Below are 61069 nucleotides of genomic sequence, written 5' to 3'. Positions count from 1 at the left end.
AATAATAATTTTTTATTTTTTTTTTTTTTTTTTTTTTTTTTTTGGGGGGGGGGGGGGGGGGGCGCCCCCCAAAAAAAAAAAACACGGGTGGGATTCGAACCCACGCTTTTGTACAAAAAAATACGTATTTTGACTTTTTTCTCGAAAGTGGGGAATCTGGTAAGACCCGTTGTTTTGGGAGGATGCACCCAATAAAAACGCCCCAGAGCTGCGCACGGACGAACTTCCTATTTCGCAAAATGGCCAGGCAAAAAGATCGTCTGACAATATCCCTCGTAAACTCGGGCATATCTTAGTAATAATGGACAACTATGTTAACTGCTAAATCGAGCCTCGGCAAGTGTCAGCCCGCTGTTAAATGGCTTTCACCGGCATATACGGGCTTACATACGAGTCGCCGGCTTATTTAAGATGTAAGCCTCAAGAAAAAGAACGGGGTACTTTACTAAACTTACGCCACCTGTTCTCTAGAATATATCATCATGAAGTATCGTTGAAAATTTTTACCCCTTTGCCTTATATGCATAGGTCATATTAAGTACCTACCTACCTTAGGCACCTAATGTTACTACTGCCGGATAACGTGCCAGCGTGCCGGATCTGCTAGTCGAATATCAGGAACCCGTGACATCTGTTCCCGTCGTACCTATATACCGAAACAGATGCCAAGCCTCAGGGAAGGAGGCCTACTACCTTGGCGATAAGAAGTATGGAGTATGGACCAGGAATCGGCGGCAGAGCCAGTTCGGTGTAACATGATAGGTACCTTGGGTAGTTATGTTATATATGATATTTTCATTTCACATGTGATGGGAAAGACTTATAACTTATAACTAGGGATATATGTACAAGGACATTTATTCTATGGTATGTAAGAAGTGGGTGTAGGAGAATTGCTATATGCACGGTATTAAGCGCCTCAGGTAGGCATAACCGTTTTAATAACTTAGGTAGGTATGACATTCTTAAGCCGGACGAAAGGGTAACGCGTAATTAGTATGGTTGCGTTTATACCCAAGTGACAATCGTCCTTCATCTATAAACATGGTGGAGGGTTCTCAAAGATTTTGCTACAAGTTAGTAGTAGCTGAGAAAGGTCTTCGGCGCCCATGTTTCATCATGGAGCCTCCTCTATCTGAAAGAAGATGCGAAAAGTCGATCAATGATAATCCAATACGACGAAAAGACGGACCGGGATGCGCGCCAAAGGTGCAAGAGATCCGTAAACGCCTTACCCCCGCTATGCAATTGTATACTGAGTCAGGAAATCCTTTGCCGACCCATTCTCGGAGGTCAAGTAGTGAATGTCAAATATTGCGTAGAACGGGCTGATGTCAGTTATCGTCGTCGTCGCTAGCGCCGTCATCCTCGCCGTCTTCATCGAACTCTGCTAATTCCGCGTCATCGCCTGTGTCACTACCTCCGAAATCAAGTTCTTCGTCACTTTCGTCCCAAAATGCAGCATCGTCGTCTACCGGCTTCGGTGGCGGCGGAGGTTCGAGGCTGGTTGGCATCACGAAGTCGCTCGGAATATCGCTCTTGGACTTCTCGACAATTTCCCTGGCTTTCTTGTTGTAGGTGGCGCGATCGTCCCGGTACGTTACGCTGGCGTCTACATTTGCCGGGGAGTTGATTTCGGGATCGTCTAAAAGTAGGAGAACGGACCGGAGCACAGACTCAACACCTTGTAAAGGAGACCATCGCTCGCTAGCCTGCTCCCCAGACATGATGTCTTCGCCGGGAGTGTGTAGAATGGAGATACACAGTTTGCCGTCGGGGTAGATGTTGGGATGATAGATGGGGATTAGGAATCTAAATGTCGGCGGCTGGTAGGGATACTCTTCAGTGAAGGTCATCTCGGCCTATTGAACATTATTATGTTAGCGCTGATCTTAGTCGAGAATGATACTCTAATTTGTTACTTACCTTAAAGTAGCCCCCGTTAAATGCGCTATCGGGATTAACAACAATAAGACCAAGGCGCCAACGTAGGATATTGGCATTCACCAACTACAAGTATACAGAGTCAGCGATATGGTTAGGGGATGGGGAAGGGGAAGGGGGTTACAGCACTTACATCGATGTTCACCCATTTCTCTTTCGAGAGCTCTTGCATCTCGGACATCAGCCGGTGCTTAGCACCGCCAGCGAGTCTTGACGACGACATGGCGAAGTGTAGATTTGAGGTTGTGGTATAGATAAGGAGGGTATCGCGAGTCCGGTGCGACAGGAGGATATAACTCGCGTGCCCCGGAGTAGAAGTCGGAGAAGTCTTATCAATCAAAACGCCAACAGGCTGATGACTTCCAATAAAAGGTAAAAATGCAAGTTAAAAGAGAGACTTGGGAACGTAGAACAACGCTGGATTATGCGATGCCTCGTGCCGGATGAACGAAGTGACTAGTGACTAGAAACACAACGGAAGAGCCGTAAAAATCGTGAGAAGTGCTATTGAATTTGGAACTGTTCTGCCCGATATGGTTAGGTAGTAAAGAGTTGTTGAATGGTATTTGAGAACTGGACTGGGTGGGATTGAATGTGACTGACGGAGACTGGGAGACTGTCGGATTCGGATTGTGCTATCTTAAAGTCTTGTATCGTAACCGCGAATCCTCGGCGCCTGACTCGTCCCTTAAATGGATCCCCACCAATGAGGTAATCACACCTTGACGGGTAGGTCTTGACTACAGTACAAGAATAGACCCGAATAAGCGGGGACAAGGGGAGGAGATGTACGGGCAGGTATGTACTGTACTCCCGAACTCGGTACGTTAGATACCTAGGTACATGTACCTAACATGCATATATGTACGGAATACGGAATATGTAGATCTGTAAATCCAATATGAAGACCAAAACTTTCAGATCTTATTAATTGGCATTGGCAATTATGTAGTAATTTATTATGTCCTACTGTTAGTTGACTGATAAGAATGGGTTAATTTGTAATAAACCGGAACTTTGTCCTAATATCATAATATTAAAAAGAGTGTTGTCATCTGCCTTTATCATATAGCATACCTTATTTTTTGCTTAAAGCTTCTGTTTTGTCTACCTATGTATTGTATCAATTACAATCAATTACAAACATTCCCCATCCCTGTGGCCTTTGTGACCGTTACCAACTGGCTCGACCCAATACCTCTCACGTGCTAGGGAGACCAATACCCGTTTGGGTTTGTAAGATTGAAGAATTTCCTAAGTTAAGCTTATGTTAACTGCCTTGACTGCCTTGACTGGGGTTGGCGTAATGAACTTCCGGATCCGCCCATGCTTCCTATGTCGGGTTTCTATAGATTGATATTGAGAATACCGTTCGGACTCTATCAGGTGGAGTGTCTAGGGTGATTAAGCCCCCGTTGTTTGATATCTCCTTTAAGATCTACTTCCAGGGGCATCTTATTATCGGGAAGCACCCGCGGATGATTGACAAGGGAAAATATAAGCCCACCTGAGGCATTGGTGTGTAAGACACATTAAAATTTGATAGGGCACATAATGAACTCCATACCTTTGTATGTACCCACCCAACAGCCGGTAAATATAAGATGTTTCTAACTTAAGTTCCGTTAATAGCAAATGAGCTAAGAGCCTCATCTAACGGCCGACGGGTTTCTATTTATCTTAGTTATATTATCTAGGCAAGGCAAGGTAAGGTAATGCGTATATGCAGGGCAGTAAACAATTTTATCGTGCAACAATATCAATATAAGTTGATGTATTTATTAGGTACCTATGAATAAGGTACCTTACATGTACGTATTTAAAGACATTGGTCACTGGTGGTGTGTAGTACAAACATGACCCGGTGTTTAGGTAGGAATTATGTAACCTTAGGTACCTAACCTAATGTACATACTGTAGGTGAGTCGGTAGGGGTAAGTTTAGGCTTAGGGCGGTTAGGGGTGTATTTAGATAAAAGCGGAGACTTTTAGCAGAACAGGCGAGTTGCCCCAGTCGCAAGGCACCACCTGCACTTCATTCTCCCCCCGTCCGCCCGTTTTGCTCGTCACCATTGCAACAACTTCACCTTGCGTCCTTTCACCCAAAGACCCGTCAACTTTGTCTTCCGCAATCGACAACTACCACGACGAGGCATCGCGATATCTCCCATCGGCACTCGAGCTGCTTCGATATTGCTAGGAACATCATTTTTAATTCACCGATACGACGTTGTAGAAGGGTTAAGTCGGTGAATGCTGGTAGACTCGGGTATCTTCGACCACAACAGCCGGTCGGCGGTTTCGCGCGACTCGCCACGGTGAGATCGATCGACTTTTATCATTCCACTCCTCAACACCGTCCTATCGTCAATCGTCCATCGTTCATCGGGCGCATCAGAACAAGTTAATCGGTCTACCGTATTCAACGTTTTTTCAGCCTTTCCGACTTCTCGTTACGCTCCTTCTCCACATTCTCACCTTGTCAGCATTCCAACATCGATTTTTGCCGGCATTCTCTAGGGATTTCTCACGACTTCTCCACCTTCGAATAGCGCCGCGCAACGTAACTGTCAATCGTTCTCGCCTACTTTCTCGATGGCGACCATGTTATTCAATCCTCAAACGCCCCAGAGTCCCTCTCAATTTTCCCCGACCACAGGTGACCAGGTATCGAGCATGAACAGCTCTATGACCTCTATCACCACAGCTCTGCCGACGGTAAATTTTTTTAAAGTTTATAATTATCTCGAGCACCTAATACTTAAGAAAAGAATTTCTCATTTCGTTTCTTTCGTTCAAGTTATTATGGAACATTCATTAACTTTCCCACCATCATAGCCGGCACATAGCGTGAACGGATCTGCCCAGCCAACCGACATGTCTCACGATACTGCGGTGGCAGATGCCTATTCGGCCAAGCGAAAATATCCATTCGACGATACCGGAGATCATGAGCACAAGAAAGTCAACCTCGAGAATCGCCGAGTTGGTATTGAGAACCTGCACCTGGATGTTGGTGAAAAGTACCTCCTTTGCAGTACTCGTAAGGCTCCCTTTAGTCTCATACATGCTATGCACTCTACCATCTTTTCTTTCCTGGATTGATGGTAATTATCAAAGGCTACGCTTGAATGGGATTTGATACTTCTTGGTTGACACTATTTTTCGTATTTAGCTTACTCCACCTCGTACCCATGTCTATCGGACGATTTCTTTGAGATGTTCGGATTGACCGGCATCGCTGCTGAGGTCGCCCGTACAAAGCCCAACGGAGAGAAGAATGCGCTTCGCAAGACGTATAAAGGTCAAATAAAGACTCTAGGACTAAGCGGCCATTTTGACGCGGTGAAGAAAGAGCTCGAAGCCCCCGATGGCCTATTGGCATTGGCTGGGCTTGACGAAGATGCATGGTTCAGTAGGGAAGTAAGCGGGAAGGAGATTGAGAAAGGATTGTCGCAAACGCACCAGGCGCATCTATCTCGAGCAGCAACGATGGCCAAAGGTTCCATACCCAAGGCGGCCTGGGATAGCTCTGTCCTCGGTGACTTAGCGCCTAGTATTTTGCCAAAGAAAGCTGGTCTCGAGTCGGCCACGAGACAGACGGCACCCAGCACTCCGGCTGCCTCAGCCCCTGGTATCACTCCGAAGTCGAACAAGCCGTTGACGCCGCAGATTGATCGTGCTCGTCGGATTGGAAAAAAGCGAAGCTACCAAGACAGCAGCTTTGAAGGATACGGTGAAGGCTATGTCGATGACGATACAGGCGGATATTCAACTGGTGATGCAGATGAACGGTCGAAGCTCAAGAGGAGAAAGCAGGTACATGCAGACCGTCCGTCTTCTGCAAGTCTCTTTGCTGACCGATGACAGAACCCTGGGGAAATGTCTTCGTTCAGAAGCGCCAGTAGCCAAAACTACAGCGGCAAGATTGGGACGTGACCTTGAGATACCCAGTTAAAGACGAGATATGACAGTTTTGTGCATCTGCAGCGTTGAACAGGTTCGAGACTTGGGTTGGACCCAAAATTTCACGCAGACCGTTACGGTTATTTGCATTTCCATGATTTTAGCATGGCGTAAGGCGTTCGGACGAGGGGAAATAAAGCAACAGGCAGTAGGCAACATAGGCATATGTGCTCATACGATGAATTCGGATGGCAGGCGGCTTAGTTTGGCTTGTCGTATATACTGTTTGGAGACAAAATTAAACCACCTCGGCTAGAGTTATGGGGTTCAACTGCATTGGTGCAATGATGATCAACGTTGTGAACAGGACGCGTACACTTGGCGAGTTTCTACTCCGGGTGCCTAGTTCTACATGCGGTTAAGATCGAATAGCATATCAGTTGTAACCATCTCTCACCCCTGGGCCCGATTTACTCGTGAGTATTTTCAGGTTTAGGTTGAAGCTAGGTGTGTTTTGTACACAGAAAAGGGCACGATGTTTTTATAACCCATTTGCATTTGAGAGAGCGCAGCGTCGCCAAATTGATGCGGTGCTGATACCTCTTTGAGACGGGGACCTAGTCAGGGGATTGCGGGATTGCTAGTTTAAGCTTGATTACAAGTTTATACGACTTGAGGATTTAGTTATGAAGTCATAGGTTCCTCTTCTGAGGGCGAGCCTGATGGAAAGCAACCATTCATCCTGTCCGTAGGGACCCCGAACCGGCCGTTTGGCTCGGGTGGTGATAGTTAAATAAGATTTGACTTGGCATCAGAATATCCAAGATGCCATATTACCCATCTTAGTTGCTTCTACTTGTTTTCTGTGCTCTTCTCGTACTACACACATACGTAATTACCTAGGCGTTTATAGTCGAGGCCTCCAAATGTATAAACTTATATGAAGTACAATGTACTTAACATTAAGTATGTGCTGCGCGAATAGGCAGAGCGGGTCGATACGGCAGGGGTACACTATATGTATGTACCTAAGGTAGTGCAAGCCCCGCACTGCGGTCTGTTAAGTACAGTTGTATTCGTATTTCGCATTTCGCATTGGAACTCACCTGCAGCTTGGAACTTCAAAATCACTGCGGCTTCACTTATCATCTACTCTACCACTTCACTACTACAATCATAACTACCTACGATTATAACAATTACAACAACTACATCCCACTACCTCTGATGAGGTTTAATCCGCATATATCTATTTCGTCTTGCTTGTACTTTTTTACCCTACAAGTTCCTCGTACTATTCTCGCTCTTCATCATCTAGAACCTGGCATATCCAATCCAGTTCTGCTAAATATGCCGCCAAACACCAACACACCTCGGTAGACCCCAGCTTACGTCACCGGCCCTCTGAGCCTCCTTGGTCTGAATAGGGGCATATATTATTTCTAAGAGGGCTTCTCACATTTGACTTCTTGCTCTCACGTCATCGTCGCCATGGATCGTATGTTTCCGGACAATGTGTCCTTATATGATGACCCGCGATCCTCTTCCACACAGTCTTTGCTTCCTTCTCCGTTCGAAAACGAGGATTCAGGACGCCGGAAACTACTCGTCATCTATATCCATGGTTTTATGGGCAACGATGCCTCTTTTCAATCCTTTCCCGCTCATGTGCACAAGTACCTTAAACTCGCCTTATCCGAGACCCATACTGTTCATTCCAAGATCTACCCAAGATATAAAACTTATAAGGCTCTTGATGTAGCCCGCGATAACTTCAGCAGATGGTTGGCCCCGCATGAATCTCCCACCACCGACGTGATTCTTGTCGGTCATTCTATGGGAGGATTATTGGCCGCCGATATTGCTCTGATGGTAAGTTACCTAGTTTATCTACTTAAGGTATATTATCTTGTTAGCTTACAACTTGTACTAGCCATCTAGAAACCAAGACCAAATGGGGTACTTTCTTCATCGCATCATAGGGACAGTTAATCTAGATGCGCCCTTCCTCGGGTTGCATGCGAGTGTCGTTACAGCTGGTATTGCCAGTCTATTTCGGCCTAAATCGGACACACCAAACTTGCCCGAGGCGCCAATACCAGAGGATGAATCGGTCCTGTCCTTATCTAATATCACCTCAGCAAACACTTCGATATACTCGGATCCATCCAGCGCTTCTCAGTCCCCGAGGCCACAAGGGATCCCGTATGGTATGACGTTCGATCCAAATTATAATCCATCGTTTGTCAACGATGTCCCTCTTCGGGATAGGGGCTGGTGGAGAAACGTTGTCCACTTCGTCGAGAAGCATAATTCGGAAGGTCTGATAGACGCCGTCAGCCATCACCTCGTGTCACATCTGGAGTTCGGAAGCTGTCTCATGGATCTAAATAACCTGAAGACTCGGTATGAGAATATTCGTAGATTGGAAGATGTAGACGATCTAAAAGATCATGGATTCCCTCACGTACCCCCACAAGTTCGCTTCATCCAATACTATACAGTGTGCCACGGATATCCTAAGAAGCCCAAGGACCCAGGCCCTAATAATAGCTCGGAAATCTCGGAGACCATATCGAATGCACGGTCAACTCCCTCGACACCGCAAATCTCAATTCAGAGTCACGATCATCCCCCAAGCCCGCAAGATCTGGATACTACCAACAGCAATGCTTTACTGCGGGATTCTTTCGATGGCAATTCCGAAAGCCCAGAATTGCAGTTACTTGATCCTGAACCAATGTCCGAAGAGCCTCAACCGATACCCGGAGCTGACGCATTTGAGGAGCCTCTAAAAGATACTAAGGGCAAGGTCTCAGAAAACGGTATATCGGTCAATCATGGTGATAGCGGTGATACGGAAGCACTTTCTCAGCAACCCCATAAGAATTCCTTGTCTCAACAGTCCTTAGATAACGACACAATCTCAACAACTGATCTTACCGATGCTGTAACATCCTTAAGTATTGGTCTTCCTACAATACCAGAACTTCCTATGAGACCCGAACCGCCGGATTTTGGCCAGTATACAGATAAAGATGTGCGGAAACAAGCCGAGAAGGAAGCCAAGCGGGTGCAGAAAGACTACGATAGGCTCGTAAAGGACCGTGAAAAGGCTATCAGGGAACGGCAGAAAATCTACGACAAAAGGAAGAAGAAGTTAGCGCAAGAGACGGAGAAAAAAGTGAAGGAAGAACAGAAACGGCGCAAGAAAGAAGCAGCCGCCATTGCTGCGTCGAGCTCCTCAAATTCGGACGACGGACCTCTTAGAAACACTTCTTCCACAGTCGCGCAATCAGAAGATCCCGATATGGCGTCGCCTCTAGCTAGTCCCTCGGCACAGTCCCGGGGTACGGCCAAGTCTCCAAAACCACCGAAAGAGCGTAAATTTTGCAACATTCCAAAGGTAGACGGCGAGGTCGACCCGAAGTGGGTCAAGATCTTCATAAAAGACATGGACCAAGTCGCCGCGCACACGAGTCTATTCTTCAGAGGCGACCACTACGAGAAACTTGTTGGCGACGTCGGCCAGACCGTCGTAAACTGGGTCCAGGATGACATGACGAAGAGGGCTATTTTGGAGATGCAATAGGAGAGCAGAAACCTAGAACGTTGGTTTCGTCGCGGCTCCAGATCAATAGCATATGGAAGGGCACTTTATGTTATGTTGTATAATTAATATTGTAATGATACCCAAGAGGAAGCAGGTAATAAGTAAAGCATCATTATGGTTATAAACGGGTTGGATTATGAAAGCATTCAATTAGATTATTTATTACCTAGTCGAAATTCATATACGACTTGCTATACCTGTCTAGATGCGATGGCGCTGGAGTGCGCGGAAATGCCGAGGTCCCCCCAATCATTATTATTTCCGTATTGCTATTTCCCAACTTGCCATCTTCCTCGTTAGAATGTAACTCGTGCATACGATACGCCCTATTCCCGTCGCGAGTAATCCGCCGTGTCCCCCGCCAGCTCAGCTCGGAATCGACCGTAGAGCCCAGCAGGCGCGGGAACGCACGGGCGAGCATCGGACGCAGCGTGGGCAGACACGCACAGATAATACCCAAGTCGAGCTCGACGCCGGACCAGATTCCCAGCGGAAGACCGCTAACAGACGGGTCCTCTGTGCGGCGCACATGCTGCAGAGTGACGAGCCGCATGATAGAGGCGATGCAGACGACCACGCCGACGGTGAAAACGGCAGTGAGCGCGGCGCGCTGCTTCGGCGGGATGTGTAGCTTGCGGAACAGGGGCATGGGGATGGCGAGGACGGCTAGGTCGATGGCCGTATTTAGGATCGAAGTGGCGAACATGAAGAGCGGGAGGTCCATGCAGTGTCGTCGGGGGTCACGCGAGTCCGGGCCGGGCGGCGGCGCCCAGGACAGGGAGACGGGCACGCAGGCGAATACGCCGCCGAGGAAGAGCGCTAGGCCGAGTATGGAGATTACGCATAGTAAGGCGTAGCAGAGCAGTTTGAACCGCTTGCCCGACCAGATGCGAAGGTAGGATGTCACGATGGACGTTTTGACTAGGGAGGATGAGAGGCCCCAGAGGGGTGGCGAGATCCAGAGTGTCTGAGAATGGCTGTTAGTTAGATGATACATACATACATATCTCCCCCGACTTTAATTCTAGGAATATAAGTATGTAGTAATAAACTAGTTTAGAAGACTTGCCTTCAACGCTACATCTCGCTCTTCGGGAGTCATGCTTGGTAAAGGGTTACCGAAGCCTACTACTATCCCTACGACGTAGTCTTGTCAACTAATAGTTCATCAAGGCCACCAGTATCGAACCTAGGTACTTACCAGCCATATTCGCCAAGTACGTTCCAAACGAGCATAACTATATAAAAAAAAAATATTCAGCACGGCCGCCGCTAAGTAGGGCAGTTGGGGGTAATCGAGAACTTACTACCGCACCAAGGCATAGCCAATCGTCAACTCCCGGATTCCTTAACAAAGTCACACGAACGTGGAGTCGTAAGCCAACAGCCAGAAACGCAAGGGCTAAGAAAGGCGTGACGACGCCGATTAGGGGTACAGCTTTCTCAGAGAGAGGCATCTGTTCCGTGTGTCGAAAAAAAAAAACATTAACAGGTAATTAGCATAAGAATATGAAGTCTCGACCAGGAGAAGTTTGACCGTCCACAGCAGGTAGGTAATTATATGCCAACAACTGAGAATCTAATTATATCAAATCTCCTGAAAGCCACAGATATGTAACATAACATATGTTACAAGCAGGGTGAGACGGCCCTGTCCATTTTAGCAGATACAGCAGGCTCATACGGCATTGTAGCTTGTGTTCAGGGATATAGGATGAGCCAAGAGACGTCTGCGATTCAACAAAGTTGTAATGGGGGGGGATCTCGAGTCTTGTATGACTTGCAGGTTTATACGTGTTTTGCTTAGGGCTTACTGTGATTTCGAAACATAACGACGATTCGGGTCCGAGATCCACGCGGTGCCTTTGGTTCGCTGCAGAGGGTGAGATTCCTTACCACCAAAAAAAAGTTCATTAGGAATCGTTTCAATTCCGAATCGAAGACATTTCGGCCCCTTATTCCGAAACAAGAACTGCTGGTCTGAACTCAAGTGATTGAGTGCCTAGTAGATGTCACAGAACCATAGTTGCTAGGAACGGGCCGATGCCCGTCACCCCATATACCTTAGGTACCTTTTAAGGGTAGGCGAGATAGAATTCTACGTATAATCCTTCAGTCGCACAACCCCGGAAGTGCCTGCAAGACATCAGACCAACATGATGACACTAGGAGCTATACCTAAAGTTAGCACTTGGCCTCATCCATAGCGCTTTTCTCGGAGACTATTGATGTGCATATGATTCGGCGACCAGATTAGATATCAGAACATCGATGACCTTTCCTCTCCTGCATGATCCCCCGCGGCTACGAAGTCCGAGCACGATCAGTTTCCTCTCAACCGATATTCATAAGTCGCTGGTTCCTTATTCTAGTTGAGGATGAACAGCAAAGAGGAACTAGAGTACGTTATTTAGAGACAGGGTGAAGAGGCACAAAGTTAAAGCAGACCCCTTTCTAGTCTCGATCTCTTTGGTTTTGAAATAGCGAGAAGCTATCAACCGCAACTTAGGGCCACTCACAAAAACCTACATATAAGGCGAGAGAAACTTACTCTATCGAGGGCATACTAAGAGTTTTAATATGGTAATAAGACCAATGTGGTAACGAGAACAACCGTAAACTTTTCTGCTAACTTTTCCGCTAAGTACGGGGCAGTTACTTGAATAAACAATATACGCGATAGATATAACAGATATACCTACCTATCAGCGCTCAACTCCCAGAAGAATTCGGCTGAGTGCCTCCTATGTAAGGCCAAGCACGGTCACGACCGGGAGGAATTTCAGGTTCGGATTTGGCGGAGGAAAGCCCAACAGAAGTAATGAGCTTCAAGTGCCGAGCATAAGAATCGTTAAGAAAGCGTCTCAATATCGATTATAATGCTAAGATTGAAAACAGTACAGGGTACAATAGCAAGGCTCTTAGCCCATGAGGTAGCTATTGACACTCTGTAAGGTTGCTCTGCTTGGATTTGCTTCAGGGAAGGCTGTCATGATACGGCTGAGCCTGATCCTGATATCGCTCTTGGTATGACCAGAAGGTTGTACGTCGGGTTTGAGGTTGCCTTCGTTATCAAAATTTTGGCATAACAATGCAAGGGCTATCCCGACTGATAGGTCCTTACCAGTATCGCAAGCAATCAATATACGTCTTGGCTCCGAACGGTTCGCGCCTGGATCCTCTGAGGGAGGATTGGACTCTGGTTTTTGTTCCAAGAACTGACGCACGAAGTCGTTGATGTTGGGGAGGGCTAGACGAAGATTGCGACTAGCAATTTTGTGCTTACCTATACCAACTTCCATAAGCGATGGGCTCTTGACCCAGGTGCTTGGGTCTGTAGTCTTTGAGTAGATAGCAATTGTGCAGGTTGACGAAGAAGCTGGTGGGCCAGCAAGTGGTAAGCAGCCGACAAATAGAGACGGCGCAATTTCCCTAGGACCTGGCGCATTTATATCGACAGCTTGGTCTGAGACCAAGGAGCGCACCAGGTCAGGTAGATCTGCCTCCGGGGTAGACAATAGGATATCCGCATGGCGCCAAAAAACTGGCGGGGTTAATCCCAGGGCCCAGTTCTCGGTATCGTCACCAGCGCCCTGGATGTAGCCTCCTTCGCTCATCTCCCCGCCAAGAACTCTACGGGAACTAGTGCAACAAATGACGGGATGGAAGTCATCAAACACATGGTCCGTCGGGAGAAGCTGCGATTCCTGCGTAACCCACATGGGTCTCAGCGGCTTCTTTAGTTCCTGGCGTAAGGCATCCACGTTGATACTGAGTTCCTTAAGTGAAGCCACGTGCTCGGGGATCCTGGCTTCCATCTGGGCATGTTCAGACTGCGATACTGTATTTGGAGGAGTGTAGAGCTCATGAAATATTGGTGTTTCCGGAAACAAAACATGATTCAAAACACAGCACCAAATCGGCACTGTCTTACTGAGAGCATCGGGCATTCGTTTGCCTCTCCTCGTCGAGTCCACGATGACGCAGCCATCGTTTGCACCGATGATGCCCAATAAGTTGAGGTTAAGCCGTCGCGTACTAAATCTCCACTGACCCGTATGGCCATCCGTGCTTTTAAAATACGCAGACCCGGCTTTATTATCGGGAGTAATATACCAGCTACCGCAGCGCTCGTTAGCAATCAGCGGGCGGGCGAATGCAGCTGCTACCTCTGATACGAAATCTGCATCCTCCCGTATAGAGCGAAGACGGTTAGTGATAGAGAGGTTGGACCTTTTAAGATCGCTAAGTATGCGCGAGAAATTGTGATTTGCCTGCGGCGAGAAAACAAGCTCTGATGTAGCTGTAGCCATAAATATTGCTAGCAAGAGATAAATCACTTAGCTAAAGTGGCTATATGAAATACTTCGCAAAGGGGCATAAAAGAGTGATGCGCAATGAAGATGAATCAAGCAGAAGAGCCAACCAAGAAGTTCGTCTGTAGCATTAAAACAAGGGTTCAAAAGAGCGGGTCTAGTGCAGTGCAGATCTACAGAAGCTTACCTAAGGTAACGACTGCCACAAGATGTAACTGTCACATGTAAAAATTATTACCTATCGATAAGACAAAGGAGCCCAACCTAAAGTTACAGAGTTAACATTACACTAACCTACCTCTTGGAATAATTCTACGTACAAAAGGGTTGGCAGAGAAGTCAATTCCGCTGAATAATCTATCTATTCGCCTTCCCACCATAAGGTACATAGACACTCGATCGAATTAAGGGGTAGGTAAGGTACCCAACGCAGTCCTATAATCCCTATCGTGAAGTACACAGGGAAATTTGTGACATTAACATTCCCGCCTCGTCCGGCCCTTCGTCTAGGTACTTCGCTGCACATCTATTCAGCTCCCTCCCCTGATGCCGCCTCGCGTCATATCGGGACTTGTGCATTACTTCTAGCAGATGACGTCCGCCTTCACAAGGACCACGTAGTCGGCATCCTTCTTTAGTAGACATGGCGAGATCATCATGTCCACAATCGTCTTAGTTCCAAGGTGGCTTCTCACGTCCATAGTTGCCGCCTGATACGCGAATCCGCGCGTGCGATCGCTACCGGGCTGATCCGCCATCAAAGCCAAGTATCGCGAACGCGCTAGGATAGTGCTAAGTTCTGCTGCCGATGTGACAATCTCGGTCAGCGACTTCGTCAGGGCTTCCGTATCGATTCCGGTCGCAAATAGTGTAGTAGCCTCTAATATCTTCTTTGTCACGTCGCTCACGACGGCCGGGTCGGGTTCGCAAGCTTTGTTTAATAACTGCGCCGTGTGTATTCGCCAGGCTTCGAATTCCGCGTCCGACATCTTGGTCAAGAAAAAGCGCCCCAGTTTCGTAGCCACATCGCCGTATTCCTTGCCCCACACCCGACAGTATTTACTCAGTAAACACGTGTACAAATATCTCCAGATCAGTGCTCGGAAGATATAGCAAGTTAGGTCGCCGTTAGTCATGTAGGTCTTCCAGTGCTTCGATAGATGCTCAAACTCTACTTTTGACTTGTCCGGCACCAGCTTCGGCTGAATCGTCTCGTTGAATCTATCCAACGAAAGCGTTCGAATTTTGTCCCGTAGATTCTCCCAGCGCTCCATAACTTGATCGTCGGTAATATCGCGAGCATCTGCAGCATCAAAACTACCTCGTCGAACATGTAGTTGCTGCTGCAAGGATTCACAGAGTTTGGTCTTTTCCGTCAGCTCATTTGTGATAATTTCGAACTTAGACTCAATATCCTCCATTCGCGACCGGGTGATCACGACCGTCTCGTCATCCTCTTCCCGCGCGACCGGATTATTACCCACTGGTTCATCATCGAGGAGTGAATCTAACGAGACTCTCTTCGCGCGCTGTCCATTTCCCTTGCGGCGTAACAGCTTCTCACTTCCTTCAGAAGCTTCATTTGTCTGGCGCAATCGTCGGATTTCATCTTCGAGCTGTTGTAGCTTTGCTTCAAAGTTCTGCTTCTGCTGCGTCCAAGTATTCTGCGCTGCGGCATGATCGGCGCGTAGCTGCCTGACTTGGAGTATTTTGTCCGTGAGCGCGCCTTGCGTCTCGGCGAGCTGACTTCGTAAGGCCTCCATGGCGAAGGTTGGGTAAGGTAGGTAAACCTAATGATGATTTGTGGAAGATAATAATTCCGAAAGCGGGTTGTCTGGGGTTAAATTTTTTTTTTAATTTGATCCAATACCTATTACGTTGTTTTAATGCGATGCTCTGAGCTTTATTGGCGTGGACTCTGCGTGGTCGTTGTTGTGAAATATGTAAGTTTGTACTGTACGAGCAACTTTCAGAAGCGACCGGGAATTCCTTAGCTCCCGCCTTCCCACCTCATTAAAATATTCTGCAAACTCATTAGAAGAAACACTTTTAATTCTATATCTATCTAGTAATCAAAAGCTACACGTGGTATTCCCTCCATGTCTCCTCAAGCAATTAATCTGTAGAATACCTTGAGTGTGGGTGGAGGATTGAGACTTTTCGCACGCGCCCATAATTGTCCCGAATGGTCGAGATCGTCAAGTTGCCCCCTCCCCTTACAAAAAACCCAACTCTTGCCAGCGCGATGGGATGGGCATGTCCTACCCAGCTCCGCAATATCGCAACATTCTATTCTTATTTCTGCGAGTTATTTGCTTCCTCCTTTGCTTTCTTGAAAACAGTGCTTTCGAAGAGGTCAGTCTTGCGAAATTGTTGCCCTCTGCATTTTTCTGGGTCCATAGACCACACTCCCTTCTTGTAACAGACCGCCGCTCGCCGCACAATATTCACCCGCTCGGTCTTATATACGGGGTTTCTGATATACATCAATAAGCATGGAGAGATTATGAGGTCAACGACATCATCATCAACCAGAGCATGAGCTTCTACACGCATCCATCGGTTATCAAAGACTCGTGGGACGTCGTCAGGAATCGAAAGATCCTTTCTCATGAATTCGAATTGCCTATCCATCCGGTTCATTATCAGAGCCATCTCAATTGCTTCCTTGAAGATCGCATCAATGGCTGGCTTGATCTCGGTTTCAATCTCGCATTCCTTTTGCTTGATGAAGAACGGTTGAGTCAACTCCAGTAGTTCGTCTTTAAGTCCTTGGATCTTTGCTGCATTCATCGGGCAGTTGTAAAGTATTTGAGCCGTATATGATCGCCAGCGGTCAAGATCCTCGCTGCTGCCACCAACTTCGCCCGCTAATCAATGATTAGTCTCTCAGAGGAGATATTCCAACCATAGTCCAGAAATTATACTTACAATAAAATCTTCCCAGCCCCAACCCTAGCCCATCGTCCTCCCCCATAGCTTGAAAGGGTTCTCTAAGATCTCGGTGCAAACGAAATGCCATACGAATGCCCTAAAGAATAAAGGTGCATGTGCCTTTGATTGAAGAAATTCGCGAAACGGTTTTTTTGACACTTCTTTCGACACTTCTTCGAATTTCTTCTCAATATTCTCTGGTAGTGTTTTCGCTTCAAATGGGGAGACAAGATGTTCGTGGCCAAAATGTATAATGGCGTGATCTAAGCCTATAAAATGGTATTCCACGGTCGTGTCCCAACTCATAAATTTGATCGCTGCTTTCCCTAGCTGTTCTTCTAGGATTAATATTTCCACTTGTGCGTTTTCGAGTTTGCGCTTTATCAATTGTAGCTCGTTGTTGGTGGATTTAAGTTGGTCCTCTGTCGACTCAAGCTCGTTCTTTGCTGCTTTTAGTTGACACTGGAGCATTTCTTTGGTTAGCCTCGGCTTCTTTGCTGGTTGAAGATCTCCAGTTGAGTCGACATCTTGGTCAAACTTCCGCTTTATGCCCTCTGGGACTTCTGATTCGAAATCGAGACTTCTGTTCGTAAGCTTCGGCTTTTTGAGTAAATCAAGGTCCAGGGCTAATTCATCTGTTTGATGGCGCTTCCGTTTTTGAACATCTATTGTTCTGTCTTCTGGCTGAGAGCTTTTAACAGCGCGCATTGGTTTCTTCGCCATATTGACATCTTCGTTTGAGTCGTCTTTTTCACTATGCTTAATTTTCATACCATCATTTCCAATCATATTCCGAGGCTCCGGAAGTGATATGGTGATAAGCAAGGTAGAGGGCATTGTAGAATGCGACTCGGATGACATAGCAGTAGGCATACTAGGATGAATGGACCCAGCTACCTTGGATGACTCCATTGAAAATGATCCAGGAGATACGATTGTGGATGATATAGGCTATTAAACCTAAGGCGAATTCAAGTGGCTGATAAAAGAACGTAGTCGATACCTGGGTACCTAGTTTCCGTAGTTAGCAGAGAAGGGAAATGATGACTTTCCCTAGAAGGCTGTTTATGTCGTAAAAATGAGGTTGGAAGGTGAGACTGAAAGTTGTGTCGGTGCTTCTGATTGCTAGATCAAGTTTATGCTTTACGGGTTGAAGGCAGCAACACTTGTCACTTACTAAATAAGGTTCTCATCAACAAATTAGAACACTTAAATGTTTATTCGGCGTTGCTCTTCAGGTGGTTTGAAAAGGGAAGGCGCCATCAATACTTACGACATTCACGTGGTAGAGGATATTTACGCTACTTGAGGTAATTACCTAGGTAAATGTAGGCAGGTGCCAACTGGCCTGGGTAGCAACTTCCCATCTGAATATTTGCATGCAACATAGGCAGTAGTTACATGTAGGTAGGTACCCAGTAGCTTGTTCACGTATTTAACCCTGCTCGATTTCTCCAGTCTCATACAATTTCTATCTTCAAGGTCTCTCCTCTTTTCGAATACATACCTTAGGTACCATAGGTAAGTAAACAAGAGACAGTATCAAACCATCTCCTAATAATCTCTCTATCCTAGATACCTATGCTTCATTGAGATACAATCAATAAGTATCTAATATACCATCCCTAATTTCTTTATCTTCACCTTGGTTAAGTAGCCAGGAGATTCCAGGCTATTTTTCTTGATTTCTATTAGTCAATCAGGAAACCTTACAACGTATTGCATTCATCCACATCGCAACATTCGTCATGGAGTTATCCAGCCCGGCAGACCATTCCAACGATTGGCATACCGGAGGTTTTGTGATCGGAATTGACATGGGACCAACGTAAGCAATATCTCATCTCTAAACTTCTTTTATCTACTTATTCCTTTCTAGGTACTTTGTAGCTTCGTACAGCTTTCACAATGATGGAATTCCGAGTGCCCAGGTTGCCCCTTCAGTCATTTGTAAATGGCCTGGCCCTCTCCACTGCTGCATGGCAGATATAAAAACGCCATCAAAGATCTCGTACGATGCTAACGGGGGCATTTCTTGGGGACTGCATATTGAAGGCAAACAACACGTTATCTCATGGTTTGAGTTGCTCCTAGTGGACGATAACGACCTACAGCCAACTTTCCGGGATTTGGATTACATCCAAGAATCAAGACGTATCATCGGTGTCCTGGGCAAGAACCCTATCGAAATGGTTGGAGACTTCCTAGGAAAGGTCTTCGAACATATTGTCATGTGTATTGGCCAGGAAAAGGGCGAGGACTTTGTGAATGGCAAGCCTTTTCATGTCGTTATTACGGTACCGGCATTTTTAGGGGGAATCCAACTCGACAGAATGAAAGAGGCAATAGGGTTATCCGAAATCCTAAGTGCTCGCCCCAACCGGGTCCTAAAAACTACCTATAAGTTTGTTACGGAGCCAGAGGCGGCTACTGTAACTATAGCCCCCGAGTTGAACAGATGTGATATACTCATCCCCGGAGATTCATTCATCGTTGTAAACCTCGGGGGAGGAACTACTGTATGTGTATTGCAATTATTTCATGTCAAACGTTGGATACTAATTTGAGATAGGATTGCATAAGTTATGTGGTAGATGACACTGAGCGTTTCGAGCTCCGAGAGGTTGTCGAAGGCGATGGCGCCATTGGTGGAGCTGTACTCCTTTACCAATCATTTCGTATGGCAATCAAGAAAAAGATTATGGACGAAGAGTGTAGATCTTAGGATGATTTGCACTCCCTAGAGAAGGAAAAAATATTTAAAACCTGGGATCTTTTTCTCAGGGCAGGATTCACCACTGACTCGGTTGTGGCACTCTCTATCGACTTGGGCTTACGAAAAGGTCGACACGTCATATTGAACTTCACACGGTATGCGAACCATTATCACTAGGTACCTAAGTGATCTTTGCTTACCCATTGGAATGTAGCAATGAGATCTGCAGCATCTTCAAAATCGTGATGCCTACCATCGAAGCCCTGATTGAACATCAAGTCAATGTCATTCGGGAGAAGACTTTACGATCTCCAAAGGTATCATTACTTATTCCTTTGCCATTATTCTGTCTCGGAATTGCTGTCAATTTCACACTGGTGCACGGCTAACTGGAAGTGTAGCTTATCATATTATCTGGAGCGTTTGGAAATTGTCCATACATCTATGAATCGCTGGAACGTGGTTGTTGCCACGGGATTGATATTATCCGGGAATTGGGGGATGTTGCACTGACTGCTATATCAAAGGGTGCTGTAATCTGCGGAACGAAACATCAGGGCTTGGTACGCTCCCGTATTTCCAGATACAGTTATGGATACTTCTTAGACAAGCCGTTCCATGAGGGGACCCATCATTTCGAGGACAGGTTCCATGATATCACGAACAATTGTACCATGGCCAAAGACCAGATAGAATGGGTCTTAAAACGGGTGAGTTACAACAATGTACCCATCCTCACGATATGTCCTGCATCTGCTGACTATTTGAAAGGGAGATATTATTGAAACGCAAGGCAAAATGGTGTTGCAATATTACCGACGCTTTAATATTCAGATCCGAGGAGTCCAAACTATCTACGAGACAATCTACCAATCAAGAAATGCCCAACCTTCGGCTAGAATGGTAGACCTCTTGAAGGAGGAAGATTTCGAGATAGCGAAACAAGTTATGATACAAACGCCATGCGCAGTTGAGCATCTACCTAGGGTCAAGGAGGGAGGGGTAGACTGGTTCCTCTTCGTTTATGGCCTTGAGGTCGAAGTGGTTGGTGCATCGGTTTTGTTCTCTGCTAGGTAACTTGTGTTTTCTTGAGCTCTCGATAGTAATGCGATTTGATTTTTGCGATACGCCTTAGACTAAGGTGCTGTGGTTGGAGAGCACGTGACTGACAAGACCAATGATCCTAGGAGGTACCTAAGGTACATATTTCCGTACTACGAAGTACAGGTACCTACTTACATATGTACATTTGAATATTACATAATACAATCACGTTATACTGATACATGCAGTGAACGGAATAATGCTCGTATCGAGTACTTGTGGGGTAAATTTAGTACTTTCACTTAGCTAATACTTGACTTTTAAGTTCCTCGCCACCAGCCCACCTTACCTACTACGTGTATCCTTATCGTCCAACCGACATTTTAATCTACCAGGTACCCAGATCTCAAGGTCCCAGGATACGCACATCAAAACTCTTCCTTCTTCCCGTTTACCGATTCGGTAACTACGAGCTGTCGACCTTTATGGTTCTCTACTCTCGGATATTAGATCGCCTCCGTCTCTCATTACCGGCATGAGCGGACGGCTGATAGCAGCGGTCGGGCGTCTCCCGGCGACACGCCCGGCCATGGTTCGAGCCATACGCCAATATCATCACCTACCTTCATGTGGTATCCTCCGAGCTGATGCTGCCGTACGTGCAACGCGGCGGCGGATGTGGCCTCCGGTAAATTCGTTCCATCACGCCGTCATCGTTCGCAATGCGTCCTTTGCGCGATTCTTACCTCGACTGGTGGTCAAGTTTGTAAGGATTCCTGCTATGGCAGGTGGAGTGATGATAGGTGGTCTGGCCTGGATTCAGTACCAAGCCACACGTATGTCGACCTAAATCCTACCCTGTACACTCGTCTAAGAGACTCAGCTAACATGAAACCTAGAGGCTGGGAACTATGCCTGGGACATAATTTATACGACGAAAGACACAGTTACGAACACAGCGATGGGCTTTCTGGATGGCGCGAGAGATATTGCTGACCAGACGAAGCGAGGGTGGCAAAATACGAAAGATAAAGTTGAGCTGCCGGAGTGGATGCAGAAGATTCTCAGATCACAGGAAGAGATAGGCACTGGGAAGCAAGGTGGTGGATCGGGTGGCGAGGAGCCTCCGAAGCAGAGCAGGGCGGGCGCCGCAGTTGCGGCAGCTGCAAGCGCTGCCGCGTACGGCTACGAGCAGTCATCTGACGATGACCGTAGTGCAGATGCAATGGCCAAGGATGACCAAATGATGGTGCTCACAAAGAAGATGATCGAAATCCGAAACATTCTGTCAAGAGTTGGACAATCTAGTACGCTCACTCTACCCTCCATTGTTGTCATCGGATCGCAGTCGTCCGGGAAGAGCTCCGTGTTAGAAGCTATCGTGGGGCACGAATTCTTACCAAAAGGAATAAATATGGTCACACGGAGGCCAATCGAGCTTACCCTAATCAACACCCCCGACTCGACTGCTGAATACGGTGAATTTCCGGATCTGGGCCTTGGAAAGATCTCCGACTTCTCCTCTATCCAGCGAACTCTGACGGAATTAAACCAGGCTGTTCCAGACAGCCAATGCGTGTCGGACGACCCAATTCGGCTTTCCATTTCGTCGCCAAATATTCCGGATCTATCACTTATCGACCTTCCTGGCTATATCCAAGTTGTGGGGCAAAACCAGCCCCTCGAACTTAAGCAGAGGATATCAGAGCTTTGTGACAAATATATACAACCACCTAACGTTATCTTGGCTATTTCGGCTGCCGATGTTGATTTAGCTAACTCGACGGCCCTCCGAGCTAGTAGACGGGTCGACCCCCGGGGTGAACGGACAATAGGTGTTATTACGAAGATGGATCTTATCGATCCTTCCCGGGGAGCATCCCTTCTAGGTGATAAGCAGTACCCGCTTCGCCTCGGCTACATTGGAGTCATCTCTCGTGTGCCGTCAACGTCCGGCTTATTCAAGAAGGGCAACACAAATTTAACATCTACTATCACTCGAAACGAAAATAATTTTTTCTCTGCTCACCCAACGGAATTTGGTCCTGGCTCGGATCTCCAGGTTGGGACTTCAACGCTACGCAAGAAGCTTATGCACGTCCTAGAACAGACCATGTCGGCTAGTCTACAGTCGACAAGTGATTCCATACGGCAAGAGCTAGAAGAAGCGACTTATGAGTTTAAGGTCCAGTACAATGACAGACCATTATCTGCCGAGTCATATTTGGCCGAGAGTCTCGATGCTTTCAAACACTCTTTTAAGCAATTTACCGAAGAATTTGGTCGTCCTGAAATGCATACCCTCCTGAAGAACGAGCTTGATCAACGAATGCTTGACTTATTAGCTGCGAGGTATTGGAACAAGCCTATCTACGATTTAAGTGCCCCCATCGCCGAGCCTAATAACCTTGCCGATCTTCCCAAAGCAGATCCCAACTCCCTTTACTGGCGAAGACAACTCGACGCTTCCACCTCTGCACTTACGAAACTTGGCGTTGGTAGACTAGCCACCAACGTGGTAGCAAGCTCGATCCAATCACACATTGACGCTCTAATCAGCCAATCTACTTTCGTAAACCATCCATATGCACGGCAGGCTATCACAGAAGCCGCTTCGAGTATTTTAAATGACCGGTTTTATAGTACTAGTGATCAGGTTGAAAATTGTATCAAGCCTTTCAAGTTCGAGATCGACATGGAAGAACGGGAGTGGACTACAGGTAGGGAACACGTTCAAGGTGTGCTGAAGAAGGAACTGTCTGCGTGTGAAGGTGCCATGAAAGATCTCGAGACAGTAGTTGGTGGGCGGAGAAAACTAAGGGAAGTTGTCAACTTTGTCGACAAGGCTAGGAAAGGCGATGTGGTCGTTGAGGGCGACAGCCGCAGCGGTGCAGGAGGCTTTAGCGCTGAGCTACTTGCGAAAGGTTTGATCTTATCAGCCTTTGCACATCGGGAATAACTCGCTAACATTTTTCCAGGTCGAGAAGCCGTTTTCTTACGTGACCGCGCCGATATTATCAAGATGCGGATGCTTGCAGTGAAGTCAAAGCAATGCGCTAATATGAAGAATAAATACCACTGCCCTGAAGTCTTTTTGGACGCAGTGGCTTCGAAACTTGCGTCAACGGCCGTACTTTTCCTTAACGTGGAGCTACTCTCTGAATTCTACTACAACTTTCCGCGAGAGCTAGACTTACGACTTGGACGTCACCTATCGGACGAGGAAGTGGAAAGGTTTGCCAAGGAAGACCCTAAGATCAAGAAGCACCTAGAAGTCATAAGGCGTAAGGAGCTTCTCGAACTGGTACTCGAGAAGATGGATAGCCTAAGGCAGCTCGAAGGTATAGAAAGAGAGCGTTCAAGGACAAATATAAAGAAGGGCGGCGAGAAAGAACGTGGGCGATGGGGGCTATTTTGAGCTATTAAAATCTCTAGTTATTACTAACGAATTATCACGATATGGAAAGGAGTTAAAAAAAAGAGTTGTCTCAGCGCCTATTGCTTGCCCAGATATCCCTTTTAAATCCCAGCTCGATGGTTGGCTTTCTGGCAACATGTGTGTGGTTTTACATAGATTTGATCACCCCTTTTCTAAGACAGCTATATTTGATACACGATTATCAGTACTGGTGTTCTGCTTTGTGTTCCAGAAGTTTGTCTCGTGAACATGACCATGCCTAAGCCACATACATAAATCATATAGAGGAATACAAATGAGAAAACATCATTGTAGCAATCTCAATATGTGATACAGCGATAAATAAACACTGTCTCCTAATATTATCGTACGAGAGCAATATATGGTCTACTCTAGGCAATTTTACATATCTCGACGAGACACTCGCTCACAGATCTACATATTCCAAGAGATTCATCTACGTATACATCCCGTTCTCTCACCATCTAGGTAGCTTATGCGAGATCGTACTCGGAAATTAATTTTTCGGCACATGCTATACCGGTGAGATAAGCAACACATTGGACGTGGCAGCTCGCGAGGACAGGGACTACGCTCATATCTGCAACGCGTAGGCCCTCGAAACCAATAAGGCGAAAATTGTTATCTACGGCCGCATCGGCAGAGCCAGGACGGCCCATCTTTACGGTGCCGGTCATGTGCCACTTTGAGAAGGGTTAGTAATTACTCCCTTTTAATAAGAGATGTATGAAGTGTAGGGCTGTCTCGGGAGTAAAAGCTTTTCTTTTTGTCATATAGTTTAGGAGGTCTTGATTTGACCCCGAGATAGGGGTATATGGAAAGGGGTACGTTATGTTACTCACGCTTGATCCTATTGTCTGGCGCCAATATTCAAGTAAGTCTGCGTCCGAGTCGCTTGCTGGCCCTGTAATCGTCGACACGTTATCTCGTGCATAACCCTCTGACCGCACGAACCGCAGCACATCACGCAGCCCCTCGATAGCGGCACGCCGATCGAACGCTGTTGCTAGGAACTTGGGGTCTATCCGCAGCGCTGCGTCCGGATCTGCCGACTGGAGAGTGACCTCGCCGCGGCTCTGCGCATTGAATAGGAAGACTAGGAGCGCTGAGTAGTTCAGGGCCGAGTCGGGGAAGTCTGGCACAAACCAGTGGAGCGGGAAGTGACTTAGCAGCTCGTAGTGAGGCACCGTAGGGTCGTTGATGAGGTCCTTTTCGCTAGCAGGTAGGTCCTGGAACTCCTGAGATGCGAGGAGCTTGTCTAGCTTGAACCACCCAATGGGCAATTGACAAGCATACTTGGCCCAAGGACCCGAACCGTCTTTCTTCCACTGCTCCAGAGCGTCGGCCATGGCTTTCTTGTCCCCGTAAAAAGAGGCCCGGTCCGTGGTCCCTTCGGCTCGTGTGTAGGCTAGGGGAATGAACATGTGATCACGCAGGCCCTGGCCGATTGCTGGGACATCTTTGACTACAGGTATCCCGTACTTTTCCAGCTGTGTTCTGGGGCCAATACCGGAGTGCATTAGGATCTTCGGGTCGTTGGCTGAACCTGCTGAGAGAATAACTTCCTTGGAAGCCAGGTCTAACATCACTATTAGTACGCTATACCTACCTCTTATGACCATTGACTCGGATCTCTCTACAAATCAGACTCACAACGCTTGCCATTCGAATCAACTCCAACGGCCCTATTTCCTTCCAGTATGAGCCGCTGGACCGGAGACTCAGTAATAATTGTTAAATTTTCCGGGGCCAGCGTGAACAAGTCCGCCGCCGTAGACCGGACCCCCTTGCTAGACGAGTTGATCCCAAGAGAGAAGCCGATCGGGTTACCCGAGTTGTGGTCCGGGTTCAAGGGGTACCCCACCTTTTCGAAGGCATCAAGTAGGGGCGCTATATCCTTCTCCGCCTCGGCCACGTAACCCGTCTTCAGAGGCCCCGAACTGCCGTGGTCTTCGGCTTTCGGCGCAGCATACCGGCTATCGATTCCCGGCGGCAGTGTCCGGTCGAAGGACTCCAGACTTTTGAACCGGCGCTGCATGTGAGCCCAGTTGAACGCATCGTCCCCCACGATGCGTGACCACTCGTCGTAGTCGCGGCTTGCTCCCACGGTGAATACGCTGAAGTTAACAGCGCTTGAGCCGCCGAGTCCTAAGCCTCGCGAGTAATCGAGCTCTCGGTTATTGCAGAACTCCTGGGGCACCGTCTTGTAGCCCCAGTTCAGGGCCTCGTTCCGGAATGTTGTCCACCGCTGCCCGTCGATACGCAGGTCTTTGTCGTCGTTCTTACCGCCGGCTTCGAGGAGCAACACCTTGGGCTTCTTTGCCGACTTCGCGAGCCAGGCTGCGACAGCACTGCCTGCTGGTCCACCTATGCGATACTGTCAACATATCGAAGGGGTTTATGCTACGGGTAGCTTAGTTCGAGCGGACTTACTACCAACGATTACAAAGTCATAGGTTGATGCCATAATATCATAATCCCTAGGTGAAGCTTGTGTATTCTATGTAGAGAAGGTCGTATTGATGAGACTCTGATAATGGAATACTAGCTTTATATAGACAAAGAGAGACGGAGTGCGGAATAAAGTGGGTTGGATTTGCGATGATCGTCCAACCACTACCCATCAACTTTCATAGCGATACTTATTTCGAAGCGGCTTAGTTAGAGCCAAGCTATTGGGGCATCGTGGCTCGTAATATTTTAGTACTGAAACATAATACGGCTTCAGCAATATGCATTTTGCCGATTCAAGATCGGGATTTGATATCATTGTACGAATATTCTTAGATCTTGCACGAAACATAGTTCTGATAGATCGATGCTGGATTCTAGATTAGGAATTATCCATTAAATCTATGGTCTAATCTGAAGCTACCGGGACACCGAGCTATATAAAGTATAAGAATCCTAGCCTGGGTTGGTTTGATTCATGCAGCAGCGGAGGCATTGAGTCGTCCAGTGCCTAACGAGAATGCCAATGTGTTCTATTATTACTTAGAGATGCTTTCGCCGCAAACAGCGTCATCAGAAATAATACTCATTAGGATAAGCACCAATTGTATAACAAAGAGCGTCACCAAATAATTTACTACCCGTCAAGGCAGACCGATAAGCTAGCATGATACGGTAGTAATAAGCATCATAGACCTTATCAGCTACGAATTAACACATGGAGGGGTATTTGAAGTATATAACCATGATACTCATCGTCTAGTCCTAGTTCCTAGAGGTCCGGTTGGCGGTGTCGTATTATTATACCTGTGGCATGTCCCCCAGAAAACATAACTCTGTCATAAAGGTCTAAAGGACGTTGACATCGGGTTTTCCGAGCATATGTCATAGACGCCGGGTTATTGTCCGGATGAAAAGTAATTACGCGTGGAGACCCCACCAAATAATCGAAGGATTAACAAAACCTGCGTAGTGAGTTCAACTAAATTATGCAGGTTGGACCTCAGTCCCACTACTTTTGCGTTGGGGAGTACGTGTTGCTCGTCAAGGTAAGATAGTATGCATGCAGAGGTAGTAATGAACCATTAGGAGAGCTGCTATGGCACTGTTATCTTCAGGGGTATCACATATGTTTCCTTATATTGGTCGTGCTCGCGCCAGCATACTTGCGACTATTATCTCACGGGTGACCAATTCGGGGATTCTATTGGGGGAATCATCGTATCTGCGGGAATAGACTTACTATAGCTAAGTAAGAATGGAAGTACAAGGAATAAAATGGAAGTAATGAAAGAACGCAATTAGTACATTATAGTGCTGTGAATCTGGATAAAAGCGGTAGAGATAGCGGCATCTCTGATGTCTGTGATGTAAAGTCTCTTAGGTAATTAGATATGAAATGGAATAGGAGAAGAAACTAGAGACGAAGCCGTCACATTCTCCTAGAATGTTATGTTGAAAGGGGTAGCCACGGAACTACATATAGCATGCACCTATTGCTTAAGGAACTTTGATATTCACTAAAGGTATACCTAGGGCCTATATCAGTCTATACATATGTTTCGAGTAGGTATGTGTATACTTTCACCGAAACTGACGCTGTCAAAAGAGTATAGGGCAGATCTCAAAAATAATGTGCCACCTTGAACTTGGTTGCAAGGAGACTATATATGTCACTTGCATGCAATCTTGTAAGATAAGGATAAACATGGAAGCCTGCTATATCGGGAATAAGATTATATTGGAGGAATATAACTAATCTTGATATTGGCAGTAGACTTCGGTCAATTAGCTTCCATATGACTAACTTATCCGTGTTCCAGCCTGCTTCTCTTTTATTGATAATATATCGCGATACAAGTACATTCTGAAGGGTTGAACACGTACCGACTCCGTTATATTGAGATTCCATGGTGTCATATGAACTATAAGAGCGAGAGGATAGTGCTTATTAACCGTTACTATAAAGTGCTACCACGTACGTACATATGTACCTATTTTCCCTATAACTTTACCTATTCAGTTACATATATCTGGTAATACCCTATGGATGTATCACTTGTCACATTATGTGCCTACCTCGGTACCTACTTATCAAGAGCAACCTATACACGCGTAGGTGTGATATATTACTTTAGAGTCCGCGTAAACCACAGGGATACAGGGATCCAAGGGTTAGTATACACGATAGACATGCTATCAAGCAGTTCCACAATAAAATAGTATCATCTGCGCGAAATAGCTTTCGATTCGCACTTTTAAAGAAACTTACTGTCATATTATATTCCTTTCATGTACGCCTAAGGATTCACTTATTAGCTATAATACAGTCAACCAACCCTTTCACACGAATGACTACCTCCCAACCTACCATCTTTGTCTTGTCTATATACAACTCTATATGAGACCATCACACTGCGTATATATGCCAGACAAATGCAAGTTAGCGAGTTCCACGAGTCAGATAATAACTTGATCTGACTTGGGCCTGGCCTAACTTAGCCTGGATAGATCCTTTTTTAGGGATATCTATCCGAGTCGAGCTCTAAAAGAATTTTATTTGGTATTTTATACGAATACTTTTAAGGCAATATTATTGGTTGTTGGTAAAAGTTTTAGGTAAAATATATTAGGTAGCTGATATGGCTAAGTGTGGCTTTATAAGGGCATACAGGCCAAATCGACGATACGGCTAGGTAAGCCTCAAATCTAATATATCTGACCTGACTCGTGGAACTCGCTGATGCAAATTAGCCCGGCAAAATGGTAGCTTGATGACTCGTGCCATAATCAGACGTAGGCTAGCACTGTAGTAGATTTGCCTTCCAAAGGGATCATCGTTAACTAAAAGATATACGTCACGTCGGGGTTGGCAGCTACGGCTAAGTGACATGGTATAAAGAGGATTCAGACTTGTTGAAGAGATGTGTATTTCAAATGATAGGTATGAACGAATAGAAATAGAAGAAAAGGGGTTCAGGGGCTTCACTTACGTAATAATAGGTTAGGTAAGTTACCTTGTAACCCATTAACACCAGTCTCCGTCTCGTACCGTCGAATTAAACATTTACTAAAAGCATTAACAACGGTAATATGTTTGTAGTCGATAATAGCCACCAAGCATTCGCAAAGTATTAATATAAGGCAGAACGTAAATGCGAGTTTATTATTGGGTATGGAATTAGCAGTCAACTTTTGCTACAATGCTACACGCACCAAACCGCTCTTCTAAAAAAACACAACAGCCAGAAACGCCTTGCTGTTCCAGGTCCCTTTTGATGTCATTCTTACCAGTTGCGGAACATGAAATCTATGTTGACACTACCCCCGTCATGATGCGAAACGTCAAGCAAACACTATTTAGAAAATCCGGCCAGATACCACTGAGAAATCTCTTTACTAAAGAGCCATCCCGAGGACGCGAGCTGCCTTCTCTGATGTGGTATAGTCAGGGCCTCTCGATACGGAACTTGGCACCGGGCTATCCGGCATCGGCAACTCTATATCGACTTGGTGATCGGCAGGGTGAGGTTGTTCTCCGATATTAAGCGAACGCCTCTTCTTCTTGATATTACCCTGCGAGGGAAGTTTGTTACCAAGATCTGGACGTGGCTCTGTGCGAGGCCGGGGTTCACTTGGAGGAGCACGTATATCGGATGGGGCGGAGGCCGACTCAGAGTATGCAAGTGGTGTCTTGTTTCGAATTGGTAACGATGGACCTTCTGGTGTTCGACTTCGTCCGATACCGGCAGGGATTAATGGAGCAAGAATGCGCTTGTGACTGTCAAGATCGATACTCGGCGTGGGTAAAGGACTGGTAACGCGGGGAGCTGCCTTCTCGTTGGTGGTAAGACCCTTCGTTTGTGCAAACGCCGAGGAACGCTTGTGATACGGATCGCGGTCTGAATATGCGTCGATGATTGGGTTTACCATTACAGTCTGGCCGTGAATGGTCAAAATGGAGTTGGTGGGAACATTGACCCAATTTTCTAGTATTCTGTTAGCAAAGTCGATACGGTAAGGGTGAGAGTAGTGAGAGTAGTGAGAGTAGTGAGAGTAGTGAGAGTAGTGAGAGTAGGACAGCCACGTACCTCGTTCGAATGTCAGAGGCTCGCTAGCTACAAGAACGATATCTGCTCCTTTATCGCGGCGTTCCATCTGGTAATCTCGATCGTTCGGAGCAGACAGATTGGTCTCCCATTGGGTACCCGAAGAATAGTACAAGCTTGCTGCCTCGTCAGTCTTGCTGCTCACGTATCTCGTGCAGATGATGCTATGTCCGTCCGTCACTGCGAAGTTTAACAGGCTTCGAGTGTCCACATTCTCGCTCTGAATGGTGCTCTCTGGTATAGCCATAGTAAGCTCGTTGATAATCTCGATTGTTTGCAAGAGGGCTCTTCGTAGAACACCTGGCCCAAAGCCATTCTTGGGTTCTGAACTCGGGTTGACGCCCAGACGCTCGAGGCGGTCGAGGAATAGTGCGAATGCCCACTCGCTATCAGTTCCGCCTTGTACGCAAAGGTACCACTTGTCGTGTAATCGTTCACCTAGCTTTCTCTTGATATGTTTCCAGCCTCCTAAACCTCCATTGTGCATCCACATCAAACTCCCATGGCAGAAGGGGTGGCAGTTATCCTCGCTTAGGGATCCTTCGGTGGTTGCTCGAACGTGTGCGAAGACGAGTCTTGATGCCGTCTTGGAAGCGATACGATGGAGATTGGTGCAGTTCCAAGCGGGAATGGTTGAAGTAAAGAGACAAGGAGCGGGACCGAGTTTCGGGTCGGTATAAAAGCCGATTCCAAAGCCATCTGCATTATTCTGGCCGCGTCGCGTGTCCTGTAGGATAAAGATCGCAATTTTAGTTTAGTTAATAGGTCATCGACTATTAGAATAACTCACCAATCTAAGCCGAGAGTCAAACGATTGCTTAAGGATAGAGTGCGTCGGGTCTAGAATCAACTTTGAGAGCAGGATCTCGTCGCTGCCTCGATAGACCTAAAGTAGAGTATTAGCTTGGAGTCCTCATAATTCACGCGACCGGCCAGGAGGGAATAGTACCAAAAAGCGACACATCTTCCTCGACTAGAAGATGGTTAACGTAAAGGTAAGAAAAGAAGGTTTCGCCGTTATCATATAATTACCCAATAGGTTTAGGTAGGAAATAAATCGTGGAACTAATCTTTTGAGTGAATTGTGAACACGTCTTCCGTGACCGCTGCTTGCTTGCCACTTTTTACTTTTTTCTTATCTTTTTTTCCGCGTCTCAGTCATCGAGGAATGTGGCGTGCCTATATTACTCAATTGCGATATTCCAGATTAAGAGTGACGGAATGATAAAGTGCAAAGTGGGCGGCAGTGGCACTGAGGCGGCGGCAAGACGGCAGCTGGAAAATTCATGGGTCTAGGCTCTTGCTACCTAATGTACCTAGGTTAATGTATTGAACATTCGGGGTCTTTCCTTCATCCCCTGTCTAGTTCATCCCCCATCGGTAGGCTAGCAGCCCAAGTGTACCTAAGGTACCTATTACGTAGGGTACAGGGCTAGCCTGGGTGAAGGCAGTTGGCAGCTGCAGCTGTCCGGGGTAATTAACACAGCTGTCCTAAACATAAATCTGGGGCTAATTACCCTCAACCAATCATATACCCTTTGATGTTCTGAAAAGGGGATTCTCATTTCTATCTATTTTCCACCGTAACGTATTGTTTGTGTTTACTTGCCCGTGTCACACAGGTAAGTATTCAGATTGTTTCAGATGCAAAAATGTAGTACTTTAGGTATCAATATTACTTCCATCATCCTTAAACTACTTTAGTGAAGCTTTAGCTCCAATGTAGGATAACGCCTGTTTAACAACATCTAGGGCATATCCTAAATGAGGTATCTTAACGGCTGATCTGTATGTTTGCTTATCTCTTAGCCTGGCACCAGTATCCGGGTCGTATCCGTTTTTTCAGTCACTACCTTCTAGTTGCTTCATATATTGCACGGGTTATTACAGGAATAAGTCATTGCTATATTTCAATACAGAAAGAATAGAAGCCACGAGGTCTCCGGGGAATCCCCTGGAAAACAAGGCAGAAGAATAACAAAGACAATGTCTTAGATACCTTAGGTAGTTAAGTCGGGGATTAACATATTTCTAGACCACCCAATCATATACGCAGTCATATCTTTATACTGATTTTCCTGCTAGTTCTGTTAGCTGCCTTTTTTCACATCAGGTTGATCTAGCGGCTTAGCAAAGTGAAATTAGCAATAAAAATATCCCTGGGGCTCTTCTAGTATATATAGCCCAACTAATTCTTGTTGGGCATGGATATCAAGACTAATCTATGATTCAGCAGCTAGCTCTAACAGTTTTAGATTATTATGAAATCAGGGTCTTATTAATTTCAATGAGCATACATCATGGCTTTTGAGCTTCAAAGAGAGAGTCCCTTGTGTTGAAAGATCTTTGCATGGCCTTCCGCTCGCCTTGTTCTGCATCACGTACGCAATTTCCAATCCAGAACCAAAGTGCATTAAAGGTGTAGATACCCCATCCTTTACTTAAACCAACTTTTGTTGTTAGTATCGTGTAACGACGTTGACAACAAGTGAACCAACATGTTGAAAACCCCTTTCTATGAAGATGAAACTTTTCTCCATTCTTTCAACCCTGGCAACCAAGAAGTTCGACAATGTACTCTCTAATCAAGCGACCATTAATTCGTCAGCCTCTTCGCATAACCCCTAATTCACTTTCATTTCAGTCGAATCGTCTTCAACGATGAATATCACCGTCTCTGTCAATTCCCAATAAGTAAAACGAATGCATTAACAACTTATATTCTCGCAACCTCTACAATCACCCCAAATAACGTTTTCTTTAAGGCGGCTCGGTAAGCTTCGAATAACCCCAATAGAATACGCTCAAGTTTGAAGACTTTAAATAGCAATTCGGCCTATACTCGATGAGGTTTGATATTACTCGCCTATCATAGGCCTAGTCCAATCTTCGACGACCATCGCCTCTCTCAAGAAGCGAATCCTCCTCACTATTCTTTACTGAACTGTCGTCACGGTAGAGTATGTAGTGCTGAGTCATGAACACTAGATCATAGAGCATGCTGACATTTCCCAGCCCAAACTTGACTGGGTTGCCTGTGACTCCAGACCAGTCGCCCTGTAGCCAAGAATCGATCATCAACTGTGCGATACTCAACATACCACCCAGAAAATCCAGCAGTATCTGCCAGATGCTCCACCCTTCTGTGCTGTGATTCTTGAAGTTGTACACCAGCTGCGGTGCATATTTAACAAGAGTGATAAGCAGTTTGACGTACGAGATCGTATAGATAACGTCTAGCCATGCCCACGAAGTCTTAGGGTTTGCATCTGAAGGCGTGGATAGCACCACGAGGATCATGATAGCAACAGCGACAAACGACCCGCTCGCAACACCCAATATGAGCCGAGATGGGCGAGTGCCAGGGGCACGATCAAACCCCCAGAGAGCAGGTAAGAAGTACTGAGTAGTTAAGATGGAACAGACAACAAATGCATGAGCAGCAAAGACAATATCGTTAACTGCGACAGTTGGTGTGTGGTCATTATTTCGTAAAGCATACTGATGTCGGATAACTGAAGATGAGTAGAATACAGCATTATAGATGAGATAGGCGAGGAAGCCTATGAAGTATTAGGAGATGATACTAGGAGGTAGTATTGAATTAGACAAGACGCGATAAACTTACCAAGGGTGTTGATAAACGGGAAATCTACGGTGGTTCCGGAGGTTGATTTCCTCCGAATATTTAGTAGTGGTTGCGAATAGAATGATAACGACCACGATAGCGTATATATCCACCCGAACAGAGCGGATATGAATTCGAGGAAGCCCATGATGTTTTATGGGTTAAAATACGCTTGGCGCGGAGAAAGATGCCCTATGGTGTTTCTGAAGGTTGGCTTATTATTCAGAACGAACTATTCGGAACTATGACGCAGTGATTGGGGCCATCCGAGATAACCTCTCAATTTCGCATGTAGACGCCCATATATACCATATATCAAGAGGTTAAATAAATCGCAGCGTGGTAAAATTTCAAGGCGGTGCTATAATACCTACGTCCCAAGTTTCTACAAGTGAATGTTTTGCGAGGTAAAATGAGATGAGTCAAGATTCGAGAAACGAAGTTATCGAAATCCATAAGCAGAATTGCGCCATTCCATGTACTTCGTACTAAAGTTCTGATTATATAATTATTCCTTTAACGGGTCACGCGATAAATCCTTATCTTCCATAGAACGACACGTGACTCCGCGGGGTCCTTAACGCGCCCCCCTATCCAAGCCCTCAACCAAATCGGAATTCAAAAGTATCTCACAGTTGAGACCCGAGCTGTCAAGAGTTTGGTACTATTTCTTTTCTTCGATTGCCATAATACATCAGCATGTCAAAATCTCTGGAACATGTTCCTTTCCGGTCCCGGCTCCTGCATTACAATTTACGATCGGAATTGTTCTCTAGCGAGGGACGGCTGCTTCTGTCGGGAATCTCGTTCTGCCGTTTAAACTCGTGTTGCGCAATGCTTTCATTTTCTTTACTTGACCTCTCACTAATGGATTCCCATCTGGAAGCGTCACTATAGTCCGAGGTACGAAGTCACTGTATTGGCATGTCAGTCCCAGTTATTGATATGATTATTGTAACCATACCCACCGATGACCAGAGTGAGCTCTCGCTTTAAAAAGAAACATTGGACTATATTATAGTATCTTTCTTAAATAGTCGGTATGAAACTGATCAAAATAGTAGCTTTATATCAATTTTCTTGAAACATGCGTGTGTAAGACAAGCGAGACTCGTGAAAGGTGTGGGTGGTCTTATAGGTTGGTGTTAATTGGAAGATAGGCCAACCAGTTTTACCTTATCGACTCCCCTAAATACGTAGATCGCAAACTAACCATAAACATATCTCGAAGGAACACTGCCGCCTATGCGGTGAACCACTTGCATATAGAACCCTTCCATCTACTCCTCGTATTGAAATCTTTGGACCAAATTACCCAGTAAAAGAACACTTCTCGATGTATGGTCTAGAAACCTGTGACTCGGGTTTGAAACGTATTCTGACGTGTGGTCGGATGACTACTGTTACTATATCTAAACACCCATCACCCTCGAATTTCGAGTATAAACAGAGACCTAAGGTAGAACAGCCCGATTAGAAGCCAAAGAAAGAGTGACACATCATCGGAATCAGCATGATGATGATGAAAACGTTTACGTCTATTGGTTTGCTATGTGCTACCTAGGTAGATACAGCGGCGCATCTTTGGCGCTTAAGACGTCTAGAGTACTCCCCGGGGGGGATAGAGCTAGAATATCGCCTGACGTAAGAAATAAAAACATCGGAATCAGCAGAGGATTAAACAGTTACTATCCCTTACACTAGTTTCAAAGTGCTTACTTCTGATTCCTAGTTCTACGACTCGATTGATAAATCCACCTGACCGCAATCAGGAATCAGTTAAATAGGGGTAGCGCTATACTGCGGTGGTGAGTGTATGCCTACCCCATTTGAGACCCGGCCTACGAACAAGCCTGTAGGGTAAATCAAAAGATAAGCTAAAAAGTCTTAGGCTTGAGACATCATAGTCTAACCAAGCCACAAGATAGCAATTGCATTGTCGCGCAAGGAGCTACATAATGGTGTCGGGACCAATGATATATATCTTAGGTGCGTAACTTCTCCATCCAAGTCCGTCGGGGTTCCCGGAGTTAGCTTCGTAGCATATTAGACGTCAAAACCTATGCCGATTCTCGGATTTAGGTATGTTTAGGTCTTCTCGCAGGCTGAACCTGTAACACGGAATAGAATGACGATTTCTGTCAAGGCGGTTCGGCTCTAATATTACACAGCAACCCATCGCCTAGAGCCGTTTAAGTACAGAAAAAAGCTCTAAATTGAGTTATCACTATATATCGACGTAGCCTAGACGCAGTAGCCGATTCGGACACCTATGACAAAGCTATCGAAGATGTCGTCTCATGTTCAAGCCAATATCACACGCTCTGACTCTGAAACAGCAAAGTTTGCTACAATAACAATCTACTTGTTGAAATACAGCCCTTTTTTCAAGCCGAACATGTGTTTTTTGATGGCCATATCTTTATGTTTCCTCCCATCGAATGAATGGCAATCGGCTATTCAGTCGCGCGGCTAGGTTGAGGTGAGGTTGGAAGACCATACAAAATGCAGTGATGCGGCTTAAAATGGTGCTACATGGCGTCTAAATAAATTAAACAGGGCGTTATCGCTATAATAAGGGTATATCTGCATGATTACATAGATGTTTGGTAGCCGCGGGACCATACATAAACGCCAGGTAATATTCCTCAAAGGGGTATGCCTTGCCACAATGCAACCTCGCATGTTACCACGTACGAGTCAAATATCTCTTCTGAAAAGTTAGTAAGCTCGCCGCCTTTTAATTCGATATCCTCATAAATATCATCTCAATCCAGAATTCGTGAGGGAACATCTCTTGTCCCGTGTTTATTTGCTATTTATCGGATATTGGACTAGCAGCTATCGAATTGAAATCATTCTTTAATTCGGCTACAGGAAGATAAACGCCATGATATCAGGTAACAGGTAACTAGCTCAAACCCCCAGTTCAAGGGGCCATTGAGAAAGTAACCTTGCTTCGAACCTCTACATATATTCAAATTCTAGGTATAGTCTTCAAGTCAATGCAAGGCATAGGCGTACATTATGTTGCTTATGCCTTGTAATATATAACATTTAATCTTTAAAAGAGGATTTAAGTGTTGATATAACTGTTGAGGATAGTAAATGCGTGGCTGACTACAGTACAATAGCAATAGTAAATAACCTTAGCTCGGGTGCTTCTTTAGACAGCTTCCATAAGCTATTATCTGAATCCATTTTTACTCGAGGCATAATTATTGGCTACAGTGTCTGCCGCCTTATGGACACTTCTGGTCAATAAACGCTGGGGGCCGAGTATAATTCCAAACTGAGTGGCCACACCCCCTACGTTGATTGTCGCAAGAACCACTCCATTAGCCCAATCCAGTAGACCGCAAAATTTTATGAACGAAGTTGTGCATATTCCCATGGTCTAATCGAGCCACCCCTAATTAGGTTCCAGTAACTAACCAGCTGTAAACACGCAGAGGCGGCACTGCAGATGATAAGCGCTGTCCTTATACCTTCCCCTGAGACATAGCGTCTAGTGAGTCGGGCTGCAAATTAGCCGCAACGCTTCATAAATGCACTGAGTAATACACATAAGCGTAATTAGAGATTTCTAGCCTACCCTAAAGACCTCGAATTTTATTAATGTACAGGTATTTAAGAACGCAACTAACTGACTGAGAACCTCCATTTCTGGCGGATCATGCGTCGTCATTATACCACCTTCACATCATGGAGAACCCTTCTCAGGCTGAAAGGGGTAATGCCCCTATGTTTACCCAACATCCCGAAATTGCAGGTACCACCCCAATAAGGCTCTCTAAAGCTAAAGGTGGTTCGTTTCCTCTTATTATGATACATCCAAGTTTACTAATAATAGCTATAGAGAGTTCCGACGATACAGTAAATAATACAAATAGGACCATCAGGTCTAAAGAAATGTGTAAGCATACCTACCTACGGTACCTAATGTCCTTAGCTATCCTAACTTGCCTCTAAACCGCTCGAGGGTTGGGCTCGGACCGCCGTCTTGCAGGGCCTATCGCATAACATGAGCCACCATAGGCGGTACGATGTACTTTGGCATCGACTCCTACTGAATGAACAGAGCGAAATTACCAGCATGGAGGAATCATTGAAGCACTTACATGAAATCGACGAAGGACTCAGTTCCTAGATGGAAGGTCAAGAGTTTGATAAAAACTACATCCAGTTTTCATCAATTTGCCACCCGCACTACAAGCATACTCCTCATTTCAACGAACCTAAGCCCGGCGAATCTTACAATAATAAAGAGTCAGTTGCTGATCTTACATCCAAGACGCCTGTAGAAAAAGCGTGCCAGCACAAGCCATGAAAGAAGAACTCAAGGATAAAGCCATAGAGGTACTTTTCAGCAGTCTTAAGCGCTATTGTAAGTTATCAAGCTTATTTCACACACTAAAGCCCGAGAACTTGCTACGGGGCAAGAATTGGAAGTTCATCACATTCCAAGATGACTTTTTGAGTACGCGGAACGAACGAGCTGACCAAACTTTTGCCGCTCTCGTACACGGCAACTCTCCCCTTGCTGTATGTTCTATACACCCCTAAGTGCGGAATAAAAGTACGGAATAAAATTTGTAGAAATGTTCTAACTTTACCTAGAGACTATTTCGATGGGGTTTCAAGACCACAGAATATAGGAGCTCGAGTCGCCTTCTTGCATACGGTAAGGATGGAATCATTCGAGAAATACCTTCTTGCTATGACGAGCGGTCTCATCTTAATGATACCTGTCGGGATCTCGTTCCTTCGGCCAATGGATAAATAGAAATCTCTAGCAGTGGTAGTCAGTTTCGACGTAGCATTTATCTTTGTCGTGGTTCTCCTAGACAAGAAGCTTGACAAAAATGCTTATCGGCTTCTCAGCCTACTCGGCCGTCTTGGTCATGTACAGTTCCTGCAGTAGCTGGTAACAATCTCATTCTTAATTTCGCTAATGTTTTCTATTTATAGGTTTTTGTCAAACCTACAAGACAAGAACGCTTGCCAATGTTAGGGTTTATTTCAAGAGGATGACGGATAGTGTGTTGAATAGGAGCTTCGCTATGAGTGGTCAAGTTGCCTCGAAAATATGTATGTAACTTATTATTCGCACTCATAACCCCTTTAATGGCGACACATAAACATGATTGGGTGACCTAAGCCGTACCCTGCGTCCAAGGCGACTTGTGTGAGAGGTACTCCATACATCACGACCCCCTGCAGGGACGTCACAAACTGGAGTACATTATATTTCAGTCACCTTACTTTCTTCGGGGCCTTCTTCGGCGCAGGCCTGAAAGGACGCGAGACTCGATAGATTCCATATTCGTATACTTCTAGCAAGGGAAGCTACCTAAGCTAGGCTCGTCAGTCAATTTTGAAATGTTTACTGCTATCACAAGGAGCCCGAGTTAAGTACATGTAGAATATAGCATTTGATATATATATTGTTTACTTCGTGTGGAGAGTATCGTCGCATCATACCACAAATAGTTACTAACATTTAACTGTAAAGTTTCCAAAAGAGGTTTATTAGCCTCCGGTCTCTATACGTACAGGTACGGGCGTGATTCGCCGGTAGTTACAATATACGTGTGTTCTCGTAACACTGTGTACATACCAACCACCCTTTTCTCAAATTTTCTTTCATTTTGGTTCTAGGCTTGGTTGCCTCGTTGCCTTGTCGACCTCATTAGGCGATGACCAAAATTAATGAAAACCAGGTTCTGTTGACGTAGCGTTACACATTTCTAGAACCTGACATCTACCGACTAGGTATTACTCACACTGCATACATATCATCCCAACGATATTACATGTACACCGCCCCTTTTGCTGATCAGTGACCAGTTGTCAGTGCAGATCATAAGTACAGGAGCAAGACATTAACTTTGAGGAAGTTATATTAACCTGCTTATTACGGAGCATACGACCATGGAAGAGAGTATTGCGTCGTTTGCGTATTAATCCTTGCTTCGAGTCCCGTCCAAACAGTCGCATTGGGCTGCTTCCCGCATGCATATGGACCGAAAACTTGGGGTCTAAAAGATGATACGATACCTACCAATCTATCACACCAGAAAATAAAATTTCATGCACAGGTGGCTTGCTTGATCAAAATTAGACGGGTTTTTGGTTCCTCGCGCATCGTAAAATGACCATAACGTGGCGGTCCCTGCAGCTGGAACTCTATGTGCATACACATCGGGCGTATGATGTGAGTATCATGGATTCATCATAACAAGTAAAAGAAGACGGCGGGACAATCGTGCACTTTCCCGATGAATCTTCTGACAGAGACGAGGAATATGATACCAATGTAGATGACTTAGACGAAATTATCCTAATCTCCCCAGTCCTAAAGACTATAGGTAGCAATAATAGCTAAGCATAAATGATTTATTAATATATATTTCTACTCTAGATATTTCTCGAGATCCACTAGAGCGAACATGTGCGTGAAATTACCTAAGGTTTGGCGTACCATGGGGGGTCGCATTAGGCAGCGTATAGATGCTGTAGAGAAAAGGGGCACCTAACGCAGGAGTACCTAAGTTTTTCCTAAACACCCAGCAATAGTAGCATGTCGATTTTTAAAACCTCAACACACGAGAAAGAGTTCTAGATATATGTAGAGGATATTGATTGCCACTACCATGTATAACCAATCCGATCCATCTAATCCAATCTATGCCCTGTGAGCTATGCCTACCGTAGACGTGGTTTTGGGTACTTGAGCTTTCTTACGTTGCTAATGCGAAGTAATGCTTCAGCTTGTCATAGTTGATTTAGCCATCCGAGATTCAGTTGTCATATAGCGGCGGTAAATCACTTACATTATGAAACTACCATAGTCATGAGGGCGACAGGAAGGCTTAGAATTTAAGAGTTAAAGCCAATCAATCGTTACGAGAATTGTATCTGATAAGAACTCAAAGTACTTGACTTGGATGGGTACTGAATCTTTTGATTAAACTATGTTTACGTTACGAGGACATTGCTGCTTCTTTACAACTACATGACATAAATCTGTATACCCGGAGTCAATATTCTATTTGGAATGCGAAAGGTTAATTGTGTGAGAATATACCAATCGTCTAGCACCTCTTTGAATATGGTGATACCTTTAAACTAGGTACATTGGGAGAAGTCAAACGATTTCCCTTCATTTAGTTCTTAGGCGTTAACTTTGCATCCGAATCGTGTTCATCCCCTACGTGCTTCTCGCCTTTCACTCCCATCAACTTTTCCCATATTCCCCTCACGATATTACGACCAACTGTGGGTTCGGCTGCCGGATTCTGTTTGTATGGTTGCTGATGTCCCACAAGGATCGTTCCCCCACCCCTTCTAGACTTTCCGTCCACTCCAGCCGAAGGCATTGTGAGTTTAGATAGTAATAGAAGGAGCTCAAATTGCGTATGTTCGTTTAGATTTTGGTGTATCGACCGAAGATATCGAAGATGGTGAAAATCGATAATTCAGCACTATTTGCACGGATCCTTGAGTCTCTAAAGCAAACTAGAGTCAACATATTGCTAAAGCCACATTGTAGAATGAAGTTATATAGACAAAATAGAGTGCTTGCCTTTTGAGACAGATGTAACCGAGGATTATTGGACAATTGTCGATACTTAGTGCCCTACTGTAGGTAGCGATGGGATTCTGAGGATCTATGTCTAGAATTATGATAATCAGAAGGACACCACGAAATAAATAGTGGCCGTGTGTTCCTGTTTATCGATTGGGGTATCCGCACGCGTCCTTGACGCATCCCGAGCATGGGTAACCGGGAAGTGCCATGCGGAGCAGGAGGAGACGCGTGTGGCCCTCCGTCCAAGGTAAAAAATTTTCCTGGCATGGCTGTGAACCGAGCTAACGATGTTTACAGTGGGAAATTACCAGTCGCCTATACACTCAATAGCCAATTTAAGGATAAGGATGATAGTCCTTACTAGAACGGAGGCGGAGTATAGAGTACAACGCGGTGGAAGCGTAGCGAAGGCAATCGTAGGTAACTGTGAGCTCCGTGGGTTTGCAGCTGGGCAGTACCTATGTCGACACGTTGGTACCAATACAACCTTGCTGCGCACCAGAATACGCTAAATCCAATCGCTACCACGAATTTCGTATCTAATCCCGCATCCCACAAAGCAGGTACCTTAGGTAGCGTTGAAGAATATAGGTAGGTTCTGATAAATTGTCAAATGTATAGGTACTTCTCAAAATGTTGTACGGGGGACATAAACAACCAGGTTTTTACATTGAACAAGTCGACTTTTAGCACCGAAATCCCGGGCGGCTGGTACGCTCAACGCCAGAGTTAGGCCACCTTGGTAGCCCTAGCCCAATGTTAGATCTCTTCCATCTCTTCCATCTCTTCTTGTTAATAGACCCTAATACCATTCCCACGTCGGATTGAAGAGATATGGTATTAATCCATTTCCTTGCCGATCCCCTGGAAAATAATGGACGAAGATTGACGTTCGTAGAAGTCCCTCCAGGCGTAGCGTTGGGCCGAAGAGTAGCTGTAATCCAGGTAGATAAGGGCCCCAATTTGCTGTTTGTAGCAACCTGTCCCGATCCCTAGCTCCCCTGATTGAACTTAACATTCCGAATCAGATTTGGGCCCATAACAAACATCGACCAAAGTCCATATCATAACAGTCATTCACGTCTTTAAGTCGAACTTCTTCAGGAATACTTTTTTCCAATTCGATCGAGCATGGTGAAGCTTGATCAAATTATCTTATTGATTCCGTACCCAATAGGTGGGGTATGTGAAATCCGATTTTGAGATTCCATTGTTTCTATTGAAGCTAACAAGATGAGCTTTAACATCGACTTGAAATTTTCATAGCTTTGTATACTATAAACCTTTGAACTTTTGTCAGTGGCATTTTCATTTTATTAAGTTCTTTATTTAAGGGTAGGAAGAAAGAGTGCAGCTTACAGCTTTGTAGAAGGAGGTATGTATTAAGTATGTGGTCCGTGCGCTGTCAGTTGCAAGCCCAGGGGATCGGGTCTGGGGTAGATTAGCGGATGTCTCCACTATCTTGCGGGTCTTCCCGAGGCAAGGTTTGAACCTTTTCTGTTAGTACCCATTAAACTTCAGCCCTAACGGGTACTACCCACTCCGAAGAAGCAGGTCCGAAGTACGGAATACGGAATACGGATATCGGGTATCGGATATCAAATAAGGTATCGTCGTCTATACGTAATTCCTTCCGATAACAGCCACAGATCGGGAGGCTGTTGCTGCAAGCCATTGGATCCTGCAGATTCGTAGCCAACGAATAAGACGTAGAGATCATTATCGTGAGGTATTATAGGCGCTTGTCGCGCTCTTACGAAAGAGCGGGGCCGGCTATAATCTAGTCAGTAGGAAATAGGAGAGAAGAGGGGTATTTTGATGTCAAGTCAGGAGCCCTTTGCGCTGAACACAAGCTGTAGTGCCAATAGGGACCAGTAAATAAGGGTTACCAAACTAACAGTATTTTAATAAAATATTCAGATTTGCTTGGTAAGAGGTAGGTAGTTAAATAGCTTGAGGTATCATAAGGAAGAAGCCATGATGGCGTGAGTTGTTGTTACCGGAAGGCCGAAGTTGGAAGGTGCCTGTAAAATAATTAACTACCTAGAAAAAAGCCAAAAGTTAGAGGAGAGCGGGTAAGGGCGTAATAGGTAATCTACCTTTTATATGGATCCTGCTCAATATTACGGTTAACCCCTTTCTTTCCCAACTTCCAAGTTATAATGCAATCGTTGCCATTAAGTACCTACTCCTCTCCCTAGTTCTATCTAGCCCCTATACGTTATTTAGTAGCATGTCTATGATATTTATAAGAGTGAGCTCGCATCTAGGGGAACTTACACCCATGAATTATAAGGGAACATAATAACAATCGTCAAAAAGAAATTTCGCGCGACCGTGCAGGTCTTTATATTGGAACACTAGGTACACTACCCCCTGCTAGCGACTAGGAATAGCTCGGTACGAGAATACAAGCTTAAACCCCCGAGTTAATTATCTCCTATTCTAAGTGTACAAACAGTATGTGTAAAGCTTCCAATACCGGTCTACTCTTAACTAGATTATACAACGTTTCATCGATTCCTCGATGACCTTATAGCTACTACACTGTTATTATTAAACAAGTTCGAGAGGGAATGATGTGGGCGTTAAGCTGACCAATATTAGAACTACAAGCTACTTTATCGGCGAATGCTGCCAGTTTTCCCTTATCAATGTTAAGAATGTACAAAGCAAGCAGGTATCCGAGTCGAGATAGTTAATACGAGGATCAACATACTGGTTCTGCCGCGATGCGAACCTGGCATTGGAAGAACAGCTATATTGTAGTGAATAATTGAAAATTTACACTATACGGGACCGCAAGTATTCTTATAAGCAGCCCTTCGTTTTCTCCTCAAGCTATAGACTTGGATTCAACTAGGTACCTACCTACTATCGAGTAGCTCGAGCCTCTAAATTCTAAGGTATACATCTATTTAGTTGTAGAGATATATACTCGTAGATTCCTTCCATGTTAGAGCTATTGGTGCTTAAGGCTAATGTAACAAAGTAGACGGATGTTGGTTCCATCTAATATTCAGGTAGTACTACTGTGCATTATCTGCTGCGGGGGGGAAGCCATCGTACATGTAGCAGTTAACCGATAGAGACTAGGGCGCGACTCTAATATGTCCGTCACGGATGTGAGTCTATTCTAACGAATCACGCCGCCCCCTTTGTCGGGCCAATCTCTCCGACCCTTAATCTGCCGAGTTCGCAGAGCCGCAACAGCTACTTCACCCAAGTCTCAGGCGATAGGATGAGGCCTTGTCCTTTTCCCTTTTGTCGGGAAGGATACGATGCATATATTGCGGATATTTATTGGAGTCTCGCACCCACTAGGTATCATGTTCCTATCGACGAATCTAACGCTCCTTTCCTTCACAATCCTTCACTATGACTACACCGGCTCGCTTAGAAGAGGGCCATGAAATGGCTGGGATCCCCGGTAGTAGCGGTGCTAATGAAGACCCTATAGAGCCTGGTGCGATTTGAACATCCCTTATCATCCTATCCGCGGCTAATTATTCTTCTAGGAACCGGGAACAATAGCACCGGGTATGAAAACTTTCGTGGAGACTCTGACCTTAGTGAGTAAACCTATACAAATAACTGGCTAACAGTTTAGCTAATCGACATGATAGAAAAGGGAGTGCCTATAGGTTGGCCTTCTATTGCCGCTACTCAGTTATACTATCCCAACCTCAGTATTCATCGACGCTTCTCCTATCTTCTACATCGGGTCCTCATAGACCAAGAAACGAAGCTCGCGTACCTCGAGAATAAACTGCAAGAGCTCGATAAAGAAGACGAGGGAAGCAATGACGCCAGATTGAAAAAGCTTTCTTTTGATCCGGAAACGTTACTCTCCAGCCACACTCCATCCCAGGCTCAATATCAGCCTACTTCTATCCAAACAGCCCCGACAACATCGAAAGTAGTAAAGGAGAAACAAAGGAAGACGAACGAGGATAACAGATGGGAAGACAAAGACCTCATCCTGGAATCCATATTGCCGAGATTGAAGAATTATGGTTAGTACTATACCCGTGAGTTGGTCCTGGATAAATAATAAAAAATAGTGGCTTGAAGACGAGCTACTCCTGCTCGGTAAAGAAATGCAGAAGCTGCCACGTATCTCTAGAAGAGAGCATAGGGCATTCTACGACGAGGTGAAGAACCATCATCCGCTTCTTGATGCACCAGCATACCAGTTCCTATATTCGAATGATGACTTCGTCACTACAGTCACCGACCGTGTGCATCAGTACTTTGAAACATTGATATACGGGGAAACACCCATCAAAAGAGTGAGTACTTATCTTCTATACACTTGTCAACTTCTACAAGTATTCTACTACTGAATGACCCTTTTTTTACTAATATTCAATTAACATTTCCAAGCTCATCAAGAGGATCTTTGGGCGAACCGACGAAAACTCCAACCTCGAAATTGACAACCGGATTTTGGTCGTTTTCCTCAAGGTCGTGGTAGCATTCATGAGCGGAGTACTACTGCTTTTTCCAGTTGCTATACTCCTTCTCGTGAACCTATCTAGGGCCGAATCCTTTATAGTCGTGGTCGCTTTCAACTTTGCATTTGTAGCTGCCTTGGCCTATTTGAACTGCAATTGGGACACCATCCTCGTCGGCCTAAGCGCATATATGGCGGTACTCGTCACGTTCCTATCGAACCTTGAGCAGGGAAAGACTTGACCCCTTTTTTGAATGACGCTGAGGCAGATACTTGATAAATGAGACATTGTTTTAAAGAAAGTTAATTTCTGAATTTTACATTACACCTTTCCTACTATACTACTGCCTATGTTCCTTCGTGATACATATACGACGCATTAGATCTTTATATACATTTATTATATTTCTTGATTCGGCATATGGTACAGGGCATGGATTCCTGTTGAAAGTAGTTTCGATGTTAAGACCTATATAAAGTGTTTGTTAGCTGTATGTAGCGGTTTCGTGTTAAGGAGGTAGAACTGCTTCCTACCAAATACGTAATCTGGGCCAATCACATATTACACATGGGCTTCCCCTTACCCTAAGTACGTATAGATATTGATCTAATTTCACCAAAATACTAGCTTTACAAGCGGCTTTAGACGCCTACTCAATCCGTATACCTAGCTTTTATCGCGTAATCTGAGAAACTCACAACTATTTCTATAAAGTGTCGGGTGTAGAATACCCTATAAGGAAAGGGGAATTACTTGAAAATGGTAGAGTTAATGGCATGACGTTGAAATTCGGAGGTTTTTACTGGTCAGCGTTCAGCTTAGATAACATAGGCTTAACAAGCGCAACGCGTAAAGGTGTACCGTTCCCCTTAGACATGATTGGTGCTGACGCCTAGGAGACACCAGGTCGTGCATGGTTTGACCGGTCTCTACTTTCTTCTACGTACCCAGGACTTCGGTTCTTGAAATTAGCTAGAGTACACGTGTCTCGCTTTTATATTTATAGAATTAGTGCTAACTTCTTTGAGCTCACCACCTCAACGCGTTACCGTAGCAGCTCGAGCATAACGTGTCAGGCTTATCTACCTCGCGACAGGGACTTAGCTATTCCACATGATGTATCCCAAACAATGATTGACCCTCATTCTACCTAGGTATTTGGTACCCTATCCACATATAATCATATTACTCAACTAATATATACATAGCCTACTGCCTGATGCTCTGCCGAGGGCCTCATCTTTTTGATAAGAGGTAGCCAGCCTCGTCAAAAATATCTTGCTGTATCCTGGGGTTTGGTAAGATGTTCTTCGAAGCGCTACGCTAGACAGCTAATCAACGGTACAGTGAATGCTATATAGGTACTACGGAAAGGTTCTCTACCTTAGGTAAGTTAAGATATGCAGGTTGGTATATGCACCTAGCTAAGTAAGGAATGTAAATTAAGGCAATGGACATGTAAAATAGGACGTCTAGGTTAAGTACCTAGGTATAGGTATAGGTACATAGATATTTCTAGGCTACCCTACATTATTTAACTGATCCTCAACCTTTTCTTCCAGCAACGGGGGTCCAGGTAAGTCATGCAGTGCGCACAGACGAGGCTGTCAGTCCATCATCGATACCTAAGCAGTGCCCGTCAGTTCGATTCCTTACTGTGGGAGTACTTAGGTGCTAATCGACATAATCTTACTATATTGCCAAATATGCTACTGTCTCTACATGCAGCATACTAGGTAGGTAGGTATCTGCATGTCAATAATAGCAACCACATGATACGTGTACATACATCTCAGTTGGCCAAGTAACCAGGCCGCATATGTGGAGCAAGAAATTTTTCATGTAGCAGAAAGAATGGTTTTCAAGAAATTGTTGGGGCTGAGCTCTGGGCTAGCATAGATGGGATTTCGCCCGGCTATGATGTAGGTACCGTACTTCTTCGCATGCTACATAGCTACATCCCCGCCGACATGCCCGATGTACCAGAACAAGTAATAGTAAATTGTATCTTACCTAACTTACCTATTCTAATTCATTCTTTACGCTGGTTCGGCAAGTGGAGTTCCCGTTTGATGACATGCCTACTCCGGAGCTCTCTTCCCGTAGATACGGTGTGTCTGTTGCGCAGGTGAGAGTTATGATTACTGGCTACATTATTGGCTACAGTCATGTAACTATGTTATTAGTTAGTATATATCGCTCTCTCTACCGTAATCTGCAAAATTATTGAATGAGTTTCGGAGTCGCTTGATCGCGAAGCTCGGGCGGTGGCTCGACGAAAGGGGATGTGAAATGCAAGAATGCCGAATTTCATTTTTCCCAAGAGTATCAATTATTCGCGAGACTGTAGCCTACCTAGGTTACGTAGGTAGGTAGGTACCTAAGGGTTATTTCGCTAGATTCACTCAATGAATTTCTAATACAACGGAAGTCTGGTTTAATGTTACTACTACTTGTACACAATTTTTTGGGCATAACGGAGACGATACGGCATGCCTCCTTTTTACTGCGTTTTGGCGATTGGGTTTCATTTCTTTACAGCAATTGGTGCCATATCATTACGCGAACATTGATAGCATTTATTGATTGGGTAATTCTAGTCTATCTATGTAACTGCGGTACATTTCAATTTCAATAGTGCAAGGATGGGCTCTTGGTGTTTTCTCTATATAGGTACGTAGGGGCGGTATCTCCCTGTTCTAGTAAAGCAATTATATACGCCGTCTAACCCCCAGTATAAGCTTCCGTATGTCTCAATCCTGAAGTCCGGTCGTTGACCCTTCTTCGTAGTCCTTTAAACTCCCATTCGTGAGTTTTCGGCTAACAGGGGGCGGGGATCGGAAAGAGGGGAATGAGTCTGTTCCGCGATATAGATATCCGTTCCCCTCGAGCGGCCGCGTCTTTGCTTCGGTCTATGACTGTCTTTTCTGCCCTTCCGCGGCCAGTTGAAAAGCCCACACATGGTATCGTGCATAGAAAGAATGTTGATCGGCGATGTCAACTTGTTGACTTGACCTCATAAGAAGGATTCTGAGAATTGTAATTTGGTTGGGCTTCAGAACGAATGCTGATCTAACGAGTAGTGTAAGTAATTGACGTAGAACATTGAGTAATGAGAGACTACGGCAATAAGACAAGGGCATTACCTCGCATCAGGGACTCTTTGCTCAGTAGTCTTCCTTGACTAGTCAATATTGTAGAATCCGGAAAGGAGGGAGAGTTATAGGTTTCTATGCGCATTTGTTGGCAACAAGGATGCGGAACTATTTTATAGTCGAGGAAGTAAACCCTAGGGCTTCAAATGAGGACACAATTGCTTATTGTCCAAGAGACTCCTAACGTACTGAAGCAAAGGCCATTTGAGATAACATGGATGCAAGGGTGCATTGGTGGAGATAGTTGAATGGCCGTGCACATTTGACGTAGTGACTGCGGCTCTGTTAGCCATGATCACAGGGTTAGGCAAATCATGGTTGAGGTATTCATGGTTGAGGTATTCATGCGCGCTGCAATTCCGCGCCAGTGAAAATGAAGCCTTAGAAAGAATACGGAAGAATACATGGTCAATAGACTACATGTATTGAGTACTGTTCCTGTATTCGAGCTTGATGAGAATAGACTAATGGAGCATGCTGGATATTCTTTCGGTGTTAGGAGTCCCTGTCCCTGTCGATGCGAACTGGTCTAGTATCGGCAGAGGTAAGCAATTAGTAGTGACAGCGCGTTGCTTTAAGATTTGTTGACCCACTGAGGGAACAAGGGGGTAGAACTGACAGCAGTGTCCCGAGACACTGCCAGGAATATGATCCTAGCGCCAATCTGTCATATCTAGCTGGGTACCTGGTAGGTAGAATTTGTCTTTCAGTACGTGTCAACATCTGTAATCTGTAGTGTAGTGTGCGAACTTGAATACCTAGTCCCTCTTTCAGATTCTGTTGCCTCATAAGAGTTAAGATGATGAAAGTGGAAAGATTTGGTCATTGAACAGATTCCAAAATTCTCCGTCGGCTCGTTAATCTTGTCATCGCACAGCCCCGCGGTAAGCCATAAGCTCAGGCTTCTTCACCCCCTTTTCTTTTCCTCTTTTTTTCTTTTTCTTCCGTCGGTTTTATATTGCAAACCAGGCCGTCCATCAGGTCGCATGAGTGGCAAATAAACCTCTTGGTTTATTAAAAATATCCCGTTTGGTTGATATGACATTCGATCTCCGACGGCGATTCGAACTCCTAACAATACCTCCGCGATGTCCCTAATCGATGTTTCTTGTCGAATCAGCGTGCCACATGATTACCTCTAAGATACCTAAGTCACATATGTGGCTGTAGGTTTGCTATAGGTGGCGAAGTTGGTGTCTTTCAAGCCTCGATAGTTGCTTTCAAACTGCTTCCATTCTCCCTTTCCTACTCTTATATTCACGTCTCTCGGCGAAGATGACAAGGTCCGGCTGGAGACCAATTAGAGATCAATCCTTTAAAGACAGAGTAAGAATCCAAAGCTGTGGTTGTCGGAAATTGGCAATAGCTGGTCGGTACGGACCGATTTGGGTGGACCCGAGCATCAACACCATGCCGGAAAAAAGGGGGGCATGAAGCGGCCACGATAATTCAAATGCGGGGTGCAGAGAACCGTTCATCCGAAACCCGGGCTTGGTTAAAAGTCTGGCGATATACCCGAACGACAGCCCCCATAGACTGTCACCTGCGCTGCACGTACGTTTGCCAATCATACGTCCCTCTTGAGAGTGTTGGCGCCACGCGCATGACCTCCCATCCTTTTTCCAACATTCCTCATCCAGCCAGATGCATATAGTCTAACCAATCTCGAAGGAAAGGCTAAGAGCTTTATATGAATCTCTTCGTCACCGAACCAATACTCGCTGCGTAAGCGGAAGAGACAGTCAGTATATCTCGAAGCCAGTTTAATAATAATGAACTTTGGTCTTACTGCTTTTATAATGCTCATGAGCTATCTTTCGTCATATTGAGACTGGCCAGAAGAGGGCGAGACTTGGTGAAAGATGGGCCGGCTGCATTCTAGTCTGGCCATGGTGCTTTTTAAGAATGACATTCAGGTATAAAAAAAACCTATGTCAAAGTGGGAGTGGGAGATGATTAGGTCTTATTCCAATCTAGATACTCGGAAGGAAGGCGGGGCGAGTAATTTCTATCGAGTAGGATGCTCAACCATTGTGTATCATAATGTCTCACTGCAAGCAAGATGCCCCCTGTGACATGCATCCAATTTCATCCACTTTTCTCTTCTCGTGGTCTGTCGTTGGTACCATCATCGGAGTTCTATCGGCCGTTTCGTGATTGGACGGGGTTAATACGAATAAGCTATAGTAATAAAGGAATTCCTATTCGCCTAGGAGGTATTTACTACTTCGAGTCTCTTGGATTTCAATAACATTATACTTTTGATCGCATTTATTTCTCCTGCGCGTTATAGTCGATAAATCCGCGATTGTGTATCCTGACATACCTCATTGGCTTGAGATTCGAGACACTTCGGTATCCCTCGAAGCCACGTTGGAAATTCCCGTTTATACCGAAGTGCCCCCCGCAGGAGAGATGGCATGACTACGTTCTATTAATATCATTCATATTCGTGGAATATACTTAGTTATCGGTAATTCAAACAAGGCATAGCAGCTTCCTATGTAAAAGGTCATCACTCGCTAGCTATAGGGTCGATCTAAAGCGTAATAGGTGAACTTCCTATTACGCTACAGATCAACGACTATGTTCTTTGGAATCAAAGACACAGTCGTGGGTATTGATGGCAAGCTCAAGAGTAAAAGCCCCACCAATACTGACGAAACTAACTCATATTTATCATATAGGGGTAAGCTTATTATACTTAAACTGACGACTTTTAGGAAAAGAGCCTATTTTACCCCTTATTAGTAGCAGCTTCTATATCAAGTAGATCTCGGGAGAGCCTCGAGCGATACGGTATCTACCTACCTAGGTATGTGGGTACTTTGATGCATAAAACTCAGCCTCTTGATCTTCTGTCCGTCATATCCATAGCCACGATGTTGGTGATCGAGGCTCTCAGCCGTATTCATAAGAACATACGTCAATGAGACGCTTGGCTTTGATGCCTAACGCTAGAAACGGTAATGAAGCCATCTAGGTTCTACGCCAGGTGGCTTCCATGTTGCCCTCGTACCAGAAGCCTGGTTTACACGATTCCAATGTCGTCTCTAAGAGGTTGCCTTGATAGGTATTCTAATCCACACAAGATCGGTATCAACCGATAATTTGCCAAGAGGAGTAGATGTTAGCTCAAACATTTTAAAGTGCTGCACTCCTTCGGTAGCACGCTATATTTAATTGGTTCATCCTCAGTTTACCGCTTTTATGTTAAGAACTAAGCACCTTCAAGTGAAGGATTTAGCGTAGTATATTGACGAGGCTTCCACCGATATCTGCCCCCATCCTCACCGCTCTATCGCGACTCGCACTTTAAGCGCACGGCGTTGAAGCATCTTCTCTTGAGATCAAATCGCGCTACACCCTCCTCGAGATACTGGCCAATTTTCCAACCACTTCGGGGGCTAAATTGGGTATTCAAGCATACTGGAAAGTTGTGAATGCTCTTACCAGTGCCCGTATCGACGATCGATGTGACGATATGTCCAACAGGGCCAGGCGGTGAACCTCATGCCCCGCATATAAATATCAGAGAGAGCAACGCAATGTTGGCAGAAGTATGGAATACAGAGCAGCATATCTAAGTAATTTTCCTCATCATGGCCAACTCATCCGGTGCTGTCCCGGCACTTCCGCTGAACAACATGCAATTGCACAACAACATTGCCCGCCAAACTCCAACTACCCCTTATAAGCCGCAATTACATCCTAGCATATACGAAAGGATTTCAACTGGTATGTTGACATGTATAACCTGATATTAGCCACATATTTCTTTAATTAATCCCTACGTCTTAGCCAAGAGAGCAGCCGGCTTAGAGGAGGATAGCTTCTATACTGACGAAGACGTCGGTAAGTCGAATTGCCAGATGCGATTTCCCGTGGGAAAACTCCCCAATAACAGGATTAAGTGAACTACTCGCCTCGTGGCTGGCCTAAAATAGCGTCGCAGCAGATGTATTTTGGCAACCATAACAGCCATAGGGGCTTCGACCCCCTGACGCACTACCTACTCACGTCTTACGAACTCAAACTCTCCGTCATCGAGAATGAACTAGACGAGATGAACTGCGAGGACGCAAAAGAGGGTAGAGAACCCCTATGGTCGCTTCCTTTTGACCGCGAGCAATTCATCACCCGCTGCCGTCAAGGGGTCGGACATCTGCCGCTACAATGTCCAGGGTCAAACTTGGACGAGATCGATCGTGCGACGCAGAGGGAGAATATGATCACGACCGCTAGGATTCTACTTAAAGAATACCGTAAGTTCCAGAATAGAAGTTAAAAGCGCACAGGCTAATGCTGGATGTCTCCTCAGTACAGCTTCTTCTCCTGCAGCGCGATATCAAGAGGCTTCCGCGCGTGTCTCGGAGCGCACACGAGGCGCACTTTGAAATTGCACGGCGTCACCAGGGACTTAATGATCAGGCGTGCGCATTTATGCGCTACATCGACGATTTCGTTAGTACCGAGCCAGATGCGTTTTTCCGGCGGTTCGAATCCTTGCTGTACTATGTAAACGATCGCTGGTTCATGGCAAGTTGGATTCATCAACTTCCCCTTTCCCCTTTCCCACTTCCCTTCCATTGGTCCCTCTCAATTCACCTGCCAAACTAACATCTTCCTAAAGAAACCACTGAAGCACCTCTGTCGCTTTTTCAGCCGATCTACTCTTCCTTCCTCCATCCCTCCTGACGGCCCACACATGACCTATAGCTTGCGGCCCTTCCGGTTATTACTCAAGGTTTTTCTTGCAGTTGGCAGTCTGTCGCTCTCGCTGTTGCCCATCGCAATCCTATTTTTAGAGACGAACTGGTCGCGCGCGGAATACTTGACCGTTGTTACCGTCTCCTCCGCCGTTTTCGCCCTTGTCATACTGGCCTTTGAACCCCGTACGGTGCCTATGCTCGTCAGCCTTAATGCATACTTCGCTGTGCTCTCCACGTTCCTATCGAACTTACCTATGTAGTTACGATATGACCTAAGAAGATGGCGTTGCTATGGGGAGGGGCTAAGCTGTAGTCTGCTACCGGAGGATGATTATATATATGATGAGGGGATGACGGAAATGAGTGGTGAAAAGGGGTTGCGGCAAGAAAGGTAAGATAAGCATGATAGTATCAATGACCAAAGGCTTACTGTTATGCAATATAGGTTTTTAGGTCGGAAGAGTTTGATAGTTTTTACGAATATATAGTATAATGTAGCGAACTTGAGGTCATCTTGAGATGAACCTTTATGATCTTTTTATTTCTAGTTTCTAGTTATTCTTCCACATAGAATATTTTTCACTCTCGTTATGCATAATCAAAGACTGCTTGACTAGTCGTTATCGCGCACTACCCGTAGATAGTGTTCATAATAAGAGCAGTTGTCCATGTGCGAGCATCTATTCCCTCTCACTGCGAGATAAAGTTGAATGTAGCTTGTGCTGCTTCATTAGAGAGATGCAAACAAGCTCCAGAAGCACCAGCCCTAACATTGTAAGCCACACACTCCTGAAGGCTTCCATAAATGACGCTATGACACCGTCATACCAGCCGTCGGGGAGGTGCTTCAACTCGTCTAAATCATCTCTGATTCTATGAATCTCTTCCGCTGCCCCAGGAAGGTCGCCAAATCGCCCCCATAGCTCAGTTTTAAGTACATTTTGATAGATGGTCGATGCGATCGTAACGCCGACCGTTCCACCGACAGATCGAAATGCATAAGTAGCAGAAGTAACTACAGCTTGGTGGGAGTGGTCTACGGCTGCTAAACAAGCTAGAAGCGTGATAGTAAGCATGCCCCCCTGGCCGGAACCAAGAAGTAGGAACGCAATCATTAGGTGCCATCCTGGAGAATCCTCATCGAGAGTTGTGAGGATGACGACAGAGGCGACCTGAAGTAATACAGCAAAGATACCTAAGGCCAACTATTGCAAGATTAGCCTTCTACGGAAACCCCAAAAATTGCTTACTATGAACGTCTCGATTTGGAATAGGGGCAGATATTAGATAGGTAACTCGAGATGCCTCGCCACATCTAAAAAGGGAATGATGCATACGATGCCAAATCTAGAATTGATTAAGAACTTACTGCTCCACGGTTAGTATATACACCGAATAAAGCACTAGACACAAGACAAATCGGAAGTAAATATGAGGAGCAGGGACTCGAAGCCCCAGGACAGAGTTCTCTCATACGTACCATATCGACCGGTTTTCCTCATAATAAGCCCGCTTCCAATAGAACAGATAGATATTCCGATAGGTGCAAAAAGGATTACTACCCCAGAATCTGTCGAAGAACTTCCGCGAGACTGCATGTAAAGAGGGACGTAAAAGAGAGCCATCATGTTTACCATCATGCCTAGCAAGTTCGTCATACAGGCCGTGAAGACTGTCCGATCTAGAAGGAGGCGCACCGGGATGATCGGTTGTTTAGCACGGGATTCCCAGAGAATGAAAGCAACAAATGCTACTAGCGAAAGCGGCAAAGTCGTTAGCGGTAGGGGATGGATCCATGGGACCAAATTTCCACCGGCGTTCAAGCCAAGCAGCAGCAGGACCAGAAATACAATGAGTGATAATACACCTGTGAAGTCGATGCGAGCTAGGTATGACTTCTCTGATACTTTGGGTGGTATGCGGACAAGATAGGCAACTAGACACGCCGAGACTAGAACAAGTGGAACCTGGATCAAGAAAGCCAGACGCCAGCCCCAAGAAGAGTTGTCATTGACTATACCACCAAAGACACCACCTAGCATGGCCCCGGCTCCGTAGCATATATTACCGATCCCCTGGATGACTCCTCGGTTCCGTAGGGGGACGAGATCGGTACCCAGAAAAGTGGATATGGACATAAGGCCGCCGCCTCCAATGCCAGCGACAACTCGTCCAAAGATCATACCGCTTTGGTCCTGCGCAAGACCACAAATTAAATTGCCGAGAGCAAAGAAGATATTGCTAAACACGAGGCCGGGGCCTCTCCCGAAGATATCCGTCAGCCTTCCGGAGATGGGTTGGCAGGCAGCATTTGAGATGAAGTAAGCAGTTGCGAGCCATGATAATAAACTCAAGGATCGGAACTCGCTAGAAATGGGTGCTGAGAGGGTGGCAATGATGGTAGAATCAATGGCGCCGAGAAACACGCCTATCCAGCAGGTAAAGAGGATGAGCCACAGCTTAAATCCTTTCACTTCTTCGACGATGATGATCTGCTCTTCGTCGTTGTTGATTAGCGGAGACTCCTCAGCCGAGACATCATTCTCATTCTGATTTCTCAGTAACGGCGTCCTTTCGTCGCTCTGGACGAGGGAGTTTCCGTTCACCGAGACTGGCGGAACGTGCGGAACGTGCTGAACGGAGATGTCATCAGCCGCCATGACAGCAACCCTTTCGCATAGGTCAGAGCGGCACTTCCACTTATTCAGAGGATGTGTCGATTAGGTATTTAAAAGTCGTTGGACTTGCTGTTATAAGAATTGAATAAATCGCATCTATTAGCAATGAGGGGGAACGAGGTTAAAGCTAGACGGCGGTGAGATGTTTACTCTGATTACTCAAAACGGGAATATCAAGATGGCGAAATCGACTCGGATTTAAGAGTTATGCTATATTATGCTATAGTCGGGATTTAGATGCTAAATAGCTCAATACCTTCCCCGAGCATCGGCAACTAGCGTGCGCCTTATCGGGAACTTGCACCCAGGTAGCTATGGTGCATTTTGACACGGATGCTAACAAGGTAACTGTATACAATGCAGGTTTTAGTTCAATAGACAGTTATATATATTTATTTTGTATACCTGTATTAGGGAGATTTAACTGTAAAACTTAACATGCATCAATACTTCAAAAGTTAGAAGTAACGTAACTAGATTACATAGGTACCTAGGTACCTAACCTAGGTAGGTAGGTACATAGGTACTTCGTACTTAACTCTTGATGTTAAACGCTAGAGAATTTAGACCCAAACTCGGCCAGTTGCTCGGGAAACGATGGGATGCGCACATCGGACGGTACCTAGGTACTTAAAGGATCAAAGACGTAGCAACTATCCATTACGGAAAGAAACAAAAGTGTATAAAATGATTACAAACGATTGATAATAGGGAGGGAAGCGAATGTCTAAGTGAACTGTCTAAGGACGCTATAGGCATTAGTAACACAATCGGTTAGATTTAGATACGTATCAATATATTAAAACAATTCTTTGAGTTTCTGATAGAGTACTTCTCTCACCTACAGTTAGCTCTCTACAAGGGAGTTGCCGACATCACCTGCTGCATTCTCTAAAGGGTCGAGAGTAAGGAAAATATTGCTATCGTAAAGAAGAAGCGTATAGAGAACCAAATAACTATTGTAAGTGAAACGCAAAAAGAATAAGTATAAGGTCGTAACTTTGACGTAACTCGCTTCCCTAACACTTTCCGCACAGATATTTCACCTCATTGCCCGGAAAGATATAGCGGTAACTATCCGACTTGCCGAGGCCACAAAATGCGATACTTCGTCGATAAAGACTCTCGCTGTTATGACTATAACATTCCTTCTAGCTACGTTCTTAGCTACCGTATTTGCTCTGCTAATCCTAACTGTGGATTAGCCTCTTGGATTCAAAACCTATCGTGCTGTCTCGATTCCAACCACTGTTACTATTCTGCTTGGCTGGGCTGCTATCACGCAACGTCAAGTCATATAGGACTTGTTGCAAGACGTTAGATTTGGAAGGGAGTCACAGACGAAATGTGACCTCACAGATATTCTAACATCGTTAGTTAAAGTTGCCATGTCTACCTCCCTCAGGCCTGGCTCAGGCTGCTCACCTGCTCGCTCTCCTGAGTATATAGTGACTTAGTTCCTCTACATTTGGTAGCCATCTTCAGCTTAGGATAACTAGCCTCTCCCTTTTCCATACGTTAGGGAGAACGATGTCATTAACTTATTTCACACAGCTGTCAATGAACTCTAGATCTTGTCGCGATCCCTACATACAGGGTAAGGGTTATGACCGGGCTCGTTTTTACCCCTGAATCCGTTTGTTTACTTTGGACTGTGGTTGCCTAACTTTGTCATTAGCTCATGTTCGACCCACCTGCGACGAATGGCTTATACTAAAAGTGTGGGCAGAGCTGAAATATCGATGATGATAACCTAAAGCAAGAGGTCTCATTTGCGGGATAACTGATGCTTGAGGTTGTGTTATAGAAGGTTCCATGGAAGCCCAAGTCCCCGAGATGCCAGCCAAGTTGTCCCAGATAAGTAGGGTTGCCCAGTACGTGCCTTCCTTGGATTTGACAGAGCGCTTGAGATCACGGTGTTATAATACCATGAACCGCTAGATTGTCTAGCTATTCCGTTGTGATAGATTTGTTTTCCTCTGGAAGAACATGAGTGTCGGTTTAGAATGCTCGAAATGACTATGTCGTCTGCTATCTGTCTGCTGTCTGCCTTGGCTTGTCTTCGTCTCTCGCCGGCGGCGTCTCTAGTCCTCCAAGTCTGGGAAAGCCAGATGAGAACTGCCAACATTGGGTAGTATTCAAAAAGAATGTCTAAGGAAAGAGCTTCTTGGACGTTTTGTAACCGAGAGAAGTGAAGGAAGGTGGGTTGAACTGTAACCTAACGTTCGTACGCTTCCTGGACCCCCCCTATTCCTTCCTAAACAATGCTGTATCCCAATACTCCTGTAGACTTTAGGAAAGAATGGCTACTGAAATGATACCATGCGTCCTTCCTCTATGCTCAAAGAGTTCTGTACGTGTCTTCTGCTTGTCCTTTTCTTGTCTTGTCCTCGTCCTCTCTCTTCCTGTTCCCTTCTCCTGGTTTTCTAGACTCGATGGTACTGAGTTTTCGCTGTTTTGAGAACCGATTTTCGCTGTTTTTGCCTTGTCTTTTCTCTTCTGCCGTTTCTGTCACCAAGATGGCAGATAACCATGAGCATTACTGGTCGGTTTGGGTGCAACCAGCCATAACCTTCGCCGTCGGCTTCATCACCGCCGTGGTGGCCTACCTGGCGTTCCGCTCGTATGTATAACCTACCTTACCTTACTTAGAAGCTTGTGCTCAAAGGCTTTCGGGGTAACTAATCTTAAATCAACAGGCCCATTATAGGCAACATTGCCGACGGTGTGGTAAACCTCACTAATGCCTCAAACAATGCGGCCGATACAATTGCCGCCGCTGTAACTACCGCCGCCGATACAATTGCCGCCGCTATTACGAAGGCCAGCAACGATAACGCCGAGGCCATCGCCGCCGGAAACGCCGCCCTCCGGGACGAGCTGCGTAGCCTCCGGGCCGAACTCGAAATTGGCCGGTGCCGGTGCCGATGCCCTCCCGCCGCTGCCGCTACAGCCGCTACTATGACCTCCTCTTCTCCTCCTCCGGCCGCAACCCTCCCGCCCGCTCCCGCCCGCTCCCACTCGGCCGCCGGTCCGAGCTACATGGCGCCGACACAAGCGTCAGCGCGTCGGGGCCGCAGCTCCGATTAGAGAGATTGTCGTGGGAGAAAACTCACGTAAATAAAACCCGCCAGAGGCGGAGCTAGTCGCATACCTGACATCGGCACCCGGTCGGGGGGCGAGACCCTGACCGGGCCGGGCATCGGTCTGACGGGTCAGACGCTCATCATCAGCGTACCCTGCATTGCACACTCATGTGCATTAACCGGTGGGTCCGCCATCATCATATTTGGCGGATAGCAAAGATCAGACCTTCACTTGGTTCTCTCAAGAGATCAGTGTAAACCCGATGTCAGTGTATCGCAGCAATGCGCTGCAAGTGACACCAGCCAGCAGCTGAGTTCTCTCGGCAGCTACTCCTGCTCGGTACCCAATACTTTTGGCAGCGAACCCTCTTTTCGACTGCTCTTTAACAGCAACGGTGCTCCCTCTGAGCACCAAGCTCGAGCGGCGGCAAACCCTCTCCCAATTGACAGCTTCCCCTCCCAGAAACCAATCCTCTCTGGGTGAACAGCGTCTGTTGATAGTCACTCCGTCGCGATAGCTATCCCTCATAACGGTTTCTCCCTCTCAGCGGTCAACGTTCTTGGCGGCTACTCCCTTTTGGCAGCAAACATCCCCATTGGCAGCCAATCACGACAAAAACTCCCTCTTGGCGGCAATCATTCTTGGGAGCGATTACTCTAGCAAATAGTCTCTTTTGGCAGCTATTCTCTTTTGGCAACAGTGCTCTCTCAAAACACGAATTTCGGGCGGTGGTTAATCCTCTTAGAAGTCACATCTCTTGGCGTACGACCATCTTGGCAGCTACTCCATTTTCGACAACCAAGCCCTCTTAACAGCGAGACCTCTCTTGGCAAACAACCTCTCTTGCGAGCTCCTCCTTCTCGGCAATCAATCTTCTCGGCAGACAACCCCCCTATGTACTCAAGATCTCTTCTCAGTTAGAAGCATCTCCCGCTCAACAACTAACCTTTCACCTTTTCACCGGTCAACCCTCTCCTTGCAATAGTCTCTCGTTATGGCAGTCACTCTTTCTCGGCGGTGACTCTCTCGGTAGCCCTCTCTCTGGGTAAAAAAGCCTCTCGGGAATAAAATATTTCTTAGTAACTAACCTATTTATGTGAGTCTCCTCTGTCGTCGGATAATCTCTCTTGTTGAGTAACTTTCTTAGTACTCACTCGGCCAACATAGCCATACGGCTGTCCTAGTAGTAATTATTGTTGCTGATCGTAATTTTAGCCTTTAGAGTCGCACGACGTAAGCAATACCTTGCTTATGGGCAGGCATTCGGGCACAGCAACGCTACGGTAG

The 61069-nt window shown here is 45.7% G+C and overlaps 17 protein-coding genes across 17 annotated transcripts; 8 read left to right on the top strand and 9 right to left on the bottom strand.

Moving 5' to 3' along the window:
• Window positions 1-1148: 1148 nt before the first annotated feature.
• Window positions 1149-2324, bottom strand: F4817DRAFT_194797 (ubiquitin-conjugating enzyme/RWD-like protein). Its single transcript, XM_049298499.1, has 3 exons — window positions 2078-2324; window positions 1927-2010; window positions 1149-1862 (listed from the first exon to the last, which is right to left on the bottom strand). Exons 1-3 carry the CDS (start codon window positions 2165-2167, stop codon window positions 1335-1337), a joined length of 702 nt encoding a protein of 233 aa, XP_049156844.1. The 5' UTR covers window positions 2168-2324; the 3' UTR covers window positions 1149-1334.
• A 2214-nt stretch (window positions 2325-4538) lies between these two features.
• On the top strand, window positions 4539-5810 carry F4817DRAFT_360335 (Rox3-domain-containing protein; the record flags this gene model as incomplete). Its single annotated transcript, XM_049306267.1, has 3 exons — window positions 4539-4661; window positions 4782-4986; window positions 5119-5810. The coding sequence occupies 3 exons, from the start codon at window positions 4539-4541 to the stop codon at window positions 5808-5810; spliced, it is 1020 nt and encodes a 339-aa protein (XP_049156843.1).
• Window positions 5811-7193: 1383 nt separating this feature from the next.
• F4817DRAFT_194732 (uncharacterized protein) lies at window positions 7194-9535 on the top strand. Its single transcript, XM_049298498.1, has 2 exons — window positions 7194-7721; window positions 7783-9535. Exons 1-2 carry the CDS (start codon window positions 7341-7343, stop codon window positions 9439-9441), a joined length of 2040 nt encoding a protein of 679 aa, XP_049156842.1. The 5' UTR covers window positions 7194-7340; the 3' UTR covers window positions 9442-9535.
• F4817DRAFT_194726 (uncharacterized protein) lies at window positions 9535-11335 on the bottom strand. Its single transcript, XM_049298497.1, has 4 exons — window positions 10770-11335; window positions 10664-10700; window positions 10532-10599; window positions 9535-10429 (listed from the first exon to the last, which is right to left on the bottom strand). The coding sequence occupies exons 1-4, from the start codon at window positions 10917-10919 to the stop codon at window positions 9629-9631; spliced, it is 1056 nt and encodes a 351-aa protein (XP_049156841.1). The 5' UTR covers window positions 10920-11335; the 3' UTR covers window positions 9535-9628.
• A 500-nt stretch (window positions 11336-11835) lies between these two features.
• On the bottom strand, window positions 11836-13881 carry F4817DRAFT_345001 (initiator tRNA phosphoribosyl transferase). Its single transcript, XM_049304215.1, has 2 exons — window positions 12014-13881; window positions 11836-11953 (listed from the first exon to the last, which is right to left on the bottom strand). Exon 1 carries the CDS (start codon window positions 13773-13775, stop codon window positions 12384-12386), a length of 1392 nt encoding a protein of 463 aa, XP_049156840.1. The 5' UTR covers window positions 13776-13881; the 3' UTR covers window positions 11836-11953; window positions 12014-12383.
• A 393-nt stretch (window positions 13882-14274) lies between these two features.
• On the bottom strand, window positions 14275-15736 carry F4817DRAFT_194708 (uncharacterized protein). Its single transcript, XM_049298496.1, has one exon. It carries the CDS (start codon window positions 15539-15541, stop codon window positions 14363-14365), a length of 1179 nt encoding a protein of 392 aa, XP_049156839.1. The 5' UTR covers window positions 15542-15736; the 3' UTR covers window positions 14275-14362.
• A 337-nt stretch (window positions 15737-16073) lies between these two features.
• Window positions 16074-17585, bottom strand: F4817DRAFT_318221 (uncharacterized protein; the record flags this gene model as incomplete). The annotated part of the gene is made up of 3 exons (XM_049300897.1): window positions 16074-16648; window positions 16710-16809; window positions 16872-17585. 3 exons carry the CDS (start codon window positions 17583-17585, stop codon window positions 16074-16076), a joined length of 1389 nt encoding a protein of 462 aa, XP_049156838.1.
• Window positions 17586-18460: 875 nt separating this feature from the next.
• F4817DRAFT_367119 (uncharacterized protein) lies at window positions 18461-19437 on the top strand (the record flags this gene model as incomplete). Its single annotated transcript, XM_049307078.1, has 3 exons — window positions 18461-18540; window positions 18592-19231; window positions 19285-19437. The coding sequence occupies 3 exons, from the start codon at window positions 18461-18463 to the stop codon at window positions 19435-19437; spliced, it is 873 nt and encodes a 290-aa protein (XP_049156837.1).
• Window positions 19438-19991: 554 nt separating this feature from the next.
• On the top strand, window positions 19992-20537 carry F4817DRAFT_344997 (uncharacterized protein; the record flags this gene model as incomplete). The annotated part of the gene is made up of 2 exons (XM_049304214.1): window positions 19992-20138; window positions 20200-20537. Coding segments are annotated over exons 1-2 (338 nt in total), but the record flags the coding sequence as incomplete, so codon positions are not given.
• Window positions 20538-20810: 273 nt separating this feature from the next.
• On the top strand, window positions 20811-24188 carry F4817DRAFT_344995 (dynamin family protein). Its single transcript, XM_049304213.1, has 3 exons — window positions 20811-21308; window positions 21372-23396; window positions 23451-24188. Exons 1-3 carry the CDS (start codon window positions 21008-21010, stop codon window positions 23888-23890), a joined length of 2766 nt encoding a protein of 921 aa, XP_049156835.1. The 5' UTR covers window positions 20811-21007; the 3' UTR covers window positions 23891-24188.
• Window positions 24189-24384: 196 nt separating this feature from the next.
• On the bottom strand, window positions 24385-26385 carry F4817DRAFT_367117 (putative GMC oxidoreductase; the record flags this gene model as incomplete). The annotated part of the gene is made up of 4 exons (XM_049307077.1): window positions 26345-26385; window positions 25565-26278; window positions 24754-25490; window positions 24385-24594 (listed from the first exon to the last, which is right to left on the bottom strand). Exons 1-4 carry the CDS (start codon window positions 26376-26378, stop codon window positions 24385-24387), a joined length of 1695 nt encoding a protein of 564 aa, XP_049156834.1. The 5' UTR covers window positions 26379-26385.
• Window positions 26386-29453: 3068 nt separating this feature from the next.
• F4817DRAFT_194661 (N-terminal nucleophile aminohydrolase) lies at window positions 29454-31783 on the bottom strand. The gene is made up of 4 exons (XM_049298495.1): window positions 31421-31783; window positions 31262-31357; window positions 30454-31198; window positions 29454-30351 (listed from the first exon to the last, which is right to left on the bottom strand). The coding sequence occupies exons 1-4, from the start codon at window positions 31433-31435 to the stop codon at window positions 29762-29764; spliced, it is 1446 nt and encodes a 481-aa protein (XP_049156833.1). The 5' UTR covers window positions 31436-31783; the 3' UTR covers window positions 29454-29761.
• A 944-nt stretch (window positions 31784-32727) lies between these two features.
• F4817DRAFT_344992 (PQ loop repeat-domain-containing protein) lies at window positions 32728-34552 on the bottom strand. The gene is made up of 2 exons (XM_049304212.1): window positions 34100-34552; window positions 32728-34034 (listed from the first exon to the last, which is right to left on the bottom strand). The coding sequence occupies exons 1-2, from the start codon at window positions 34245-34247 to the stop codon at window positions 33349-33351; spliced, it is 834 nt and encodes a 277-aa protein (XP_049156832.1). The 5' UTR covers window positions 34248-34552; the 3' UTR covers window positions 32728-33348.
• Window positions 34553-44706: 10154 nt separating this feature from the next.
• On the top strand, window positions 44707-46562 carry F4817DRAFT_344962 (uncharacterized protein). The gene is made up of 5 exons (XM_049304211.1): window positions 44707-45159; window positions 45212-45265; window positions 45320-45709; window positions 45768-45985; window positions 46080-46562. Exons 1-5 carry the CDS (start codon window positions 45072-45074, stop codon window positions 46389-46391), a joined length of 1062 nt encoding a protein of 353 aa, XP_049156831.1. The 5' UTR covers window positions 44707-45071; the 3' UTR covers window positions 46392-46562.
• A 5920-nt stretch (window positions 46563-52482) lies between these two features.
• Window positions 52483-54514, top strand: F4817DRAFT_194340 (uncharacterized protein). The gene is made up of 6 exons (XM_049298493.1): window positions 52483-53043; window positions 53107-53160; window positions 53220-53570; window positions 53627-53844; window positions 53939-54408; window positions 54463-54514. Exons 1-5 carry the CDS (start codon window positions 52908-52910, stop codon window positions 54275-54277), a joined length of 1098 nt encoding a protein of 365 aa, XP_049156830.1. The 5' UTR covers window positions 52483-52907; the 3' UTR covers window positions 54278-54408; window positions 54463-54514.
• A 183-nt stretch (window positions 54515-54697) lies between these two features.
• On the bottom strand, window positions 54698-56677 carry F4817DRAFT_360324 (MFS general substrate transporter; the record flags this gene model as incomplete). The annotated part of the gene is made up of 2 exons (XM_049306266.1): window positions 54698-55212; window positions 55498-56677. 2 exons carry the CDS (start codon window positions 56675-56677, stop codon window positions 54698-54700), a joined length of 1695 nt encoding a protein of 564 aa, XP_049156829.1.
• A 2537-nt stretch (window positions 56678-59214) lies between these two features.
• On the top strand, window positions 59215-59932 carry F4817DRAFT_367111 (uncharacterized protein; the record flags this gene model as incomplete). Its single annotated transcript, XM_049307076.1, has 2 exons — window positions 59215-59318; window positions 59395-59932. The coding sequence occupies 2 exons, from the start codon at window positions 59215-59217 to the stop codon at window positions 59783-59785; spliced, it is 495 nt and encodes a 164-aa protein (XP_049156828.1). The 3' UTR covers window positions 59786-59932.
• Window positions 59933-61069: the final 1137 nt, after the last annotated feature.

The sequence above is a fragment of the Daldinia loculata genome (assembly GCF_022478755.1).
Source record: "Daldinia loculata strain CBS 113971 unplaced genomic scaffold F4817scaffold_43, whole genome shotgun sequence".
In the NCBI taxonomy this organism is placed as follows: domain Eukaryota; kingdom Fungi; phylum Ascomycota; class Sordariomycetes; order Xylariales; family Hypoxylaceae; genus Daldinia; species Daldinia loculata.
Note: the sequence above shows the minus strand (reverse complement) of the source record. Positions and strands in the feature narration are given on the sequence as shown.

Excerpts from the sequence above, each read along its gene's own strand:
- F4817DRAFT_194797 (XM_049298499.1), bottom strand. The coding sequence starts at position 2,167 with ATGTCGTCGTCAAGACTCGCTGGCGGTGCTAAGCACCGGCTGATGTCC. Across the intron at positions 2,011-2,077 it reads AGAAATGGGTGAACATCGAT|TTGGTGAATGCCAATATCCT; the intron begins GTAAGTGCTGTA and ends GTATACTTGTAG. Across the intron at positions 1,863-1,926 it reads TTAACGGGGGCTACTTTAAG|GCCGAGATGACCTTCACTGA; the intron begins GTAAGTAACAAA and ends AATGTTCAATAG.
- F4817DRAFT_194732 (XM_049298498.1), top strand. The coding sequence starts at position 7,341 with ATGGATCGTATGTTTCCGGACAATGTGTCCTTATATGATGACCCGCGA. Across the intron at positions 7,722-7,782 it reads CCGCCGATATTGCTCTGATG|CCATCTAGAAACCAAGACCA; the intron begins GTAAGTTACCTA and ends AACTTGTACTAG.
- F4817DRAFT_194726 (XM_049298497.1), bottom strand. The coding sequence starts at position 10,919 with ATGCCTCTCTCTGAGAAAGCTGTACCCCTAATCGGCGTCGTCACGCCT. Across the intron at positions 10,701-10,769 it reads GGCTATGCCTTGGTGCGGTA|TTATGCTCGTTTGGAACGTA; the intron begins GTAAGTTCTCGA and ends TTTTTTATATAG. Across the intron at positions 10,600-10,663 it reads GTACTTGGCGAATATGGCTG|GGATAGTAGTAGGCTTCGGT; the intron begins GTAAGTACCTAG and ends ACTACGTCGTAG.
- F4817DRAFT_345001 (XM_049304215.1), bottom strand. The coding sequence starts at position 13,775 with ATGGCTACAGCTACATCAGAGCTTGTTTTCTCGCCGCAGGCAAATCAC.
- F4817DRAFT_194708 (XM_049298496.1), bottom strand. The coding sequence starts at position 15,541 with ATGGAGGCCTTACGAAGTCAGCTCGCCGAGACGCAAGGCGCGCTCACG.
- F4817DRAFT_344995 (XM_049304213.1), top strand. The coding sequence starts at position 21,008 with ATGAGCGGACGGCTGATAGCAGCGGTCGGGCGTCTCCCGGCGACACGC. Across the intron at positions 21,309-21,371 it reads GATTCAGTACCAAGCCACAC|AGGCTGGGAACTATGCCTGG; the intron begins GTATGTCGACCT and ends CATGAAACCTAG. Across the intron at positions 23,397-23,450 it reads CGCTGAGCTACTTGCGAAAG|GTCGAGAAGCCGTTTTCTTA; the intron begins GTTTGATCTTAT and ends ACATTTTTCCAG.
- F4817DRAFT_194661 (XM_049298495.1), bottom strand. Across the intron at positions 31,199-31,261 it reads TTGACTCTCGGCTTAGATTG|GACACGCGACGCGGCCAGAA; the intron begins GTGAGTTATTCT and ends TTTATCCTACAG. Across the intron at positions 30,352-30,453 it reads GCCTCTGACATTCGAACGAG|AAAATTGGGTCAATGTTCCC; the intron begins GTACGTGGCTGT and ends ACAGAATACTAG.
- F4817DRAFT_344992 (XM_049304212.1), bottom strand. The coding sequence starts at position 34,247 with ATGGGCTTCCTCGAATTCATATCCGCTCTGTTCGGGTGGATATATACG. Across the intron at positions 34,035-34,099 it reads CCCGTTTATCAACACCCTTG|GCTTCCTCGCCTATCTCATC; the intron begins GTAAGTTTATCG and ends AATACTTCATAG.
- F4817DRAFT_344962 (XM_049304211.1), top strand. The coding sequence starts at position 45,072 with ATGACTACACCGGCTCGCTTAGAAGAGGGCCATGAAATGGCTGGGATC. Across the intron at positions 45,710-45,767 it reads GCCGAGATTGAAGAATTATG|ACGAGCTACTCCTGCTCGGT; the intron begins GTTAGTACTATA and ends AGTGGCTTGAAG. Across the intron at positions 45,986-46,079 it reads GGGAAACACCCATCAAAAGA|CTCATCAAGAGGATCTTTGG; the intron begins GTGAGTACTTAT and ends AACATTTCCAAG.
- F4817DRAFT_194340 (XM_049298493.1), top strand. The coding sequence starts at position 52,908 with ATGGCCAACTCATCCGGTGCTGTCCCGGCACTTCCGCTGAACAACATG. Across the intron at positions 53,044-53,106 it reads ATACGAAAGGATTTCAACTG|CCAAGAGAGCAGCCGGCTTA; the intron begins GTATGTTGACAT and ends CCTACGTCTTAG. Across the intron at positions 53,845-53,938 it reads TAAACGATCGCTGGTTCATG|AAACCACTGAAGCACCTCTG; the intron begins GCAAGTTGGATT and ends ATCTTCCTAAAG.